The 72,089-nt window shown below is 37.7% G+C and overlaps 2 protein-coding genes and 1 pseudogene across 2 annotated transcripts in view; 1 reads left to right on the plus strand and 2 right to left on the minus strand.

The window, feature by feature from the left end:
• Nucleotides 1–19,111: 19,111 nt before the first annotated feature.
• On the minus strand, nt 19,112–23,022 carry LOC132614839 (geraniol 8-hydroxylase-like; annotated as a pseudogene).
• Nucleotides 23,023–48,754: 25,732 nt separating this feature from the next.
• On the plus strand, nt 48,755–49,378 carry LOC132613038 (uncharacterized). The gene has a single exon (XM_060327099.1). The coding sequence runs from the start codon at nt 48,755–48,757 to the stop codon at nt 49,376–49,378; it is 624 nt and encodes a 207-aa protein (XP_060183082.1).
• Nucleotides 49,379–71,727: 22,349 nt separating this feature from the next.
• Nucleotides 71,728–72,089, minus strand: part of LOC132613039 (uncharacterized) — a 1,896-nt gene continuing 1,534 nt past the window's right edge. Inside the window, exon 1 of the mRNA XM_060327101.1 lies at nt 71,728–72,089. This exon is cut by the window's right edge and continues 1,534 nt beyond it. Coding sequence (XP_060183084.1) covers nt 71,728–72,089 — 362 coding nt within the window.

Here is a 72,089-nt window from a genome sequence, read left to right on the forward strand (position 1 = left end):
ACTCCGATAAGCTTATCACAGTATGATCTTAAGTGAGCCCGAGGATTCCCCTTCCCATCAAACATGTCAAACTTTGGTACTTTATATCCAGCAGGTAACTCGATGTCAGGATGAATGCACAGATCTTCATACTCAAGTCCTTCACATCCTTTGTTGGTTTGGATGTTTCTAACTGCTTCTCTCAGACTGCGAAGCTCTTTTGCTACATTCTCGTCCGCTCTTGCCCTGGCTTCCCTTTCTATCTCCTCATAAGGGTCAACCTCTGGATGTTGCACAGCCTGTAACTGGGTAGTGAAAGGTGGAGCTTCTGCTACATATATTGGTGGCACATACTTCGTATTATGGTTAGCGGTGTGCACCAATGGTATATGTTGATTCGCTTGGTAGTTTTGTGTAAGTGGGTTAGTTTGGGTGACTACAGGTTGAGGAATGTAGGGAGTGGTGAAGGGTGGCGGATTGGTTTGTTGGAAGTTAATTTGCTGGGGGTTGGCTTGTTGCGGGTCATTTGGATGTGAGATAGTTTGTTGTATGTTGGTTTGTTGCGGGGCGGTTTGCGGCGGGATGGTTTGTTGTGGGTGGATTGGTGGTGGAATGGCTTGTTGTGGATTTGATTGTTGTGAGATGGTTTGTTGCTGGCTATTTTGTTGTGAATTGGTAGTGTTTGGATTGACTGTGTAAAGCGGTGGGTTTGGGGGAGAGGACTGAGGAGCGGGCGAGTCAACAGGTGAAAAGGATGGTGGAATTGTTGTGTTTGCTCTTTGTTCGTGGTGAGGAGTATTGAGGGTGATGGATAGATTGGTAAGATTTCGCAGTCGCTCGATTTCAGTTTACATATTGGCTATTTGCTGCATCAGTTGGGCGATGAGTTCGTCGTTCCCTCCTCTCAAAGCTTCGGGTTCCTCTCTTGGAATGGTGACAAGTCCCAAGCCAGTCTGTTCGGATGCCCCTGAATCATCCATATCGCTGGATGCTCGTGTTTTTGACCTTGTGAAATACGGATGGTCTGCCAGTTCGCAGACAACGCGAATCAACCTTTGGGGGGATAATCAAAATAAAATAAAACCTTCAAAAAATGAAGAAAACTGCGTTAGTGCAGTGTGAATGCTTGCTGCTTAAAGTAAAATAATGCGAACATTGGCCGAATAACGTTGAAAGAAAATGCATATTGCATAGCAAACAAATCACATAGTAAAAGAGAAACATAGCGCGACCTATTATGCACGGGACCTCTCTTGTGCCGGAGGTAAGCCTAACGTCAAATATTCGGGATTATGATAGAGTGATCCAAGCCATTTAATTGTAACATTTGAGTTTGGGAATAAAGAGGCCAAATTCTATTGAATAAAATAAAAGTGAGTACATCAAATAAACCAGAATACATCAAAGATAGCATAATACAGAGGCAATCCTAAACTTGGCCTAAATTTGATCATGCTGGCGGCTGAGATGAAGATGATGCTCCATCATTGCTAGGCCGTGCTCCCGTACTTCCGAAATATTGCAACATGTTCGTCATTTGATCCCACATCTCGGGAGTGACAACCATGGCCCCCAAGCGAGCATGTCTTATCCGAATTGTCTTCAGTTTGTCTTCGAAACCTGATTCGCCTGCTGGGCTAAATTCTATGTTACCATAATCTTCTTGCAGCCATGCGTGATATTCTGGAATACCTCTCGCCGGTCCAACCCCAATGCTTATTGGGTCAATGTTAACCCATTCATCGAGAATTAGGCCAGCTCTAGGAACTCTGAAGTCCGGCCCAAAAAGTATATCAGAACCGCTCATGTCAGCTTGGAGAGGGATTACTTGATCTATACCAAACTGCCGAAGCACGCGTACCGGGGCGTATGGCTGGAGGCCTTTCAGCCCAATAAACTCAATGTAATAAAGTTTCCTTCCTCTAATGTAAGCCGTGGTGCGGGGTAACAAAGGATACTTCCATTGGATTTGATCGCCAATCTAGAAGCCAAGAACTCATACCAATCGTGAGTGCCAACCGGAGATATGAACGGTTTCGTCCTCTTATAAAAACTACCAATTTTGTTTGACTCACTAAAGCATATATCTGTCATATTCGGGCGTTGATAGAAATGCTCCATCGCCCACATCTGGAGGAGAAGATTGCAACCCTCAAAGAAACTTGTTTTTCCCCGTTTACACTTTCCTAGAGCTCGGAATATTTCCGCCAAAATAATTGGAACTAAAGTGAGTTGTGCACCATCAACCCCTTCAAAGAGCGCTCGAGTTACAGAACAAATGCAGGTGCTGATCTGGCCGTATTCACATGGGAATACCAAAATCCCGAGTAAGGCTACAGCGAATACGATGGGTCGTCTAACTTGCCAATATGCTGGAGTGCACGAAAATTCTTTTTTGAACAATTTATACCCGTCTTGACGCCCATACCTCTCGTATAAATAGTACAAAGATACCCAATTATTTTCGAAGCATCGAAGTTCCTTTGTGTTTTTCAAACCCAAATAGCGGAGAAATTTCTTTCCCGATTGACTGTGCGGGATAATCTCACCCTTCCCTTGGTATTTTAAATTCGTGAAGTAGCTTATCTCTTCCAATGTGGGTGTGAGCTCGAAATCTTTAAATTTGAAAACCACTCGGTCGGGGGCCCAAAATTGGAGTAAAGTTCTAACTATATGCTTGTCCGGGGTGATTTGCAACATCGAAGGGAGGAACTTCAACATCCTTGTGACCGCCAATCTACTACCCAAGTCTAAATCTTCCCACTATACCCTCAACTTGCTCGGGACGCCGCTGACCATCTTAATTTTAGGAATCTGCGGGATGAAATCCATCCTACAAAAAAGAAGAAAAATAAAGATTTTCCCCAAACTCGAAGTGTCATGATTAGGCTTGGATCCTTCTATCATTATCACGTTACACATAATATGCTTACGGTCTTTGGGTTATGAAACCCGTCAACAATTTGGTAGGTTTCCTAATTGTGGAGTCGATACCAAGGACCGACCCACCTAAGGCTTATGCATGCATGACTTAATAAAATTGGTGGCAAAGCTCTATCTTAAGGTTTTCTAAGATTTGGCTTACTAGACGCAAGGTTCCCGAGCGGACTACTCGAGTGAGAAGGCTACGCGGTCACCGTTATTCGGACACCCCGCGCATACGCCAACTCTCCTAAAATTTGGATTCTACGAAGAAATTTGTGGGTGTGCAAAACACACCTCGCGTGTACGTGTGATAGTGTGAGTTTTTCAAAAATGGAGGAAATATGAACGGAATGCCAGTTTAAGGAAAGCAGTAACATAGAAAACTTTTCATAATAAAGCAGCCATTTAAAAGCACATAAGAAAACAACCAAGCAAAAATAAAGGCAGAATACCCAAACATCTGATTAATTAATTATTAACCTAAGTTGTTATGGTTAAGAACCCAAGTCCCCAGCGGAGTCGCCAAGCTGTTACACCCCATTTTAAACGGGTTAAAATTAGAGTACAACATATTGGAGATTCCTATTTTGCTTATTTTAAGGAGTCGCCACCTAATTGATTTTACGGTGAATTAGGGCACCTAATTATTAACTAAGGTAAAGCTGGCTAAACCTCCGTTAATAGTCTGCTTAATTAGTATGATTCTAGGTAAGGGTTCTATATTATCCTAAGGGGAAGGGGTTAGGCATCCTTTAGAATCCGCTAACTACGGTTATCCGGCCAAACTTAGGTTAATTAATTAATGCTAAATAAGGTGCTTTAAATTTTAAGAAAAGGGTTAGGAAACGTTGCTAAGGTTTTTAAGGAAAATATAAGAATGTTGCTTAAAATAAAACTTAAGAAATATGATAAGGCTTTAAATAAAAATTCTATTTAAGACAAGACTTAAAAATGTTGCTAAGGTTAAAAATAAAAAATGCTATTTTTAAAATGAAGATCGCAGGAAATACGATATTTAGCATATAAGTGATAACTCTTAAGAAAGGACTTAGCACATTTAACTTTGAATAAAATCATATGATATGAATATAGCAATGTAAAGATCTAGACTTATTTTTTATAACTAGGACGCAAAGGGAGTGAATTTTCTTTCTCTTTTTATTGACTCTTATTAACTTAGCAAAGATATGTGTGATCGATTCAAAGCTTGGAGAGTGATTTATAAAATATACTGGAATTTATATTATTTGCATATTAGTGGTGTTTCGAAATTAAGATAATAAGAATGAAATATGATTCCTTTAACTCAAAAATATGAATTTATGCTATCAATTATTCTAGAAGTAAATATTATAGATACTATAAATACCTTTAATATATATATAAAAAAATGAAACTTATGGGCTTAATTGTTAGTCTTCCTTAAACTAGTTACCCATTACTAAAACTAAACCTACTAATCTTGCTAAGGTTCATTTTATCTAAGGAAATAAATAAACAAAGTAAAGTATTAATTGTGCAATACAAAATTTAAGGCATAAAAAATAAAATAGAGGGGGGGGGGGGGGGGGGGCAAATGCTGTTAAATGGGCTCAGCCCATTTTCAGGCTGTTAATCATGCTGCTCTTGGAATGGGCTCAGCCCATTTTTTAAAATGCTGTTGCGGATCTGTTTTGTTGCTGTTGGGCCTTATTGGGCTTCAGCCCAGAATTAGTTTCTATTTGAATAGGGGTTGCGGACAGAACTGAACCGTGAGGGGAAGATGCTATTTCGTTGGGCCTTGGCCCAACATCGAATGCGGAAGACGAGTCCCTCGGACTCATGTGCTAAGGTCATGCATAATGTAAAAAAAGAAAAGAATTAGTCTGCGACCAATGAATAATGTCAAACGAGCAAGCATATACTCAAACAAATCAACAGATTAAGTATATTCTGCGCATACCTCATGTCTTGCGGTATTAGTACATTAGAACATACCCAAATATATATATATATATATATATATAAGAGACGAGCATATATACAAACATGGTTTAAGTCATTGGGCTTGGGAAATTCAATTAGTCATATTGACTGCTTCGTAACAAGATAGAGATATCATAATTCATACAGAGAACCAACACAGAGAACAAGAAGAAAAGGCTATGTATAGGAATTTGACATGTTAATAATATCAGGATGCAAAAGCGCAAGGCCTATAGCTCAAGCAGACAAGTACATCACAAGCAGAAACAAAATGTAGACGAACTTCAGTGTTCAGAGATGGCATAGGAGTGATCGTTAAGACACAGTCAAGTTCACAGAAATGAGAAAAACAATGCGACAGACAGATATACAACTCTCATGCATACTATAACTCAGGGGAAATGAATGAAAGACAGAAGCAACTATGCCTTTTAACTTCAGCAGGATCTTGGGAAAATGAATGACATAATGAATCCAAATGGTTCTGTTGATCACAGTGATTCAACCTCCTTTCACAAATGAACCCAACACTCAGATTTTAACCTAATCAATCACTTTCCTCTTATATAAAATCAATCAAACTATTTATGAGTAAGTTCATCATTTAGTTTTAATTAAAGAAACCAATTGAACAAGCTAGACTTGATCTCCACTTTCACCCTTTGATATAATGACAGGATTAATAAGGTCGCAATACATTTACATAGCAAACACATATCCCCATAGGCTTATAGAAGTGCCATGGTGAAATCCTGTTGACACTTAGTGTGCTAGCATACTTTAAAACCTGCCAGGACTCTTCCTTTCATTTTAAACATGATCCATGCGCAACAGGACATGACAAAGCCAAAATGTACATCCTGCAACCCTAAGAACTAGACAATACTCCTTTAAGGTTCACTCATTTTTTAATAATAGCTTCATATTTGCCCCTTTAAACATGGACACTCAGCAAATCAAGATGTCCTTTTTAGATTAGCCTTAGCCAGTTAAGATAAGGATTACTCTATCTTTCTATTTTAGACTCACATAGTTTCAATTGGAACCTTTTACTTGTTTCATCCTTAGTGCACGCTACTTAAAGCATACCAAGGCCACACTTAGGCTATTTCAAGAGAAACTAAGCAGACTTAGGTGAATCCCAAACCATTTTAGACAGATCTAAACACACTCAGATACCATTAAACCTATTCAACTGTTTGGATCCCATTTTTGACTAATTTAAGAATGTCCCGTCTCATGAAGACCTGTTTTAGACTAACTGTAGCACCTTGCTTATTCTGGTCAAGGTCTATACAATAATATGAACAAACAGGCTGCCTCAGAAAAACAAGTTCCAAGATTTTTAGGATAACATGCTTCAATTAACACACTATCAAATGTTTTAGGCCATCTAATGGATCACTACAGTTTAATAACAACCTCAACATTCAAACAGGATTAAGCATCGTCATTATAGGATCATTCAAGTCATTTATGTCAAACTGCACAATCTTATGTCATTATACTAAAGGGCAAACAGTCAAGTAAAAGTCTAAGCATCTCTTAGAGGGACCCATGTTCCTAATACCCTTTCCAACAAAGTACTATCAGGAAATTTGTTCAAAACAAATGCATACTTAGTCTATTAGTTGGTCTGAACCCATAAAACAGTTATAACGAGACTAGGCATATGATCAACACAAGTATAATGTTCAGGAGGAACCCTTTCAAACCCATAACAAATTAAACCATATGCTAGAACAGTACACTAAGTCACACAATTACTAACTAAGCTAAAAAAAACACTTAATAGCAAGGGAAAGGCACTATCATATAAACATATTTGATTAGATTAATAGCTCCCTCATTACACCAATCGATTATCGGGCTGAGATCTAAGGAGACAACTAATCTGCAGGACTACAAGTCATACACTCAAAGAAGGAATACAAACTAATTGCATGCTAATCATACAAAGATCAACAACAGAGCTCTAAAGACTAGCGGTATTAGCCAAAACACATGAGGCCAAACTAGCATACCACTAGACCACATTTTAACTAAAATCTAAAACATGCTAAATACTCGAACTAAGCATATAATTAACACTTATATAACGCAAAAGCTGCCGAAATAAAACAAAGGGTGAAATTACCTTCTTCGGGTGCAGGGAAGTGGGTGTGGGTCTTCGATTCACATTCGAACACTACCAAATTCGAGCTTGCGAGGCTCGGATTCACAGCAACACCAAGGTAAACGAAAACAAATTAATTTAGTATTTTTGACTCGATAATAAAAAACAAGATTACAGCGGCTAACAGATCTAGTATTTCAGGGGATTTTATGGCGGACCACTTTTGTAAGGGAATTCTTCCAATTTCCGAACCTCCTTTAACTGATTCAAGATCAGATTATTTATATGGTGGATTGGGGTTTTCGTTTGAGAGGAAGAGATAGAGGAGCGGGGGACATGAGGGAATGGGGGTGTGCGGTGACAACGTAGGGAACAGGGAGGAGTGGATGTGGCAGAGGCGTGGGGAACAGGAAGGATGGGGCGAGTGAGGGAGAGACGAGAGAGAGAAGGAGAGGAAGGGAAAGAGAGAGAACAGGGGAGATGGGGATGGGGGTGTGCTGCGGAGAAGGAAAATATGAAACCCTATGGTTTCATATTTTGTTAAAGGGGTAGTTGGGCCGGGTCGGGTACACATTAAACGGGTTTGGGCTGATTTGGGCTGGTAAATTAAAATATGGACTGGTCTAAAAAATTGGATTTGATAAATTGAAATATGGGCTGGTCCAAAAAATGTTTATGAGTTGATTGGGCTTTGATTTGGGTCAGATAAATCAAAAATACGGACTGAGTGCAAGAAATAGTTTGGCTTCTAAATTTAAATAAAAGACCTATTTTAATTGACCATATACTGAGTGTGACAAAATATTACCTAATACAAAATATGTAATCATTAGGGCTCAGGTAATAAAATTATATGATGTTGTAATAGCCGTGCAATAATATTTTAACCATAAATAAACGCTATCATTTAATTGTGCGAAATGAATGCGATGCGTAAGCAGTAGGTGGTAAAAATGCTGAAACACAAATTATAATAATACTAGTAATAAATAATAGTAACGAATAGTGGTAATAATAATGATAATAATAATAATAATAATAATGATAATAATAATAATAATAATAATAATAATAATAATAATAATAATAATAATAATAATAATAATAATGGTAGTAGTAATGGTAGTAAAAGATAATGACAGGATAATGAAATGACGGTATTAATAAAAGCTAATAATTATAGTAAAAAATGCGAATAATTATTTTTTAGAGTTACCAAAATATTGGAAGCGAAAATAGATAATTCGGAGGAAAGGCGGGACAAAATTAGGTGTCAACATAAGCTGAACCAGTTTCTAGAATCCTTTGGCTTGATGTTCCTGGCTGTATTTTACCAAAAAAATGAAGCATAGTCAGTTTTGTTATATGTAGTTGTGTTTTAGAGACCAAAGTTAGAATTGACTTACATTTAGTATTTGAGTTCCACTTGTACTTGTGTATATGCCAAATCCAACATCAGCTGCCCTCTTGTGTCCCCTACTTGCAGGTTCCTCTCCAGTTGCAACCTTATCTCTCTTCTGTCCAGCAACTTGTCTTCTTCTAGGAGGTAGTTGACTTGTTATTCCTCTTGTAATAGGAATACTTGTATCTATAGGTGGGGCTGGCTAGCTTGAGCTTCTAACTCTTTTTGATTGATTCACCCTCCTAACTCTAGTTGTATCATCACAAACTGCTGCTGAAGGTGTAGGCTGGCTTAAGCTTGTACGTGCAGTTTGGCTAGGTGCTTCTGCAGGGTCTTGTAAACTTTGGCTAGGTGCTTCTGCACCTGGCACAACCTGCATATTTAAAGGCAGTAACCAACTTAAAAACCCAAAATACATGATAAATAAGTTAACCAACTCAAAGAAAACTATTTTACCTTGCAATATTTCTTGTTATGTCCTTGTTGATGACACTTTGAACAAGTTATTTTCCCCCCTTTTCTGGACACCTTTCCATACCTCATCTTTTTTGGTTCATCTTTGCCTTTTGTTCTTTTCTTCTTCGTCCTGCCAAGCATTGGTTTAGGTGCAGGAGGCTCAATCTTTGGATTGTTTGTTTCAGGCCACATCTTCACATTTGGAATTGGTTGGATGAAATGACTATATGCCTTTAAGAATGTATCCTTCCTATATCAATGCTCCACAAAGTGTTTAGGCTCTAGTTCTATGTTGCGGTATGCACAAAAAGCATGCTGGCATGGAATTCCTCTCAGTTGCCAAGTTCTACAACTACAACTCTTAGTACTAATGTTAACTGTATGCCTATACTCACCCTCTCAAATCTCAAATCCAACATCAACATTCCAAAGAACCTTGCAGCCCCTAGCCATTTCCTTATTATCCTCTTAGGTAAGTCTAGCTATAGGTGAAATCTCAGATATCCAAGTGTTGGCAAACTTAATCATATCACATTGTCTAGTCATTATCTTTCTCCTAATTTCCTCCAACATGGTTATAATTGATTTGTGTCTACAAGACAAGATCCATGAATTGAAGGTCTCACACATGTTATTCTCAACAACATCACACTTAGAATGCTCGTTAAAGTATGCCCTCACCCATGATTTTTCTGGATAATGCAATAAATCAGCACAAATATCATTACCAAGTTTGCTCATTTTATCAAGCTCTAACCTGAATTTCACTTCAAAACTGGCCTTAGAACATCTCTAAAATTGTTTTCTTCTCTCTTCACCCTTCCATCCTTGATGCCAATTGGACCAAATGTGTCTTGCACATCTCCTATGCTCAGCATCGGGTAACAATTCTTCTACAACAGCATGAAAACCCTTCAAAGAAAAGAAATTATTAAATAAACACTGAACAGTAAGAAATTAAACAAGTTACAATGTAAATTACCTTTTGCATGTCTGCCATCACAGTAAGACCATCTCCAGTACCCAACTGCAGATCCTCTTTCAAGTAATTAACGAAAAAACTCCAACTATGCTAACTGCCCAGGCTATAGGAAACATCTGATTGTTTCCATTCTTGCCAATTGCTACTAGCAGTTCACCTTTACAAGCACCTTTTAGAAAACACCCATCAAAACCTATTATTCTCCTACAACCTTCCATCCACCCCTTCTTCAATGCATCCAAGCAGACATAGAAGTACACAAACAAATTCTTCCCTGGACAACTTTCTCTGTCCATCCTCACCCAAACAGAACTATCAGGATTTGTCTGTTTTATCATATCAGCATAGTCACACAATCTTGCAAGCTATAAATTCCAATCACCCATAGACTCTCTTAGTATCTGCATTTTAGCTCTGTAGCAAATTGTCCTACCAACATAAAGTCCTAACTTATCCCTGCATATGTCTTGTATTTCCCATATTCTCAAAGATGGTTGCTTAATTATTTCATCCTTAAATCTAGCAGCAAGCCATTTAGTGTTGCACATTTTGTTTTTGTTAGAAGTTGTATACTTGTGTACAGGATGGTAGCTCTTAATCATACAGTCACCAGAATCTCTATCTGTTGCAGCATAACACAACCACTTGCACTGTTTGTTACCCTTACATTGAGCCCTTACTTTACCAGGTTGATTAGGCCTTAACTTAAGACTAACTTTGTATTCTATTGCATAATCAGCCAATGCTATCCTAAATACTTTTTCATTTTCCAAAACCATACCAAGTTCAAAAATAGCAACTACACAAGCTGGATCATACCTGACCTTTGTGCTCTTCCTTCTTGTTGGTAGATCAACATCCCTTACAGCATCAGCATCTAACTCATCATCACTATCATCACTACCACAATCTGAACTGTCAATATAAGCCTCATCTCCACCTAATCTTCCCACATACCTAGCAGACTTATTTCTACTAATATCTTTAAAGCCTCTATCAACACCAGCTTCACCTAATGGTATTTCCTCTGTGTTAGTTTTTCTCTTCTAGGATTGGGGTTCCTTTTACTCCTCTTTTCAGCTCTAATATTTCTCAATTCTTCATCAACATCTAAATCAGCAAGATCTAGAAAATCTGATTCAGAACTACTAGTAACATCTGATTGGTCCCCATTTGTTGCAGCCCTATTCAGAATTTGTTTCACCACCATTTGGATCTGTTTCACCCCTATTTGGATCTGTTTCACCCACATTTGGAATTGGAAATGTTTCAGCCTCCTTTGGAAGTGTTTCAGCCTCCTTTGGAAATGTTTCAGCCCCATATGGAACATTTACATCAGTATTTATACCCCTCCCACCCACATGTGTTGCCTTAGCTTCATCACTGCCACATGGGTCATTAATACAGTTATCACCCTCTGGCCCTACCAACAATCCAATTGGTTGTGGAAACTTCTCCACCCCATCAATGCCATGGACCACAAACACATCAAACTCATCACCATGTTTTAATTCGTTCACAAGCCCTAGTAATTGTCTATCAGAAGTAAGCTGAACAAAGGCACTATCATCAACCTTTTTGCAGTAGAATCCAAGGACATTTGTGTACCCAAGATCTTTAGTGTATTCTTCCAAGTCAACAAGACTAAAATGGTCTTTATCGATAGCAGCACCAAAGACCTCTAATTCCCCTTTGTACGTGGGACCCACTACAGGGTCTTCCACAACTGTACCCCCATGGTGAAAATAAGTAAGAATATAGTCGTCCATTATATTCCCCAACACCCTACAACACACAAGCAACAAGGAAATACCCAAAAAAAAAAAAACTTTAACACTGAAATTCCCAAATAAACCCTAGTAAACAAATAAAGTGATAACAACCAGTTTCGTACCAAAACACCCTAATTTAAACACAATATAGCATACAAACACGAGAAAAGTTCAGTAGAACCTTAAATTTCTCCAATGTCGCAAATGAAGTTGAAACGAACAAAGTCCAAAGGGTCGATTTCCAGACTAAACTCTGCAAATAAATGAAGATAATACCTTATGACTGATTATTAACTAAGAATTAAGTGAAAATGGAGAAGATATTGAACGAAATCGACAAAAATTTTACCTCGATTTTCGTGGCAAATCGCATGATCGTTTGCACCTGAAGTGTGTATATGGAAATGAGTAATTTTGAGCCCTAATTTGGTCTTTAGTTGATTTGCCCACGTGTGCAATCATGTGGCCAATTAAAATGAGTTGGCAAATGAGTTGGCACATCATTAATTGAGTTGGCAAAATTTAAATGAGTTGGTACAATGTAATGGTCACTTAATCCACGTAGGAGACAACTGATATACACGCGCTTAGGATTTAAAAAATCTAGTGCAAAAATTGTCTATCTGGAACAGGTATTGCCCACCTGAGGTGTCTAAATGAAACAAGGTCCACTTTAGGTGCTCAAGTGAAAGAAGTGGACGACCACAGATGTCTACCGACGGGTTTGGCCTTGTAAATATTAACACAATCTAAAGTAAGAAATTTTTACATATCGTCAAATTCACGTAGGGAGTGCGAAGTAAATATATCCTTACTATAAAGATATGATCAATCGAAAATTCAAGTATTAGTTTAAAAAAAAAACTTTTGGGGTGTTACATTCTCCCAATGAGTTTTGTACTCTTGATTGACAGGGGAGAACCAGAAAGTTTTGATGAGGCCATTAATAGTGAAGAAAAAGAAAGATGGATTGATGCTATGTCAGATGAGATTAAATCTTTTCATGATAACCATACATTTGATCTGGTTAAGCTTCCTAGAGACAGAAAACTTTGAAAAATAGGTGGGTTTTCAGGGTGAAACATGAAGATGGTTACTCAGTCCCATGATACAAGGCTGGATTAGTTGTCAAGGGATTTAATCAGAAGAAGGGAGTTGATTTTGATGAAATCTTTTGTCCAGTTGTGAAGATGTCATCCATTCGGGTTGTTCTGGGCTTGGCTGGAAGTCTAGATTTAGAGGTTGAGCAAATGGATGTTAAAACTGCATTTCTCCATGGTGACTTAGATGAAGAAAGTTATATTGAGCAGCCAGAAGGTTTTGAAGTCAAGGGTAAACAGAATTATGTTTTCAAATTGAAGAAGAGCTTGTATGGTTTGAAACTATCACGCCCCGAACCATGGCCTGGGCGAAACACGGCACTCGGTGCCTTACTGCATGTGACCGAGCGAACCACATGGCTTGCTGAATCATCATGAGGCATAACATGAGCGGAATATAATGTGAATGCATGATGAGCCTTTATAAAACATAGTAAGTCATAATACTTAACAAAAATACTTGTTTAAACATGAGTGCGGAAATAACATGAATGAGCCAAAATGGCTATACGACTCCGAATGTCTGACATAACATAACTGACTTGTCTAGTCTATGAAACCTCTATCATGAGTCTGACTAGAAAACATACTTACTGGGACAAGCCCCCCAGCATACCTTAGATGCATAACTAATCATAAAACAAAAGTTTACTAAACCTCGAATGAGATGGGGCTCACCAATAAGCTGATACGAATGTTGTCCTATTGAGCAGATGTGTCGTCCTATATATCGTTACTTGCATCGTGAAATGCAGGCCCCCGGGCAATAAAAGGGGACGTCAGCACATTGAATGTACTGGTATGTAAAGCAACTGAAAGAAATAACATGGGACATGGAATAACATGATAAGAACTGAAACTGAAAATCTGGACATGAACATGAGCATGAGCATGGGTTCATATATATATATAACATAAGTAAAAAAACATGATAAGTAGGGAGAGCATTTCATAAACCAGCATGTGATATCACCGCGTGGGTACGTGGAGTCTGGTACCTCGCCGGACCAGTAGAGCCCTCATACCTTGCCAGGGTATAAGGTATCGTCCTATCTGGGCGGAGCGATCCTTGTCCTACGGTGGCTACGTAGTTTCAGGCTATCTGAGCCTTCTCGGTAATTCGTGCAGCTCCCAAAAACATGAACATAATATAGTTGGCTAAGAAGCCCATGGTTTTCGTGAATTAACTTGTACTTGTCGTGTAATCATGATTTCACGAAATAACTTGTAAACATGGTTTCATGAAATAACTTGTAACTATAGTTTCATGAAATAACTCGTAAATATGGTTTCATGAAATAACTTGTATTTAGTATGTATGTATCTTGTATCATAGCATGAAAGTAATTATATAATATAGTTGCATGAGAACTTGTAGACATGTAGGATATTCATGAAATAATCATTTTATTTAAAAACATGCATGCAAGAACCCATGGAATATAAGATATGGGTTTTCATGGATTACGGATGGATTCTCAATAATCATAAAGAAATATTAAGAACTCAGTGATGGAATTATAACAATTCATACATAATATAATCATGGACATGGACCCAGGGTTATCATGAGCATGGTATAGAAACCCTAGTTTTAGTAGAGAATTATAATTTATCGATTATGAGGCGTGGGGAAGAACAATGATGTTCCCACACATAGATAGTAACTCTACATACCGTAGTCGCACCAAAACTTGAATTAAAGACTTGAGCTTTGAAGAAGATTTCCAAAATCTTGAACTCTTGAACCTTGAGATGGGTTTTCTTGAAAACCCTAGTTTTGGAATGATGATTTCTTGTTTAGATTACAAGGATATGTATTAGAATTGACTTGGAATAATTAGAGTAGGCTTACCTTGGTGTTCTTGATGATGGAAGAGGGTAGGAGGTCGTTCTAGGGCTTGAAGGAATGAAAAATAATGATTTAAACTGATATGGACGAATATATACTGTTCTGGAAAATTAAATTTTCGGCCCAGTTAAATACTGGCCGTATTTTGAAATATGGACTGCACTGCGTCTCTTTAGTAAAATGGCCATAACTCTTTGTACAGATGTCCGTTTGACCCTCATAATATACCGTTGGAAAGGTATTTCAGAGCTCTACAACTTTTATCAAGGAAGCGTTCCTAAATGCCAAATAAGATTTGAAATACGGGCCATATTTTGAAATACGGTCCGTATTTAACCATTTGACATCCAAATATCAAATTCCAGAATGCTCAGAAATCCTTGGTACCAGTTTACGACTTGAATTACGGCCCGTATACTGAAATACGGTCACTGTTCATGGGCGTAAACCCCCATCTTACAACTGAACAGGGAAATTCAAATTCCCACATTCTTTATCTGATTTTCTAAGTCTAGGATCATGGTCAAAGCTTAGGTTAAAGGTACGGGGTGTTACAGAAACAAGCTCCCAGACAATGGTACAGGAAGTTTGGTTCTTTTATGAGTCAACGGGGCTTCAAGAAGACTTCTTCAGATCATTGTGTTTTTGTGCAAAAACTCTCTGATGGTGACTTTATCATTCTATCGCTTTATGTTGATGACATGCTTGTTATTGGTCAGAATACTTGCAGAATTCAAAAGTTGAAGCAAGAGTTGAACAAATCTTTTGCTATGAAAGACTTGGTACCAGCAAGGCAGATTCTTGGCATTCAGATTGTTCATGACAGAAAGGCCAAGAAGTTGTGGTTATCACAAGAGAAGCACATTCAGAAAGTACTTCGCAGGTTTAACATGGATAAAGCTAAGGTTGTCCGTACACCTTTAGCTATGCAATTCAAATTGAGCACGAAGCAGTGTCCTTCTAGTGATGATGAGAAGAAAGGTATGAAGAAAGTGCCTTTTACTTCAGCCATTAGCAATTTGATGTATGTGATGATTAGTATAAGATTAGATATTGTTCATGTTGTTGGTATTGTTAGCCATTTTCTTTCTAATCTAGGAAAAGAACATTGGAATGCTGTGAAGTGGATTATGAGATATCTTTGTGGCACTTCTAGTCTGAGTTTGTGTTTTGGGACAGGAAAGGCTATTCTTTGTGGTTACACCGATTCAGATATGGCTGGTGATGTTGATACTCACAAGTCTACTTCAGGCTACTTAGTTACCTTTGCAGAGGGAGTTGTGTCTTGGCAATCTAGGTTGCAAAAATGTATTGCTCTATGTACTACAGAAGCTGAGCTTATTGCTGCCGTTGAAGCTTGTAAAGAGTTGCTCTGGTTATAGGGGAACTTGGCTTTGCTCAAGAGAGGTATGTACTTCATTGTGACAATCAAAGTGCTATTCATCTTGGCAAGAACTCTACATTTCATGGTAAGTCAAAACATATTGATGTGAGATACCATTGGATTAGAGATGGGTTGGATTCTAAGTTGCTTGAACTTGAGAAGATTCACGCTGATGATAATGGTTCAGACATGATGACTAAAGCTTTGCCAAAAGGGAAGTTTGAAGGTGTTGCTTGATCGTCGGGATGGCGGTTTCCTCCACATAGTCGGGAGGGGGGAGAATTGTTGGGTTTTTGGATTTTCCCTTCCTATGTGGATTTGGATTAATAAAACGTAATCTAATTTGGACCAACCCACTTTTGTCCTAAAATCCACTATATATAAGATCAACTTATGCCTTATTTCAAAAACACAAGAGTGAATTCATAGCAGCCATATAGAGAGAAAAGGTGAGAGAGAAGAGCAGATTTTTATCCAGAAATTTTCTGCTACAGCAGTCTGCTTCAAACAACGTTTTCCGATTCGTTAACCATTGGATCATTCTCAAATTTGAACTGGGGGTTCTCAACATCCAGTTCTTCGATTTCAACGATGGAGATCAGATTTTGTGGTATGTAGCTCCAGTTTTCGAGTACGAACAATAGCTTGTTTTTAGGGGTGATTTCTCGCCTTTCTTCAATAGTTTTGGTAATATCTTTTATGTGTTGTTGCTCCTTATTTGGCGTTTATGTTGTAGCCATTTGGAGAACATTGTTGTAACTCTTGTTGATTATAGAGGAGCTTTAGTGGGCCAGAGGTCCCGTGGATGTTTCCTCTTCACCTTGAAAGGGTTTTACCACGTAAATTTGGTGACTCTTGCATTCGATTTATTTTTGCTTGCTTTGTTATTTAATTATTGGTATAGTTACTGTCCGGATTTCCATTTGTGCTTGTGTTTATTGTCTTCTCTTGATTCAAATAGTGTGGGAAGTTTTTACTTGAGTATTTCTTCCGCTGTTACCTTGTCATCCAATTTGATTATTGCTTGTTTCTTCTGAACAATTGGTAATTTGGCCCAACTTCACATGCATATTTGGCCCATGAAAATCAGTGAGCATGGCAAGTGATTTGTGAGGTTGATTGCCAAGCAAGTGAAGGTCTCCGATTATGCGTAATGGGAAGAGTCCTGAAGGAATCTTTCCTACTAATAAAGTGAAGCCTTGGACCAAACTCCAGCCAAATAAGAGGGCTAACATTGTTATCAGATAATCCATGTCAAAGTTAATTATGATGTTTTTGGTTCTGGCTGGCTTTAGGATCATGAACAATATTTCAGATTTTATGATAGTGATAATAGGATGTCCATGTGGAGAAATGTCATATCATGTCCAGTACGTAACAAACAAACATTACATGTAAACTAAAGCTACTTAACAATGTGAATTGCGAGGTTCATACCATAGAGTGGATCCTCAGCTGACTCATTGGAAACAAATGTAATATAGAATCTAGCTAGTAATTCTGTATTCCCGGATTTCTTCACATTCAATAGCACTCTAGTATCAACAGCTAGTTGATTAATCAATCCCCTGAATCCGCATTGGTTGGGTATGCAAAATGAATATGATTTTACTAATGACTAAATGACTTTCTTGACTTCAAAGGAATCAGCAAATACAGAGACTTAATTAGTTAGTAATTGGTATACTCGGTCTCTCTAGCTACAGAGACGTAGTCGAAATTCCTGACTTCGTCACTATTGGTAGTCCAAAGGATCTATCATCAACGTCATAGAGGAACATACATTTAGTGGGGCAAACACGGAGGCTGTTCACATATTGTGAAGGCAAATCAGATTAGGGGACAATCCACTGAACTAAGTAGATAAGCAGATATGACTGGAATTTACCTTGCAAGTGTGAGGAGCATGATGTATAATGTAGGATGATAATATGAATGACTGAGATTGAACATCAGAAGTACTACTCACATTCTTTAGTTACGATGAGTGTTTAGTTTCGCGCCAACTTAAACAGAGATTCAATTTATGTAATGATGAGGAACTTACCAAGTCTCCATCCGGTGAATGGCTACTCTTCCCATTGACACCTATCTAAGATAGGCTATCTTCCATATTATCACCTCCAAGACATTGATGATCAGTTATTTTAAAGTCTTGCTTTCTACCTGTGTGTGATGACTGATGCGGGAAATTGGCAGAGAACTTTCTTGTGATTTTAGAACTAGTAATCATTTACGCGATTAATTTGTCTTGGCTCGTGTTCTTCCAAAGAATCAATTCATATGACCTGTGCATTCTCTTAGTACACTACAACAGACATTTGACAACAAAAATTTTTTGTTGCCATATATAGGGTATTGTTACAAAAAGTACTTTTGGCAACAACATTTTTTTTGTTGTTGCATAAACTTTTCCCAACAGCTGTTATTGCAGCAACGTGCAACAACTTTTTTTTTTTAGTTGCCAAAAGTACTTTTTGCAACAATAGTCAATACTATATGGCAAAAACAATTGAATTTTTGGCAACAAAAAAAAAATCATTTTTAAAAGATTCATCATATATGCCAACAATAAAACTAAGTTGTCAAATATTAACTAGTCAACTATATTATTTTTATTGCCAAAACCGCTGTTGTAATTTTTATACTTTTTTGTAGTGGTATTATTTTGCAAAGGTTTAATCCAGTTGAGTCCAGAGGATTTCCTTAAATAACAGCTATAAACAAAGGTTTATTATAGTTGAGTCTTGGCTGCCTATAGATAGATAATGGTTACACCTCAATTTCAAACCAGTCTAGATCAACTCTATGTAGAAGAGTTTTAACTAGATTTCATTTTCAATTATTTTGCAAGAAAACTTTTTGATTCACTTTATTTCATCTTCTCCGTTCTTGTTAGCAATTGTGACTTTTAGCACCCAAAATCAAGCAATCTGCTAAACAAAACCTTTTTTTTTTTTTTTTAAGGTTACATTTTCTTTGCACATTCAAAATTTAATGGTCCGGGCCTATTATGGACCAAACGCCGCCTAGAGAAAAGTGGTGGAATGAAAGAATACATTATAAATCAGGCTTATCGCTCAGTTTTGTTTTCAAAAATTTCTCTAACATCTTTTCTTCTTTATGTGAAATCATCAGACCAGCAATCTTTGAAGGGGTTTGAGTAGAATAAGTAGAATTGAAGTAAGTGTTTCATACAAGCGTAATTGGATATTTAGGACCTTATGCAAGAGAGAAGAAAAAAGAGGAAGAGAATTACATAGTTGAGACCCGAAATGACGGGTAAGCTCGAGAAGTAATTACACTGGTAATTTGGAGCCGACATTTATAGTGGAATAGGGACAGCTCGTAATGGACGCGATCTTGCAAGTGTAATGCCAAACTTTTCTTCCACATCCAAATTTTCTGGTGCAATATCTCCTTTAGGTTTTCAATCAAATGAATTCAACAATGAACCCACATTACACAAAGTGTCCTGGTTGCCAGAGGTAACCCCGGGCAAATTCTTCTACCAACACCAAATGAAATGAGTTCAAAATCGTGGCCACGAACATCCATTTTCGAACCCCAAAATCTCTCTGGCTTAAATGCAAGAGGATCCTCCCATATAGTTGGATCACGGCCTATTAACCATACATTCACTGACACTTGAGTCTTTTGGAACAAAATAGCCGCATGCCCCGACATCTTGATTTACCTTTCGAATCAAAAAGGAACTGCTGGGTGCATCCGCAAAGTTTCTTTCGGTATGCACTGCAAATAAGGGAGACTAGCGACATTGGCTGCTTCTATTGCCCTGCCTTTGCCAATAATTTCTGCAAGCTCAACTTTAGCTTTTCTCATTATGTATGGTTTTCTCATGACCGCTACCATTACCCATTTTAATAAGTTGTATCGGTTCCCGTTTGGTCATGCAATATAACTAAATCTATGGGATACCAAGATTGATAAATTGGAAATTAGTACTTACAATGTGATAAATCAGGGTCACATTCTGTCTAAATTGATGGCTATTTATAACATATTTATAAATTAGATAGGAGTAAATTTTTATGGTAGCAAGTATATAGTGGATCCTTTTATAATTCTAAGGCAGTCAATACTGTATATTATTTTCAACATAAACAAAACAATATGCAGGACATATGACTATAGTTTTATTAATTCTTCTTCCCTGAAATCCAGTAACATGCACTAATAAAGAAAAGAAGTCGAAAGTACCATGCATAACCGTTCTATGTGATTTCTGTCGGTTGCCTGAGGATCTTCTTGGCTAATAATTAACATAACATCGAGAACGTCGACATCAGTGCTACTGCTATTTGGTTATTTCTTCCTTTGCTTCAATTGTTCATCAATCAATCCCTCAATCTGCTGAAGCAACTTACCAAAATACTTGCATGTGCGTCGCCTTATTCCCTGAGGATCAATCGTTTTCAAGACGGGGAAATAATCAGCCAAATTGGGCTTACCGGCTTCTTCCGTGATATTCGACACCACATTCTTGAATTCTTTACCTGAATTTGCATAAGGGTCCACTACATCTTTTGAAAAAATCGTATTGGAAAGTAAATTCATAGAGGTCTCAAAAGCAGCTTGCCCTATATTCACTGCCTCACCATTCTGGCTACACCCACGGCAATATGCAGTTAAAATCTTGGATCTTTCGGGACCTCCGGACAAAATCACCTTTTTAATAACTCCTCCAATCTATCAAATCTAAATGGGTTGAGTTATACTCAATCTGTCCCAATTTATGTGATACAATTCGAATTTCTAGAGTCAAAACTTCTTTATTTTGATGTGAATTCGGACATAAAATAATTTACATATTTAGAAATTACATAAAAAGTGTTATAAGTCACAATAATAAATAATTTAAAATACTTCAAGGGCATACAAATAAATCTCAATCAATTTTTTTTTTATTTGACTCTCAAAAAATGAAAGTTATCACATAAATTGTGACAGAGAGAGTAATATGTTTGTTGACAGAATCTAAGGAGTTGAACTTGAAATGATCCATCATATTATGGGATCAAAATAGAGTAACAGGAAGGATCAAAACGCAACCTAAACTCAGCCATACAAAACAAATTTGGAAATTGATGCTAATACTTATATAAATTTGGAAAAACCTCCTATGTTTTTTTTTTTTTTTTTTAAGGCTGAAGTAACTAAAACACCCCTAAATTTGGCACGAATTGCAACTTCAGTCCCCAAACTATTGCTGCACTTCAAGATACCCCTAAGCTTGGCTAACTGGGTTTTAATACACCCCCGCGTAGACATGCCACAGCAAGTGGAATGCACTCACCGTCCACTTGGCATTTTCGTCCTATGTGTCCTCCACATAGATAAATTATTATTATTTTTAAATGTAAAACTGATTTTTTTAAAATTTTTATAAATAAACTGGACCAATGGAATATTTATTTAATCTGGAAAATTTGATTTTAAAAAATCAAAAAATCTAGAGTTTTAATTAAAATATTTGTAAAAAATGGAATTTATTTTTAAAAAAAAATGAAAACTTGATATATTTTTTTTAAAAGTGTCCTAAAAAATCTAGATTTTCATGATTCTTTTAAGACGCTTCTTTAAAAAAGAATTGGAAAATAGTGGATTAAAATTGGAGTTTTACACAAATATGGAAAAACTGTTTTTTTTTTTAAAATGTGGGAAACCCTTTTAAAAAAAAAAATCCCAGAAAATTAGATTATTTTTTAAATCTAGAAAAACATTATCGGTTTTCCACTTTATTCTTAAGAAAATCAGTATCCCAGATTTTAAAAAAATCCAGGTTTTTAATCAAAAATTCAATTTTGCAGATTCTTTTATAGAAAAATGGGTTTATTTAGTTTTTCAGATTTTAAAAAAGTCCGAGTTTTTTAATTAAAAAAATCAATTTTCTAGATTTTGTTTAAACTAACGGGTTTTGCACATTTAAAAAAAAATCAGTTTTCAAGATTTAAAAAGTTCCAGATTTAAAAAAAAAAAAAAAAAATCCAGTCCAGATTTATCTTTTAAAAATAGTTTTTCACATTTTAAAAAAAAAATAGTTTTTTCTGATTTTAAAAAAATATACTTTTTAAGTTTTCTTTGATGTGGCACCTCTCACGCGCCTGTTGGTTTGTGACTACACTTGTTGTGCCATGTGGCAACTTAGGGGTGTATTAAAACGCAGTTAGTCAAGCTTAGGGGTGTCTTGAAGTGTAACAACAGTTTGGGGATTGAAGTTGCAATTCGTGTCAAGTCTAGGGGTACTGTTTTAGTAGTAAAATGTGGTGAATTAGTTTTCACATTTTTTAAAAAAGGCAATATATAAAGGATGGGAGATTGGTAGAGTTATGATAGCTTATTTGACTCATTTTGATCCGAGCTAACTTCAAGCAGATTAGATCATTACATGTTACTCCCTCCGTCTCAATGTGATGCCATTTGATTAGGCACCGAATTTAAGAAATAAAGGAAAACTTTTAAAATTTGTAGTCCAAAACAAATTTTAGATAGTTGTGTGGCTGTAAATCACATCATAAACTTAAATTGTTTCTAAACAAACTAAAAAGAAAAGTGTACCACATAAATCGGAACACAGAGAGTAATTGATTTTACCCATAAAATTTGCTTCACTCTACCTGAGATGTTGATTTGCATCAAGCCTGTTGCCAGACAAGATACAAGAACTCAAGATTTTTCCTTAGGCTTCTCCATCGATTATCGACTGTTAGCCATATCACACAGAATTTGTAGTGATTTAGTGCATACATTGCATCTGGAATTGTTCTACTAGAAAATGCCAAATCTTGCTTTTGTAACACTTCTTTAGCAACAACTGATTGAGATATAACCACTGTCGTTATTTGGCCTAACCTGAGGCTGATTATTGGTCCATACTTTGGAAAGTTTCCCAAGGGACTGATGAGGTTGACCACCAAGAAGATTATTGTGAAGATTTCCAATAAAGGGTAGAGGAATTGGTCCTGGTGGCAGTTTTTTGTTACATTTGTTGGTTATTGTTAGCCAACGAATGCATTGAAACAAAGTCCAGGCAAGTAGTAATCCATCTACTATGGCTACATCATCCATTCTTTACTTCTCTTCGCTGAACAAGCTATTATAGCCTTATAGGGTGCCTTACTTTATCTAGTGCTCACTTATGCGTTAGACGGTCTTTTTCTTAGCTTTATGCATTCAACATTCGAAACTCGTGGCTCGACTAATTTCCCTATAAAGAGTTCTCTTATTTTCAAGACTTGAACTCAAATATTTCCTCCATTTTAAAACTAGTGATGTTTTTACCTTTTTATTTTGTTTCAAAATGAGTAGCGTTTCACAAAATTAAGAAGCTAGTACGTTTTTTTTCTTCCAATTTTATTCTTATTTAAATAAGTGGACTTTTATATAACCGAAGAATCATTAAAGAGCTACTTCTTTTTCAAGGCATTTGATTAAGGGTAAGTTAGTAAAAAATACTTCTTATTTTCTAGAAGTAAGTAGTTTTCTTAAAGGGTGTGTCCAGGCAAAAAATTACACCACTTATTTTGAAAGGGAAGAAGTATTTTATTAAGGATGAAAGAATCTCATTAATTACATAAACTCCTTAATGGTAAATACAGGAGGTAATAATGCAACCTCCGTGGGTTTGTTTGGTGTTACTCCCTCCATCTCAAATTATCCGTCGTGGCTATTAAAAATAGTTGTCTCAAATTATTTGTCGATTTGAAAGTTCAAGGCAGAATTAATCATGTTTTCCTCATTTTACCCTTAGTAGAATTTTTTTCATTAATGAAAATGACGCATAAATGGAGTAAACATTTAATGGAAAGAGATTATAACATAGACATAATTAAGGATAAAATAGAAACCATTTTTTTTCCACATTATTTGGAATTTTTAAAGTTGGAGTTGAAGATGCACTTGTATTTGGTTATAGCTTTTGCAAATAATATTTGATTGTTTGAATGTACTTTTTCTAAAACATGAAACATGATTTATATCCTCCAATTTCTAAAATCTAGCAAAACCGCCCAACTTGACTATTTCACCCAAATTTGTCATCGTTATTATTTTCTTCCTCTATACAAACCACTTTCACTAACTCTAATCCTTTTTTTTCCCTGTAAATAAACAAGTTTATTACTAAAGTGAACGTTGAAGTACAGAGATCTTAAAAAAAACTGATAGCTGGACAGTTGCCCCCGCACATCAGTATACTAATGCAACTACCTAACCAAACATTACAAATCACGAAGCAAACCATAGCACCATCTTCATCCAGCCATAAGCTCAAAGGTTGTTGTCTACGTGGGATAGAAGTTGTAATTTTCGAACCGCCTAGCCACCTGCATGAGCATTTCCCCTCATATGTACCTCTTGTATGATCGAGTTAATAATGCTCCCAACAGGTTGTTGCTTTAGTTGAAACACCTTCATATTTCTACCCTCCATACAAGATAAATTGTTGCAGCTAGGGAAACTCTGTATACTTCATCTCGACCACTCCTCCCCTTCGCATGTGTACATGACCATGCACAACTCTAATCCTTATTTTTTTTATTCAATATATAAAAATCACATTCATTAACTATAATGCTTATTATTTTTTTCAAACCGATCAACTCCACAAGAGTGTCAAGTTTTTTGTTATGAAGTTTAGAATATTGAGTAATGGATAATAGAGCATGCAACACTTTGGTGGCTGATATAAATGGGGTCATTGTTATTACGGAAAAATTTAGGGTAAAACTTGAAAACAAAAAATAGATGCAATGGTCCAAAACTAAAGGTTAAAAAAAAAAAAAAGTGAAAACAGAGCTTTAGATGTTTTTCTTGTATTTGAAATTTTCATGGCCAAACGTTGATTTACAGATAAGTAAAAAAAAATATATATGAAAAAGTGAATAATTCTCATGGCCAAATGGGTCCTTAGAAACAACATAACTTTAAAATTTTTCTTTTACCGTTAATGAAATGATCTGTAGCCACACAAACCTCTAAGGTTTGTTTTGGACCATAATTTTTAAATGTTGTCCTTTTTTTCTTAAACTTTGTAACAAATCAAATGGTGCCACATAAATTGGGGCGGAGAGAGTAATATGCAACAAATAACAAAATTCACTTCAAATAAGTGTACTTAGTACACTTCCAATACAATTTTGAGCAATTGTATAAATGTCCCTTACTTTTCTTTTGGTTGGGCAACGGCGTTGATATCCGTTTTGAGCCTGGTTAATTCTGATTCGCACTGAAATTTTTTACTTTAGTGTTGTCCATGCTGTGCACGGACCCAACGTCTAAATTCTCATATTGTTTCTATTGTGTCTTATCAAGCATCTACATGCGATCGAGATTCCATATTACTATATAGAAGAGCTAAGAAGCATACCATACATTTAGTATACCCATTATTTCACAAATACAAATACAAAAGGACAGTTTGTTTTGATTAGTGGGTATGTTATGGTTTTCGTTCATTAAGATGGATGATGTTGAGATGCTTATCTGCATTGCCATTGAGGGAAGAGAGTAACTCAACTTGAAATGAAACTCTGAAAGTGGCTCCAACGGCTAGGAATGTAGTGCGGGTAGAATACATGTACGGTTAGAGAGAATGACAAAGTCGTTCAAAGCAGAATTGGTTAAGGCCAATATATTTCAGAGCCGTTGGGGGGTAGGAGTGGGGTTGAGTTGTTGGGCTCTTTTAATTAATGTTTGATTTTTGACTTTTTTATTTGAGAAAGATTAATACCTTAAAATCCCCTAAATTAGTCACGTTTTGTTAGTTTAATACTTAACTTATAAGGTATTATTGTTACTTTTTTTGAATTATAACATTCCTATCTAAACCCCCCCTACAATTTCATGCGGCTTGTAATGACCAGGAGCTAAAAATTTAAAAACATCCACGTGACATTTTACATTTTTATAACTTATTTGTTATTTTTTCTTTCTTATTTCTAATTCATTTTTTATTCTTCATATCTTTACATCCATTGCTAATAACAGTAAACTAATTGAAATTCATATTATTAAAATAATAGTAATATAAAAATAAAATATTAAATTTGTTAAAAATCATGACTGAATTTATCGGCAAACTCAATTTAAGAAGATAATTCTAAAAATAACAGTAATACTAAGGAAATAACCAAAAAAAAAAAAAAACTAAAAATTGTACATTAAAGCGTAAAACAATTATTTTCTTATTTGTTCTTTCTTCTTGGCTTATCTAAATTTATTAATCTTTTTTATTTTTCTTCAAAATCCAATATTTTATATAGCGGTAAATTCAATTGAAAAATCATATAATAATAATAATCAAACAATAACGGAATAGATAATTGCGAAATAGAACAAAATTTACTCAATATAATAAACTCAATTGAAAAGTTTGAATATCAAAACATAGTTAAATAAATGTTGTGCGTGTTCCGAGTTATGTCTTTCTAATCGAGTTTACCAGAAGAAAGATGTCACGACCCAAATTACGGGTTGTGCGGGCACCTACCATATTACTAACTAGTAGGTGAACCCGTACTAATCAACCCAATATTCAAACAGTTTTATTAATAACAAATACTTAATGATCACAATTTAAAAGTAAATCCTCATACTGACTCTGTTATTGATACAAGAAAACTGAACAATTCTCGGAATCTAGTCTAGACAGGCACAAGAGCTCCTATTACACAATTATAGGCGATGCACAATGCAATATAATACACTGATAGCACAAAATCATAAGGACATAGAAGTATGAAATGCAATGCAATGCAAAGGCCAAATCATGTTGTACATACATGCTAATTGATGTCATTGCTCAGTAGTCATGACCTTCAGGGGACCCATGGTGTCAATGTACCACTCGTTCCAGATTCACTCCTCGGACCCGAGTCACAATCAAGGCCACATCCAGACCCCCGGTCAAATATGCCTTTTATATATGTAAATATATTTAATCTTACATCACCTCCAATGCTCGATTATCACGTGGTACCACATATTTGTTCCAACTCGGCCATAGGCTGGAAAGCGCAACTAATGCTTACTCAGACTTCATGCTCCATGCATTACCTCGCAACCATATGCAATATATGCAATGATGCCAATGAATGAAAACAATGTCATGAATGATGCCCTTAATGACATACGCTATTATGCCATCTTTTCAACTCAACCAATGCAACCATTTTATATTAACAATAATGAACAACCTTATGGATATTGCAGTTTACTCAACAATCAATACGGAGACTAGATATAGTTGGGAATATATTCTAGCTTCAGAATTGCCCTTCCTAACCAAGACAAATAATCTCTTCCTATTCCGTAATGCATAAACATCAACAACAGTAGCACTCAATAATCAATTATATACTCGTTGTTACCCAGTTACTATTTGCACATAACTTTCGTTAAATTGTGAATATATCCATCCAAACTCCGTGTTCGAAGACCTAATCATGCAATCTCCCATCAACTCTATACATGTATACGATTCACTAATCAAAGTCTAACCCAAGTAAACCGTAATATACCTCGATGATGAACAACTATTTGAATTTATGTGAAATACTCGCCCTCCTAGCCGTTATCCGAATCCATGAGAGATAGTAGTTGTAGGGAAGGATGTGGAGAATGTTGGAGAAGCCACTTTTTCTGGGTGTTAAGGGTTTTTCTTCTTGTGAAACCTAATAGCAGCCTTGGAGGGTCTTTTATTAAAAGGGAGGGTGAAATATAAAACTGAGTATAGAAAACGCGTCCACTGGTCCAGCAAACGTCGGGTTCTCTATAGCGAGACCACTATGGCGGTACTCTGGTCACTATAGCGGATCATCTTCTGCCTGGGCTCACGATTTTCAACTCTTTCCGAAACTGATTTTCCCATTATTAATCATTTAAACACTCCATGAGGCTTACTATTTAAGATCGTAGACCTAGATTGGGCATGGGTTAGCGAAGTATTAAATAACGACCGAGCGGGTTGTTACAAAAGAAAAATAAATATTTTAACAAAATACATATAAAATGCCACGTAGTTGCTCCTTTTGATATTTTTTTCTATCTCTCACATATTACAAAGAGAGTGGTGCCACTCTCCATGCCACTAGACACGACAAGTTTTTTTTGTATAGATAGAAATGTTATAGTTTAGCAGCTTGAGGCGAGGGGTGGGGGGTGGGGGGGGGGGGGGGGTTGTAACAAAACTCTATAGTTTAATTATTAAATTGATAAAATGTGCATAGTTTAGGGGGTTTTGAGGTATTAACTCTATGAGAAAAAGTGACTCAAGGATTTTTTTTTATTGGGTAAGGGTGACTCTTTTGAGATTAAAGACCCTACCATCCCCTCACCGCCTTCCCCATCACCCCTTCCTTCTCCTCCTCATTCTCTGCCATCACCTCCTAGCCTTTGCCTACTCCCTCGCCACCTTCACGTCTTCTGTTACCTCTGCCTCTTTACCTCTTTCTCCCTCGTCCTCCGCTTCCTTCTTCACCTCCCTCGCCTCATTTTTCGCCCTCTGCTATCTACAGTAGAATCCAATAATTTGGATAAACTGTTGTAACAACTTTGATAGTGGTTATAACAATTATCAAATTTGTTGCAATAACCATCACAGTTGTGATAATTTTTGCAATAACTCAATAAATACTGAGTTTTTACAATAAATTTTATAGTTGTTGCAATAATATTCGGTAATTTTTGCAATAATAATCGATGTTGTATTTTTTGAATTTTATGTAGAAACTTGTTCAAGGCTTGAAAACAATTCTTAGTTTTTCTCCCCAAATCTTCACAACCAAAGCAAAAATAGTCTGTAGAATAAGAAAAAAATAAAAAAAGAAGTAGTCAATGACGATGAAGAAGATGATCAAGAAAATGATAAAGAAGAAGAAGGTAGTTAAAAAGAAGGAAGAAGAAGAAGAAAATAAGTTCCAGATAGAAAAAAGAGGAGAAGGAGGAAGAGAGAAGAGAGAAAATTCAAATTGAAATTTAAAAGAGGCAATGGGTTCTTTCTAAAAAAATCAAAATTTTAAGCTTTACCATCAAGTGTTTTTGGGACCATCTAAGGATAGCTAAAATTGCTAATTTTTCGAATGTTAATTTCCTTCTTCGTAATCGCGAGGAAGGGATTTGTGACCGTGAAGGTCTGATCTTTCAATCATTGGAATTACAGGAGAGGGACACTACCGCAAAGAGTAATCTCCTGGTCTACATCTGGTCAATCCTCGTGCACGACCGCGAAGTAAGGGCCACGATATACAGGTTTGATCTTCAACTGCATTGCAACCACGTGGGTGGTGACTACAATCACATAAGAGGGACTGTAGCATATAAATAGTTGAGTTCTAATTCCAGCTACGAATTTCAATGAAACACTTGGGATTTTGAGCAAGATGCTCTCAATTTTCGATCACAAAAAGTGAAGTTTCAACCTCATATATGAGACATTTATTACTTACATTGAACTTATCATATATGTAATTTTCACAAAATTTGAACCGTGAACTCATTTGATTTAAGAGGCTAAAATTGGGGATTTTAAACCTAAACCTAGAATTGGTAAATCAATAATTTTACTTAGCAAACGATATCAAAAGTGAAATGTATCATTTAATTGGAATAAATTATGGTTAATGCGTTCATGTAATAAATTTTGAATTTCCAATCATTGACCCAAGGGAAAAGTTTGAGTTGATTAAGTGTTGACTTTGACCTTAAATTGTCAAAATTTTGTGAACACTAGTCTAATTTGGACATGTTATTTATGATTTTTAACAGATTGAGGTCATTGGAGATTGTTTGGTTGGAGATTGACGTTTTAACGATATAAGGCAAGTGAGACTTTAACTCTTAGTTTCCTTGCTTTTCCCTAAAATCATGTTATATGTGTTGCTTATATGCTTTTAAACAATCCAATTAATTTGTGTGGGAATGGATGAGCTAGGTTGGCTAGTTCTAAAGTATCTAGAGTTAACTGTGAGGATCCTAATATGTATTTTCACATAGGTTGATACTTCTAGAAGATTTCTTAATATCATTTGTTTAGTTGTTTAACATGCTTTGCCGTTTAGTTAGCTTTCAAAAGTTATTTATCCCTTAATGTTAAGTTGTTTAGCACACTTTCTCACTATATTAGTACAACAGACACAGACTGGGCTCGATGCATATCCATTTGTGTAGTCAATTGAGTTGAGCTTGAGTGAGTATACTCATGACACCATAGTCAGGTTGAATTACAGTCAGCTGAAACTTGGCCTTACAGATGAGTTTGAGCTTACCATTGGCTACACAGATGTACCATTATAGCTTAGCAGTTTGTACATCATGTCTACTTTCACTAGCCATATTCATAATTTCAGTATTATTTTTTTACTTGTATTTTATATCTATACTTGTATTGCTATGGTGAGGTGTTTATATACACTACTCGCATTTCCTAAAGATTTACCTAGAGGTAGACTGAGAGAGAGAATCTATAACACTTCGTAAATTCGGGTTAGAATTGAATTAGTTAAGAGGGTGATGAGTTCTGTCTAAGCTATATAATTTTTTATCGAAGTAAGTTTGGGTATGAATGTTGACTTAACATCAAAACGAATGGTGGAGTGCATAGGAAACGAAAGTATTAATTAAATTTACGTTAGACCTGACTTCAAGAGAGTATAACTCATAGATCCATCGAGAATTTGGGAAAACGCAAAACATGAAAGTTGTAGTCCATTGTTATACCTTTCCACCCATATAGAAATCAGATCAATCGAAGGTTTGTACAAAAAGGTATGCACATTTTACTAAAGGCAGATAGCAGGAGAATCAGTAGTGTTCTGAAAAAGCATTTGCATGTCGCGCCACCTTTGCAACACTAGGGGGGCACAAGGGAGCAGGATTCCGAAGTGTTTTGGGCCTGTTGTGGCACCCTTGCGATGCAAGGGTGGCGCAACGGTACAATTCACAAATTTTGAGTTTTTAAAGCTCCCAAGTTCAAAAATTCTTTCCCACTTTGTTCTAAGCCGACTTTTTTTTGGAGAGAAAACACCCTAGGACTTTACCAAAATATCTAAGGTGAGTTACCATTCAAACCCCATGATTATTACTGTTATGGTTCATTTTTACGCGAGGCATAAAAGCTACTTTGAGGTTGTGGACTCTTTTGGATTTTGTATTTTTTAGAGTCGCCACCTAATTTATAAGGGAAATTAGGAAAACCAAATTTAAAGGATTTATTCAAATAAGACAAAAAAAAATCCTTTAAACCCAGAGTTCGAGGTAAGGGTTTTGGTAATTCCTGGGGGAAGGTGTTAAGACACCCTAATATTAAGAATTTGTAGAATACGGTTGACCTTCGAGCTTCAATGTATGATTATTCTAATTATTTGCATATATTAGTTTAAATTCTTGTATGACTTGTCATGGCATATCATAAAATATTTTGGGAAAAGTTCTTTTATTAGAAGATAAAAAAAAAGTTGAATCTCCTTTGAAAAAATGTATATAAGGTGTAAGTCATTTCATTTCCGAACCAAAATACACTTAAGATTTCTCTTAAGTAGAGTTTAACTTAAACTTGGTCCAATGTCATTTCCTTATAAATTTTATTGAAAACTTTGAGTTCCTTTATAAAAATGCCATGGAGGTATACAAGTATAGAAACATTTCTCTTCAAACTACAAGTTATGGATCCATTTTAACCATTTTGAAGGTGTTGCATACCCTATTTTAAACCCTCCCTTAAACTAAAGTCCAAGTGATTTCCTTTTTGTTTGTTTAACTTAAGGTTGAGCTTGGCCCAAAAGGTTTGAAAATCCTTAAGCTATTTTTGAGCAGTTTTCACAACACTTGTTATCTTTTGAAATCAGTTTCTCGGTTTTTTTGTAGCCTTTAAGTCGAAATAAATCAAGTTACGAATTTATGTCAAAAACTGTTCCAATTTTGCAATTTTAAAATGTCAACTTGTTTCCCAAGAATGGTACATATACTCTAACTGTCTCCATTTTCAATTTTTGTAAAATGAAAGAAAAAGTTGTAAAGCCATCTTCCTTTGTTCCCATTCTTGAAGATGTTATTCTTTATCTTTTGTGGGGTCTTGGTTTTGAAATAGTGACGGGTTTCTATCCATTCTAAACAACATATGTATCATTTTTCCTAAACGTCTAAGTTCATAACCATTCAGGTTTCTATATCACAAGCATTCATTACACACTCAAACCTATACATACACATATAAAATGAAAGAGGAGAGTAAGGCTGGTGGGCCTACTGAGCCCACCAATTAACTATTTTCACTCATGGTTGGGCCTTCAGATATTCAGACTCGATCAAAAGGAGTTGTTGTCCTTGAAGCCCAATAGTGGCTTGTACGAAATTACTTGGCCCAACGAGGAGGGTTCCATGCAAAAGAGGAGAGGGAAGAGAGAAGATGGAGGTTAGAAGGCATCTATGCTATGAAAATTATACAAGAAGGAAATTAATCATTCACCCATTATCACATACAAAAACTCATGTTTTAGTTGCTCTACAAACAGACATCTAATTCCATTTACACATCAATCTCTTTGTAATTCTCCTCTTTTACACCTTCAGAGACCAAAAGGGTCCCATGATATTGTAACTACATAAGAAGGAATCCCACTGGCCTAGGATAGGTAGTACTAGACTTTGTGGGAACTCAAAGTCTTTTCTAAACCCTTCTTAGCCCTAGGTAAGTGTTGACGCCTAAAGTTTTACCTCCCGTAATTTATTTTAATTACTCAGAGTCCTTGGATGACAAATAAAATAAGTTGTGCATCTTAGAGGGTCTACATAATTCTTATAAAAATTATTTGGGATACAATTTTACCCCTTTAAATTGATGAAGAGATTTTCAGGATATTATGTATTGTGTGAAAATTAATTGATATTTTATGACATTTATGGAATATTTTATAGGAATTAATCAAAATCAAAACAATTTTGAATAATTATTTACTTAATTGATTAAATCAATAAAAATTAGATTAATGAACAATTTATTTTATTTTATTGCCCAAGGTAATTTGAGTAATTAAAAGGAATTGACCATTTTACCCCTCTAACTTTAATTCTGTGTGTTTTCATAGTTGTTTAATTAATAGATTGTCTGGGTAATTAATTTGATTAATTATTGGGGCCATAGCTGCAAAATGGTTTTAACAAGTTTTATTTTAAATTAATTGCGTCCTAATTGTTTAATGCTTTGCATTTTTTAGTTTAGGACATTTATCCTCGACCCTCTATACATATATATATATATATATATATATATGTATATACACACACACACACTATGTATAATATATATACACACCATGTGTTATATATATATGTGTGTGTGTGTGTGTGTGTCAAAAGGCCCATGCATTTTTTTTTATAAAAAGGACCACGCCTAGTCCATAATGGACCAGACCCCGTCCATCAAGCATTTTAAGGGGGGGGGGGGGGTACATATAACCCCTCCCTCATTTATTTTTCAGACCCTAGGGGTCTTATATGCAAAATAGGGAAAGGGAAGGCGGCTAGGGCAAAACTCTAGTGCCGCCTCCACCACTACATCCCACCCCTGCCTGTCTTCGTCGTGTCTCATCATATGTGGCATGTATAATCAGAGGAAAGGATGAAGCATTTTCTCCATGAAATCCGGCCAAACGACCCCTTAAGGTACAAACTTGTCATTTCTTTATATTTTCCATCGATTACAATGGTATAAAGTGAAAGGAACCATTGATTTTGTTTTTTTTTCTTTAAATCTGGACCGTGTATTTCGGTTTCAAGTGAAGACTTGTGGAAAATCAAAAAGTCTCACACCGTTGTTGTTAGATTTGAGATAAGTTCTGGGGCTCTATAAATAGAACCCCATCCTTCACTGAAAAAACAAGTAACACCTTAAAGCTTGAATGTTGGGTCTTTTGCTCAAGATTTAAGTTTCATCAGTGTATTAAGCTTTAACTGAAAGGTTTGAGCCTCTCCTAGTTCTAATTTTTTTTTTCTTCTATTGTTTGGTATTTGGTGGTTGAGTTTGATTTTTGAAGCACAAGAAGGCATCCAAGTCCATTCTTGTCCCAGTTGCACTTAAAAAAGGTAACCATTTATTAGTTTATTGCTTTCATTTAAGTCTCTGTCTAATTAGTGATAGTTTGATTAAGTGTTTTAAGTGTAGTTGAAATGTAGTTCAGTACTGGGGATATGTCTATTTTATGTATGAACAATAATTTATGTGTTTGAATTAGGATTAAAAGTTTATTAGATAATGTGCTTGGTCTGATTCTGTTCACTGCTTGTCCAAAGTCCTTTGGGTTAACAGGTTGTTTGTAATCAAATCTACCGAGGTTGTCCCTTCATGATTCAAAATCTAGTCTTCCCTACTGATTTGATTGAAATGCCTTTCCAAGACTATGACGTTATCATCTGTATGGATTGGGTTCATATATACCATGCAGTAGTGGATTGTAGGTCAAAGCGTGTGACCTTTAGAGGTCCTTCTATTGCACCCCTCGTTTTCGTAGTGGTAGAAACTATGATTTCCTAGTCTGGTATGCCCTTGGAATAGAGACCCGAGCCCGAGTTTGGAGGTAGAAAGTGTCTTTCCCCATGTACAAGGGTACCAACAGGTATTCCTGGCAATTTGCAAGATTAGAAGTCAAGCGAATTGAATCGACGCGATCTGAACTGAATCTGAGAAAATCTGCACACACCAGTCATCGTCGACGGGTCATCGACATAGTTGACAGACTATCGATGTGCAGTGTCGACAGGGTACCGCAGCTGGTAATCTGCAGGCGTAGGTCGACGGAGCAAGTCAACGAACTATCGACACGTCGACGAGTCGTAGACCCGCTCGTCGAACCGGACCGCTGTAGCCTTTCTAATTCCGAGTATAAATATGTGGTTCATGAACCTATTTCATATTTTCCTTCTTCCAAATCAGAGAAAAACCCTAATATTTCTCTCCCAACATTTTCTATCATATTAGTGAAAATTTGGTAAGATCCGAACCCCAAAAACCCGTGCTCTTGAAGGAGAAGGTTGTTTCTAGGGTTTCATCAAGGTTGTGAAGCTTAAAAAGTTGGAGTTGAAGTGATTCTTGGGATCTTAGACCCCCTCAAGGTATGTAAATGATTTCTACCCTTGTATTTGAGTTTATTACCAAGAGTTTTAGTGCTTTTAAGTAAAGAGAAGGCATTTGTGGAAGTGGTAAGTTGATCAAGGGCAAGGTAGTGACTTGAGGCTATTTTAAGAGATGATTGGGGATAAATTTGAATATATATTTATATATAAGTGTTGTTATTGTTGTTGTGGTTAATGTTGGATTGAATGGGAAGTTGAAGAGTTGTAAGCTTACAAGGGAAATTATTGTCTATAATTCGTTAAGCTCTATATGCGTTTAAAGATGGTTAGTAAGTGAGGCAAATAGCCTAATTAAGGCCTATGCTATCTTAATTGTATACTTGCAAGTTCGAGAGGTAGAAGTTGGACGATTGGATATACTTCAAGGTATGTTAAGGCTATCATTTCTTTCCTTTGGCATGATCCTACGATATGAGTGAACAAGCGAGTAAGCGAACTTCGATATTACTCTACTCTTAAAGCATTAGAAGTCCTTCAGTCTTTGATGTTCATGTACCTAGTTTATGAGTTTTCCTTCTGTTCATGGTCCAGTCTTATGTAGCCAGTTACATGTATACAGTTTACCCATGCATAACATTCACTATACATTTATGTACATTGACCTGTGACCAGAAGGCGTTATATACATGAATATTAGATATATGTGAAGTATGAGAAGAGATATAGGCGTTACATACGCATTACCACTATGATGATGATATGAGAATCAAGCTGCAAGTACTGCAGCAAGGTATATAATGATGGCCGCAGAGAGGCCAATATGATATGCGAAAAGAGACATGCATTATATACGCACATATATCAGGTGTTATACACGCACACATATATAGATGTATGACCATCATTGATAGGCATGAGCATGCATATTATGCGCCCACAGAGGCATTGTCAGTTATACAGTTTTATGCATATACAGACAGATACTAGTCCATACAAGTACATGCAGTTAGTCATTTCAGCTTATGAGTTCAAATCTTATTCATGAATCTTGTATATATATGTTGTTCTTATGCCTTACATACTCAGTACATTATCCATACTGACTCCCCGTTGCTCGGGAGGCTGTGTTCATGCCCGCAGGTTCAGGTAGACCGACAGGTGGTCCAGCTTAGTAGGACTCTATCCAGCAGTGGTCAGTGCGTTCCATTGATCCGGAGTAGTAGTTTATTTTAGTATGCTAGCCTTTTTGGATGTACATGCATATGGGTATGACGGGGCCCTGTCCCGTCCTTTCTATAGCTTTTATTCTGGTAGAGGTTTGTAGACAAGTTGTATGTGTTAGTCAGATGATGTAACCTTGTCGGCTCCCATTATTTTGTGTATAGTATATGTAGCAGCCTAGCTGGCTTGCACTGTTCTTTTAACATGTTTATGTATGTACAGATTGTTCAGTGTTCATGATGTCGCCTATTTATGAGAGCAATTTCAGTCATGTATGGGCCCTAGATGTCCAGTAAGATTTAGATATGAGTATGGGGGTGTTTGGTCGCTAGAGGTCAGACACTCATCACGACTCATCAGTTTAGGTTGTGACAGAAGTGGTATCAGAGCAGTTCCATCCTCGGGTTGTCTACAGCGGTGTCTAGTAGAGTCTTGTTTATGGGCGTGTTGTGCACCACACTTATAAACAGGAGGCAACAGGACATTTAGAATGATGTCATTCTTTCTCTCTTAGGTTGTGTGATAGTGCCATATGTTAAGCGTTCGCTTCTGATGAATTGTTATGATTTCAGCGATGCCCCGCAAGAAAGCTACAGCTGCCCAGAAGGGCAAGAGAGCGACAGGTGAGGCCACTAGCTGCACTCGGCAGGCTACGAGGGCCCAGGATGATATTCAGAGTGAGGGGCCGTCTGAGACATCGAGTACCCCGCCCCCAGCACCTGCCCCAATTCCTCAGCCGGAGGCACTGGCTAGGATGTGCTGGATGTTGTACGGTTGTTGACCAGATTAGTAGCCGCCCAGGCTCAGCGGCAAGGAGTTGGTATTGACCAGGCAGATAGGACTAGTAGTTCGAGGGTTAAGACCTTCCTTGGGTTAGGTACTCTAGAGTTTTCCGTGATAATGCAAAATATGGATCCCCAAGATTTTATTGATGGTATGCAGAGGACCTTGAGGTTTATGCATACGGATGAGGTCGAGTCTGTGGAGTTGGCTTCGTATAGGCTCCGTGATATTGCAGTACAATGGTATCAGACTTGGGAGTTATCTAGGGGAGAGAATGCCCCTCCAACTGTTTGATGAGAGTTTTCAGATGCTTTTACTCGCCATTATCTACCTCCTAAGGTCAGGCAAGCATGAGCAGATAGATTTCTACGTATTGAGCAGGACAGTATGAGCGTCCAGGAGTACTATGTATATTTCGATTCTATGGCTAGATATGCTCCAGCCATGGTGGCTGAGCTGGAGGACAGAGTTCACCGTTTTGTGGCTTGTCTAGGGCCACATTTGATAGATGCTTGTACGACTACTGCGTTGTAGCCAGGCATGGATATCTCCCGTATATAGGCATATGCAAAGAATTTGGAAGATCACAAGCATCAGAGGAGGACAGATCGTGACTGTGACCGGGGCCATGGCAAGAGGGCCAGGACTTTAGAGATCGGGGTGAGTCCAAGGGAGGACAGAGACAGAAGTATCCCCGGCATCCATTCCATTTAGTAGGGAGTGCACCTCCGCGGTTTTCAGGTCCGAGGTTTGATCGGTCTTCTTATTTCGGAGCGGGCAAAAGTTCTAAAGTATCAAGCTCTCAGTACAGATAGGAATCAGGCCAGATGAGGCCCCCTTTGTTGCGGTGTGCCTAGTGTGGTAAGTTACATGCCGGTCAGTTTTGGCTGTGCTCAGATGTTTGCTATGCTTGTGGTCAGTCAGGCCACAGGATGAGGGAGTGCCCGATGGGGGTTGGTACAGGTATGGTTCAGCCTACAGGGTATGTGGTTGGTTCTTCTTCTGCAGTGCGCCCTTCAGGGCAAGTTTTTAACATGCCAGCAGGGCGAGGTAGAGGGAAGAGTGGAGCATCCAGCTCGAGCGGTCCTCAGCATCGCGTGTATGCATTTGTTGATAGACAGGACCGCGAGACATCTCCTAATGTTGTTACAGGTATATTATCAGTTTCCTCCCATGATGTTTATGCACTGATTGATCTAGGTTCCACTTTATCATAAGTTACGCCTTTTGTTGCTAGTAAGTTTGGGATAGAGCCTGAGTTGATTGAACCTTTTGAGGTGTCTAAGCCAGTTGGTGATCCGGGCAGGCGAGTATACCGGAGCTGTGTCATTATAGTTTGTAATCGTCATACCCTAGCGGACCTAATTGAGTTAGGTATGGTTGATTTTGATGTTATTATGGGCATGGACTGATTGGCTTCCTGTTATGCTAATGTTAATTGCAAAACAAAGATAGTTCGATTTCAGTTTCCCGATGAGCCAGTTCTATAATGGAAGGGCAATGCTGCTTCGCCTAGGGGTAGGTTTATTTCCTACCTTAAGGCAGAGAAGATGATCAGAAAAGGGTACATTTTTCACCTAGTTTGCGTTCAAGATGTGCAAGCAGAGTTGCCGACTCTTCAGTCTGTTCCTGTGGTTAATTAGTTTCCAAAAGTGTTTCCAGATGAGCTTCCAGTCCTTTCCCCAGAGAGAGAGATTGATTTCATTATTGACCTATTGCCAGACACTCAGCCAATATCTATCCCTCCTTATAGGATGGCACCTGTGGAGTTAAAAGAATTGAAGGAATAGTTGGAAGATTTGCTCGAGAAGGGCTTTATTAGGCCTAGTACATCGTCGTGGGGAGCGCCAGTATTGTTTGTAAGAAAGAAGGATGGCTCTTTGCGAATGTGTATTGATTATAGGCAATTGAATAAAGTGAATATAAAGAATAAGTATCCGTTCCCGAGGATCGACGATTTATTTGATCAGTTGCAAGGTGCCAAATATTTCTCGAAAATAGACTTGAGGTCGGGGTACCACCAGGTTAGGGTGAAGGAGGAAGACATTCCAAAGATGGCATTCTGGACTAGATATGGCCACTATGAGTTTCGTGTTATGTCGTTCGGGCTAACTAATGACCCAGCCGTATTCATGGACTTGATGAATCATGTATTCAGACCCTTCCTAGATTCGTTCATGATTGTGTTTATAGATGACATTCTGGTTTATTCGCCGTCAGGGGCTGATCATGCAGAACATCTACGAACAGTACTTGGAATTATTCGAGGTAGAGAGTGGTATGCCAAGTTTTTCAAGTGTGAGTTTTGGTTGAACTCTGTGGCTTTTCTGGGTCACATTATGTCCAAAAGATTGAGGCCGTGAAGAATTTGCCAAGGCCCACGACACCACCAGAGATACGTAGCTTCTTAGGCCTGGCAGGGTATTATAGAAGGTTCGTAGAAGGATTTTCCTCCTTTTCATCCCCATTGACTAAGTTGACTCAGAAATCAGCTAAGTTCCAATGGACAGGTGCTTGTGAGCAGAGTTTTCAGACGTTGAAGGATAAGTTGACTTCAGCACCAATTTGACTCTTCCAGAAGGAGCAGATGGCTATGTGGTAAATTGTGATGCTTCAGGTGTTAGATTGGGCCGTGTGTTGATGCAGCACGGTAAGGTTGTCGCTTATGCTTCTAGGCAGTTGAGGAAGAACAAGAAGAATTATCTAACCCATGATATTGAGTTAGCAGCAGTGACTCATGCCTCGAAGATATGGAGGCACTACTAATACGATGTCCATATTGATATCTATACTGATCATAAGAGTCTCCAGTACATCTTTAAGCAGAAGGACTTGAACTCACGTCAAAGGTGATGGCTAGAGTTGCTAAAGGATTATGACATGGATATTTTATACCATCCTGGGAAAGCTAATGTAGTAGCCGATGCCCTTAGTCCTAAATCCATGGGTAGCTTGTCATATGTGCCGCCAGAGAAAAGAGAAATGGTCCGTGAAGTTCATAAATTAGCTAGCCTCGGAGTTCGATTGATAGATTCAGGTGATGTATGAGTTACTGTTCAAGACACAGCGGTGTCATTGTTGGTAGTAGAGATAAAGAAGTGTCAGTATGAGGATCCTGTTTTAGTCCATTACCGAGATACAATACCTCAGAAAGAAAAGACACCCTTTATGATTACAGCTGATAGAGTACTCAGGTATCGAGGTAGGTTATGCATTCCTACTATTGTAGGAATCCGTCAGCAGGTTATGGGGGAGGCACATTATCCCACTATTATATTCATCCAGGCTCAACAAAGATGTACCGTGATCTCAGGGAAGTTTACTGGTGGGATGGTATGAAAAGAGATATAGTTGAATTTGTTGCCCAGTGTCCAAATTGTCAACAGGTCAAGATAGAGCACCAGAAGCCCGGAGGTCTATTGCAAGCTATGAAGATTCCGTCATGGAAGTGGGAGGTAGTTAATATGAATTTCATTACTAGATTGCCCCGTACTCCACAGAAGTATGATTCCATATGGGTTGTAGTTAATAGGCTCACAAAGTCATCCCACTTTCTGCCTGTCAGAACTACTTATGCAGCCAAGGATTATGCAAAGCTTTATATCAAGGAAATTGTACAACTTCATGGTATTCCTATAGCCATTATTTCAGATAGGGGAGCACAGTTCACAGCTAAATTCTGGAAGTCTTTTCAATAGGGATTGGGGACTCAGGTGAGTCTTAGTACTGCATTTTCACCCGCAGATAGATGGGCAGGCGGAGCGTACCATACAAACCCTTGAGGATATGCCTAGAGCTTGTGTACTTGACTTTCAAGGCAATTGGGATGATCATTTGCCTCTTATCAAGTTTGTACACAACAACAATTACCATTCCAGTATTCAGATGGCTCCTTATGAGGCCTTATATGGGCGGAGATGCAGATCGCCCATAGGATGGTTCGATGTCAGGGAGAATCAGTTAGTAGGCCCAGACTTAATTCAACAAGCAGTTGATAAGGTGAAAGTGGTTAGAGAGAGGTTGCTAACAGCTCAGAGTCGACAGAAATCCTATATGGATAAATGGCGACGTAAGTTAGAGTTCGAGGTAGGCGATTGGGTGTTCCTGAAAGTTTCGCCCATGAAAGGAGTGATGAGGTTTGGCAAGAAGGGTAAGTTAAGCTCTCGATATATTAGGCCATATAAGATCATTCGTACTGTGGGCACGGTGGCATATGAGCTATAATTGCCTTTTGAATTGGAGTTTGTACATCCAGTATTTCATGTATCTTTGCTTCATAAATGTATCGGAGATCCTTCAAGAGTTGTACCAGAGGATGATATCCAGGTGACCGAGCAGTTATCCTACGAAGAAGTTCCACTGGCTATATTGGACAGACAGGTCCGTCGGTTGCGGACCAAGGATGTAGCCTCCATTAAAGTCTTGTGGAGGAATAAGAATGTTGAGGAGGTGACTTGGGAAGCGGAAGAGGCAATGAATATTAAGTCCCTGCATTTTTTCCCAGCAGTACAGGAGATGCAATCTGAGGCACCATCTCCCCCAGGTATTATTTCATTCCCGTTATCGTGATTGGTCGTGTGAGGCCCTAGTATTGTATGTTATAGTATGTGGCCCTACGTGGCATTATTTTGGGTTGCTATGTGCAGGACGGATTGATATAAGTACAGGGAAAACTCTATCAAAATTTTTATGACCCAGGATTGTTTGAAAATTCGAGGACGAATGTTCCTAAGGGGGAAAGAATGTTACACCCCTCGTTTTCGTAGCGGTAGAACCTATGGTTTCCTAGTTGGGTATGCCCTTGGAATAAAGACCCGAGCCCGAGTTTGGAGGTATAAAGTGTCTTGCCCCATGTACAAGGGTACCAGTAAGTATTCCTGGCAATTTGAAGGATTAGAAGTTGAGCGAATCAAATCGACGCGATCTAAATTGAACCTGAGAAAATCTGCAGACACCAGTTATCGTCGACGGGTCATTAACATGGTCGACAGACTGCGATATGCGGCGTTGACAGGGTTCTGCAGCTGGTAATCTGCAAGCATTGGTCGACGAAGCAAGTCGACAGACCGTTGGCGAGCCGTCGAGTCGTCGACCCACTCGCCGAACTAAACCGTTGTAGCCTTTGTTATTCCGAGTATAAATATATGGTTCATGACCCTATTTCATATTTTCCTTCTTCCAAATCAGAGAAAACCCCTAATATTTCTCTACCAACGTTTCCTATCATATTAGGGAAGATTTGGTAAGATCCGAACCCCGTAAACCCGTGCTTGTGAAGGAGAAGGTTGTTTCTAGGGTTTCTTCAAGGTTGTGAAGCATAGGAAGTTAGAGTTGAAGTGATTCTTGGGATCTTAGACCCCCTCAAGGTATGTAAATGATTGCTACCCATGTATTTGAGTTTATTACCAAGAGTTTTAGTGATTTTAAGTAAAGACAAGGCATTTATGGAAGTGGTAAGTTGATGAAGGGCAAGGTAGTGACTTGAGGCTATTTTAAGAGATGATTGGGGATAAATTTGAATATATATATTTATATATAAGTGTTGTTATTTTTGTTGTGGTTAATGATAGATTGAATGGGAAGTTGAAGAGTTGTAAGCTTACAAGGGAAATTATTGTCTATAATTCGTTAAGCTCTATATGCGCTTAAAGTTGGTTAGTAAGCAAGGAAAATAGCCTAATTAAGGCCTATGTTATCTTAATGTAGACTTGCACGTTCGAGAGGTAGAAGTTGGACGATTGGATATACTTCAAGGTATGTCAAGGCTATCCTTTCTTTCCTTTGGCATGATCCTATGATATGAGTGAACAAGCGAGTAAACGAGCTTCAATATTACTCTACTCTTAGAAGCATTAGAAGTCCTTCAGTCTTTGATGTTCATGTACCTAGTTTATGAGTGTTCCTTCTGTTCATGGGTCCAGTCTTATGTAGCCAGTTATATGTATACAGTTTACCCATGCATTACATTCATTATACATTTATGTACATTGACCCGTGATCAGAAGGCATTATATACGCGAATATTAGATATATGTGAAGTATGAGAAGAGATATAGGCGTTATATACGCATTACCACTATGATGATGATATGAGAATCAGGCTGCAAGTACCACGACAAGGTATATTATGATGGCCGCAGAGAGGCCGATATGATATGCGAAAAGATACAGACATTATATACGCACATATATCAGGCGTTATACACGCACACATATATAGATGTATGACCTTCATTGATAGGCATGAGCATGCATATTATGCGCCCACAGAGGCATTGTCAGTTATACAGTTTTATGCATATACAGACAAATACTAGTCCATACAAATACATGTAGATAGTCATTTCAGCTTATGAGTTCAAATCTTATTCATGAATCTTGTATATATATGTTGTTCTTATGCCTTACATACTTAGTACATTATCCATACTGACTCCCCGTTGATCGGGGGGCTGCGTTCGTGCCCACAGGTTCAAGTAGACCGACAGGTGGTCCAACTTAGTAGGACTCTATCCAGCAATGGTCAGTGCACTCCATTGATCTGGAGTAGCAATTTATTTTGGTATGCTAGCCTTTTTGGATGTATATGCATATGGGTATGACGGGGCCCTATCCCGTCCTTTCTACAGCTTTCATTCTGGTAGAGGTCTATTGACAGTTGTATGTGTTAGTCAGATGATTTAGCCTTGTCGGCTCCCATTCTCTTGTGTACAGTATATGTAGCAGCCTAGCTGGCTTGCACTGTTCTTTCAACATGTTTATGTATATACAGACTGTTAAGTGTTCATGATGTTTCCTATTTATGAGAGCAGTTTCAGTCATGTATGGGCCCTGTCCTGTAAGATTCAGATATGAGTATAGGGGAGTTTGGTCGCTAGAGGTCAGACACTCGTCACGACTCATCGGTTTGGGTAGTGACACTTTCATTTTCACACATCATTGTTCAAGGTGAAAGATCATTGACACCTAATATTATCTCCACAGTTGTGGCAAGAAATATAGTTAGTCAGGGTTGTGAAGCTTATCTTGCTCATATATTTGATACACACCTGGAAAGTCCAAGCCTTATAGATATACCAGTTGTATGTGAATTTCCTGATGTTTTCCCTGAAAATCTTCCCGGATTACCCCCGGAAAGGGAAGTTGAATTTCCTATAGAGGTTATTCCTAGAACTACTCCTATTTCTGTAACTCCTTATCGAATGGCTCCAACAGAATTGAAGGAGTTGAAAATTCAATTACAAGAACTTCTTGAGAAAGGTTTTATTCGCCCAAGTGTTTCTCCCTGGGGAGCTCCTGTTTTATTTGTGAAAAATAAAGATGGAACTCTTAGGCTTTGTATTGATTACCTGCAATTGAACAAGGTACCAATTAAGAATAGATATCCACTGCCTAGGATTGATGATTTATTTGACCAGCTAAAGAGTGCTAGGTTGTTCTCAAAAATTTACTTGAGGTCTGGGTATTACCAACTGCGGGTAAGTGAACAAGATGTCCCTAAAACTGCCTCGATATGGTCATTATGAATTTTTGTTGATGCCATTCGGTTTGACGAATGATCCTGTGGCATTCATGGATCTGATGAATCGCGTGTTCAAGCCTTATCTTGACCAGTTTGTGGTGGTCTTTATAGATGATATTTTAATATATTCCAAGAATAGTGAAGATCATGAAAAGCATCTCCGGATTGTTTTACAAATTTTGGAAGAGAAAAAGCTTTATGCTAAGCTTTCCAAATGTGAATTTTTGCTTGGTGAAGTGGCTTTTCTAGGACATGTTGTGTCAGCTGAAGGTGTGAAGGTGGATCCTAGTAAGATGCAAGCTATTGTTGAATGGAAACCACCTAAAAGTCCAACTGAAGTAAGAAGTTTCTGGGGCTTAGCGGGATACTATAGAAGGTTTGTCAAAGGCTTATCCATTATAGCCTCTCCTTTAACTAAACTCTTGACGAAGGATGTCAAGTTCGTATGGGATGAGAAATGCCAAGAGAGCTTCGAAAAGCTCAAATCCTTATTGACACAAGCTCCTATGCTTACTTTACCAACTGAAGGGAAAGAGTATGTGATATATAGTGATGCTTCTCATCATGGTTTGGGTTGTGTCCTGATGCAAGAAGGGAAAGTGGTTGCGTATGCCTCTCGAAAATTGAAACCACATGAATTGAACTATCCTACTCATGACCTTGAGCTTGCTGCCATAGTGTTTTCTTTGAAAATTTGGAAGCATTACTTATATGGAGACAAGTGTCACATATTTACTGATCATAAGAGTTTGAAGTACTTGGGTACACAGAAAGAGTTGAATTTGAGACAGCGTAGATGGCTTGAACTCATTAATGATTATGACTACACGATTGATTATCATCTGGGTAAAGCCAATGTGGTGGTAGATGCTCTAAGTCGCAAAGCCTTTGCTAGTTTATCTCCAAGTCCTTTGCCTTTGTTTCTTAAATTAAGAGCCATGAATACTTGTCTTGCATTTAATTTTGATGGCTCTATTGTTGCTAGTTTGCAAGTGTCACGACCTGACTAGGGGCGATGACGGGTACCCGGGGCTAACCACCGAGCACCCCTCATTCTACTACTCATCATACTTATTAAGCGTACATTCATCTACATTACCCTCATTTCACAATTCCATTTCAATTCATCCATAATCACGGCCATAGTATACTAGTACGTTTTCTCACATATAATGCTTACCCCATGTCCTTAATATCATTTGTAACATAACCATATCACAACACATCAAGAATTATGACTCAATTCAAGCTATCACTCAAAATGACACTATTCCCACATTTATGACCCATTTCTATATTATTCTACAATCCAAGTGTTTGAACTTTCAAATACCTTAAAAAAACATGGAAATACCATAAATCTTACCTTAGATAGTGTAGGAATGAACCTTGGGTGGAAACTCCTCACTTGAGCAAAACCCTAGTTTCAGCTTCACTTGGATTCCTTGCCTTGGATAAACTTTAATGGGTTTCTTACACTTGATTTCCTTGGTTTGATGTAGTTGATCAGAAATATCCCTTGAATTCTTGTGGGAGAAGTGTAGAGAGATGTTTTAGAGAGAAGGGGAGTGAAGGGGAAATGAAATGAAATAAGACTTAGATCCCTTATTAATTCACAAATTCTGACCCGACATAGACATACGGACCAACATACGGTCCGTATCTTTTGTACGGGCCGTATGTTTGGTCCAGTGAAGGTTGCCCATCTAGGCTAAATATACGGCCTAACATACGGCCAGTATAATTTATACAGCCAGTATGTTGGGCCGTATAATGCCCAGCTATTCCGATTTCGTTCTCGTCGACTCATTTGATCTCCAATCCTTATGGAACCTTCTTAACACTTGTTTATCACTTCATTAACAATCTAAGGGATTTTATAACTCTTCTCCAAAGCATCATTAAATCATTAACTCGTTACTCGTAAATCCTTTCAGATACATCTCGTATGCCTTGCCTCATCTTGGCAACTTTCTTCTCTTACTTCGAATGTCTTTGAAATCTCAATTAGAATCATCAAATGTTATTTCTTACTTGTCAAAACGCCGTATACGTCGCACCCTTCGTCAGTGTATTCACTGTGCATGAATGATTTTTTTTTTTGAGGTGTAACATTCTGCCCCCCTTGGGAACATTCGTCCTCGAATGTTGAATCGGCCCTGTACAAGTATACTGGTTATGATGATCTTATAATGAATCAATTCTAACTAGGACTCGTCTATCAAGTTGTGCCCCTCATCATTCAATGATCTTATTGCATTCGTAAGTTATCGCAGCCCCAGGGCTACCGTAGGAAGCATATAGCAAGTACTTTTATCATAGCCCAAGTAATTATCCTATTTATCCTTAACGATAATCCCAACTCAACATTTCAACTCAATTCACCATATATTTTCCTTTAACTAACCCGAAGTATCATGACCAAACTATTCTTGCATACCTCTTACTCCTCTTTTTGAGTACCCCTTGGTTTCATTTGCGACGCATAAATACTTGCAAGTTACATAATCATTCTTGCGTGATTCGTGTACATACACATCTATACCTATACATGTATCCATATCCGTATTCGTATTCATAATCGTACTCATTTACATATCGTATCCATAGTCATATTCATATACATATCATTTACATAGCATATCTGACCATGAAGGTTCGGTGTTTCGCGTACCCGACCATGGCTAGGCTCGGTGATTATATATACCTAAACTCTTTTGTCTATCTGTAGTAACTTATCTCGTCATGCTCTCTTCCTTCCTTTATTTTTCCCTTGATTGTCATATCTTATGTCCTTTCATTTCCCTTTCACTGCACTTCTATCTAAACATCTCTCTACACTTCTCCCATAAGAATTCAAGGGATATTTGTGATCAACTACATCAAACCAAGGATATCAAGTGTAAGAAACCCATTAAAGTTCATCTAAGGCAAGGAATCCAAGTGAAGGTGAAACTAGGGTTTTGCTCAAGTGAGGAGTTTCCACCCAAGGTTCATTCCTACACCATCTAAGGTAAGATTTATGGTATTTCCATGTTGTTTAAGGTATTTGAAAGTTCAAACACTTGGATTGTAGAATAATATAGAAATGGGTCATAAATGTGGGAATAATGTCATTTTGAGTGATAGCTTGAATTGAGTCATGATTCTTGATGTGTTGTGATATGGTTATGTTACAAATGATATTAAGGACATGGGGTAAGCATTATATGTGAGAAAACGTACTAGTATACTATGACCATGATTATGGATGAATTGAAATGGAATTGTGAAATGAGGGTAATGTAGATGAATGTACGCTTAATAAGTATGATGAGTAGTAGAATGAGGGGTGCTCGGTGGTTAGCCCCGGGTACCCGTCATGGCCCCTAGTCAGGTTGTGACAGCAAGTCAAGCCAGTTCTACTTAAACAAGTGAAAGAAGCACAAAAGTTAGATGAGAAGCTTGTGAAATTGATCAAAGAAGTTCAAACTGGAGGAAAGCTTGATTTTAAATTAAGGGAGAATGGTGTTCTATTTTATCGAAATAGGTTATGTGTTCCTAAAGATGACAACTCGAGGAAAGACATTTTGGAATGAAGCACATACTTCACCATATGCAATGCATCCTAGAGGTACTAAAATGTACCAAACCATCAAAGAACACTACTGGTGGTATGGTATGAAGAAGGACATTGCAGAATTTATTTCTAAATGCTTAGTTTGTCAACAAATAAAGGCCGAGCATTATGTCCCAACTGGTTTGTTACAACCCTTATCGATACCGGAGTGGAAATGGGAAAGAATAACTATGGACTTTGTTTCTGGACTTCGACGCACTCAAAGAAATCATGATGCAACTTGGCTTATAGTTGATAGGTTAACCAAGAATGCTCATTTCTTGGCCATCAGAATAGACTACCCAATTGAACATTTAGCAGAATTGTACGTTAATGAGATTGTGAGGATGCATGGAGTTCCTGTTTCTATTGTATCTGACCGAGACCTAAGGTTTACATCCAGATTTTGGACTAGCTTGCGAGAAGCTTTGGGCACTAGGTTAAACTTTAGTACTTCTTTCCATCCTCAAATAGACGGCCAGTCCGAGAGGGTAATTCAAATCTTGAAAGATATACTTTGAGCTTGCATTATGGAATTTGAGGGTAGTTAGGACAGACACCTAGCCTTGATATAATTTGCTTACAATAATAGCTACCAATCAAGTATTGGCATGCCTCCTCATAAATCATTATATGGGAGAAAACGTAGAACTCCTCTTTGTTGGAGCGAAGTTGGTGAAAGGAAATTGGTTGGTACGGAGATTGTGCAACAAACTGAAGATAAAGTAAAAATCATCAAGGATTGTCTAAAAATTGCTTCGGATAGACAAAAGTCTTATGTTGATCTTAAGAGTCGTGAAATTGAGCATCAAGTGGGAGATAAGGTGTTTTTAAAGGTTTCTCCATTGAAGAAGATTATGAGATTTGGCCAAAAAGGAAAACTTAGTCCTCGATTTATTAGACCATACGAAGTACTTGAGAGAGTTGGCCTAGTTGCATATAAACTAGCTCTTCCACCGAAATTAGATAAGATACACAATGTCTTCCATGTTTCTATACTTAGAAGATATCGCTCAGATCCATCTAATATTCTTTATGTTGAATCCATTGAGGTCAGTCCTGACTTGACATACAAAGAGGAACCTATCCAAATCTTGGCGCATGAGACAAAAGATCTTAGAAACAATAAAATCCCATTAGTAAGATTCCTTTGGAGAAATCATTCTGGCAAAGAGGCTACCTGGGAGCGAGAAGAGGATATGCGAATTCAATATCCCCATTTGTTTCAAGACTAGCATAAGGTAAATTTCGAGACGAAGTTTCGTAAGGGGGAGAGAGTTGTAACACCCCAATTTTTTTTTAAAACTAATACTTGAATTTTCGATTAATCATATCTTTATAATAAAGATAATTTTGCTTCGCACTCCCTACGTGAATTTGACGATATATGAAAATTGCTTACTTTAGATTGTGTTAATATTTACATGGAAGTTTTGTAACGTTGTTATGTTTACCACTTATCATACTCTTGATAAATTTATTATGAAATACAATAGATATATATAAAAGTGGGCAACCCCTTTTTTAGTTTTTATTTTCTTTCATCCTTATCCTAGGGAGTATATAACATCTTTTTGGGTTCTTATCCTCTCTACCACCCCCAATTTCGTTTTCTCCAAGCAAATAAAACCCCAAAACCCCTCTCCACTCATAAAATTCTCCCACTAAATCAATCATGAAGACTTGTTTTGGTTGATCCACAAACTACTCCACACGATTGAGGTAAGTTCAGAACCCGCTTTTGAACTGGATAGTTGTTAGTGTTTTCAGCATATCTCCTTGTATAAAATTTAGTTTTAAGTGATCCAAGATGTTCTAGAAATCTATTTCATAGCCCTACAAATTTTGTTCAGGCTCCAAAACCCAGTTTTGATTGTATTTGCTCGAAAAGGGATGATGAAGTACAGGGCAAGTGCTGCCCAGATATCTGTTTTTGCAACCATACATGTACTGCTGTTAGTATTTTGAGCATATCTTGTAGTACAAAAATTCTACAGGAGTGATTTAACTTTTTATGAAACCCAAAGACATATATCTACAACTTTAATTAAGGCCACAAAGTCTATTTTTTCCATTTACCCCTTTGAAACTGAGTGACAATAAAAGAAAGTAGTATTGTCCAGAATTCCTGTTTTGATGGTTTAGGGTGATTTTCACTGATTTCATGTTTAGTTTCAACGTGCTGAAACCATTGAGCTTAATTAGATGTTTGATTGTGTATTTAAGGTATATATGCTCTTGTACAAGCTAAGAGGAATTATTTGATGAAGTGGACTTTGGTTGGTCTATGGCGTAGACGATTTGAACTCCTCGAGTTGTGGTAGAACTTGTTGTGTGGTAAACACCAAGGTTTGTGTATAAACTTGAACTTGGAATATCTTTATTTTCTGGAATTTTTGAAGCATCTTGATGTTGTTTCCTTTCTCTTCATCTTATAACATTGTATGGTTATTCTCTCAAGTATTGCAAAATATTCGCTAAATCGCCCACTTGTACGAATTGCTTGATCATTTTGCATTCTTGTTAGGGAATGTTTCCTTCTTGTTGCGGTGAATTTGTCACCGATATCGGCATGCCTCTTGATTCGGATCTTGCCCATCTTGACTTTGGATTTACATTTCGTCTTGATGATGGACTTTTGTCCATTTTCGAGTATGAGTGGAAAGTCACTTTCAACATGGATCTTGATTCTCTTGATTGTTGGGTGACGGCCCTTCTTGATTTAGGGCTTCGGTCCATCTTGATATTGATTGTTCTTGGTGTGATGGCATGACGTACATATTGGGTGAAATTTGTTATTTGACAAACTCTCTTGAATTGAATTATAAGTTTTCTTGACACTTGAGCGTTCGAATATTGATTTCGACATTTGGAAACTCTTCAAGGTTTTGATATTTGATACTTTCATATACTTGTTTACTTGATTTATTATTATCTTGTTGAGCTACCTACGACGGATAAGGGAATTGGAGAATCTAATGGCTCCAAGCCCAAAGTATATACGCCACTAAGCTTTATGCTTAGCGATAGTTGTTTTCTATCGTAGGTAATGTTCAGGAGGAGATTTGAAGATGGCCATTTGGAGTAGACTTTTTCGGAGCCTTAGTGAAGATCGCATTTGCATATGCATCTAGGTTTTGTAAAATTTTGGGGACATATACATGATCCATATGTCACACTTATGTATGAAATTTCGGAGGCTTGTTGGACACGAGACCATATGCTTGTAACTCGAACTTGGTGACTTGTTTTGCTATTTTTAGGTGTGATTTTAACCCAAGTCATGCCATGTACTAGGTTTACATTTTGCCTTGTAATTATGTACAAAGGAAGATACTAGTTTTCTATGATAATTGCAAGTTTGAGTTTTGTGTATGTTATGGACCTGCAGTGGTGTTGATTTGAAAATATAATTTCAAAATGAAGTTTCTTAAATGTGTTGACCATTTGAGGAGGGCGTTACCATTTTAAATTAATACTCTGATATTGTATTCATCTAAGAAATTTTTCAGAGGGTATAATGGAAAAAAAATGTCACACTTTCAACCTTTTTTCGCATGGGCCTATTTCCGCTATTAAATATTTTTGTGAATACCTTTTGGCATAAATTTCTTCTAAACGTTGTAAGTGTGAAATTAGCTTTTGTTTCGTAAGTGGTATCCTCCCAAAGCGGATGCTACAGATAATAACGAGATGAAGATATTTTCTCTCTAGTAGATCTTCTGAGAGAACTTTCTGGAGCATCAATAACAGCTGATTGCTGGCCAGCCACATCATCTTCAACTGGAGCATCAATGACATCATGCTGATCATTTTGAACAGGATCATTATCTTCATTATCAACTTGATCTTTATTATTTGAAGATTCTCTTCAGGTGCTATAGTCACAGGAATTGGATCAACAGCAACTGAGCTCACTGCTATGAGAATCAACCTTGTCAGCTTTGTCAAAATCTTCAATTGTCTGGTCTTCAAAGAACACAACATCACAGCTTCTAACAAGTTTCTTCTCAACTGGATCATAGAAACGACAGCCAAATTCGTCATGACCATAACCAATGAAGATACATTGCCTAGTTTTAACTTCCAGCTTTGACCTCTCATCCTTGGAACATGCACTTTTCCTTACACCCGAAGACACTCAGATGAGCATAGGAGACATCCTTACCAAACCAAACTCTGTCAAGGACATCACCATTCAAAGCAACAATAGGAGATAAATTGATAACATAAGCAGTAGTATTGAGTCCTTCTGGCCAAAATTAATCTGGCAACTTAGCATCTGAAAGCAAACATCTAACCTTTTCAACTAGAGTTCTGTTCATCCTATCTGCTAAAACCATTTAACTGAAGAGTCTTTGGAGGATTTTTCTGATGCCGAATACCTTACTGTCTGCAATAATTATCAAAAGGACCAATGTATTTACCACCATTGCCTGAGCGGGTGCATTTTAGTTTCTTCCCTGTCTATCTCTTAATCAAGGCCTGAAAAGTCTTGAACGCATCAAGTACTTGATCCTTGGACTTCAAAGGAAATACCCAAAGTTTACGAGAATAATCATCAATAAAAGTCACAAAGTAAAGTGCACCATCACGAGAGCTTACTTTAAAAGGACCACATAAATCAGAATGTACCAACTTCAGAAAATCAAGCTTTCTTGAAGGCGAATGACTCTGAAAAGAAACTCTTTTCTGTTTCTCGGCTAAGCAATGAACACATCTCTTTAACTTTTCTTGTTTCACTCCAGAAAGCAAATTATTCTTAGCCAAACTATCAATCCCATTCTTTCTCATATGACTAAGCCTTCTATGCCATAACTCTGATGAAGTATCATTCTCCGCCAAAGACTCAGGTTTCTTAGAAGCAAACACAGGTAAATGCAATTTTTTGACAAATAGAAGATCTTTCATCTTGCTTTTCTAAATATGATAATTACTGTCATTTAAACAAACCATCTTGCTTATATTTGCCTCCATCATTCAAATAGACAATAAACACAACCAAATATAACCACAAACTCTGATACCACTTTGTTCGGAAGAAACAAGCAATAACTAAATTGCACGACTAGGTAATAGTGGAAGAAATACCCAAGTCAAAACTTCTCACACTATTTGAATCAAGAGAAGACAATAAACACTAGCACAATTGGAAATCCATACAGAAACTATACCAACAATAAAATAGCAAAGCAAGCAAAAATAAATTGAATACAAGAGACACCAAATTTACGTGGTAAAACCCCTTCAAGGTGAAGAGGAAACATCCATGGGACCTCCGACCCAGAAAAGCTCCTCTATAATCAACAAAGTTACAACAATGTTCTCCAAATGGCTACAACATCAATGCCAAATACGGAGCAACAATACATAAAATATAGTACCAAAACTAGTGAAGAAAGGAGAGAAATCACCCCTAAAATCGAGCTCGTACTCGAAAACTGGAGTCACAGACCACAAAATCTTATCTCCATTGTTGAAATCGAAAAACCAGATGTTGAGAACCCCAGTTCAAATTTGAGAATGATCCAACGGTTAACGAATCAAAAAACGTTGTTTGAAGCGGACTGCTGTAGCAAAAAAATTCTGAACAAAAATCTGCACTTCTCTCTCACTTTTTCACTCTCTATATGACTGCTATGAATTCACTCTTGTGTTTTTGAAATAAGACATAAGTTGAACATATATATAGTGGATTTTAGGACAAAAGTGGGTTGGTTCAAATTGGATTGGTTTTTTATCAATCCAAATCAACATAAAAAGGAAAAACCCAAAAACTCAACACCAATGTGGTCATTTCTTCTTCAAGCATGGCCAAACAGTCTTATCACATGTTCTCCGTTGCTTGGTTTCCCGTTTCCCCTCAATGGAGAAGTCTCCGAAAAATCTTGAATTCTCACATCTTCTCCATTAACAAGCTTGATGCAAGTCAGCACCTAAGCATGTAAAATTGTGTGATCATCTTATCTAAAAGGGTTAAGTTATTTGAAAAAATATACTATAACAATAATAACAATAGCTATCCCTTGGTCCCTCCCAAGATTGGTTATATAAATCTTTGTAGACCATGTTAATTCAAACTCATCTCGGGCCAATATTATATAATGTAATGAGAAAGCACACTTTTAATTAGTAATTTCTCCAACACCCCTTCTCATGCACAGGCTTGAGTCTTTTTAACCAAACACACACACAAAAAAAAAAATTATTCTTGCTAATGGGTGGTCGTAAGACTTGTCTCACACCTTTGCTTGTACCACGTTTACTGTGTAATCGCCTCATCTAAAGTTTAAATTGTTAGAGAAATCACACTTCTGTTTATTAACTCATGTTTTCAATAAGGTACAAGAATATTAATCCAAGCTTTTAAAACTTTAACTGTACACGTGGCATTAATTTAGATATGCATTGATAAATACCGGAGGATCCCTTTATGGCTGTTAACTCATGTTTTCAATAAGGTACAAGAATATTAATCCAAGCTTTTAAAACTTTAACTGTACACGTGGCATTAATTTAGATATGCATTGACAAATACCGGAGGATCCCTTTATGGCTGTTTGGTAGGTTGAAAGACACGTAGCTCAGGAAAGATTGGGAAAAGTCCAATATGCCCTCAGCTAGAAATTTATTGACAAGAAACAGGCATGTTGAAACAAGCCTTTCCTAATATATATAGAAAAGAAATAGTAATTTGCTTGTGCCTGAAGCAATGTAGTCATTCGACTAGAGAGAAACTGTAAGATGCTACATATTTCTATTACTTGAATTCTATGCACTTTTTGAAAAAATTGTTTTTGAAGAATATGAATCTGTAAAATAGTATATAATAAATAACATTTTCCTAGGTTGATTCTTTAAATTGAAGGAAAAATTAAAAATTAAAAAAATAAAAGTTCATCAATCATTTTGATTGGGCCTTATCTGGGATTCTAGTCGGGTCGTTCGCACGAATGCCCTATCTTGGGATGGTTTTTTTGCTCCTCAAATTGCCTGTATTTAATTTTTGTCCTTCAACACTTTAAGTAACAAAAAAGTGGTAGAAAAAATTCCTGATATCGAAAAAACAAAAACAAAAAATCGGCCTACCGGCCTAACTTCGCAAGGCATAAGTTTATAGAAATTTTGCTTTGTCCGGCATAAGTTGTGTAGTAACTAATCCGCAGTCTTTAATTTTTTACCCTTCGACACTTTAAGTAACAAAAAAGTGGCTGAAAATATCTCTGATATCAACAGAACAAAAAAAAAATAAAAAATCAGCCTACCTGCCTAATTTCGCAAAGCATAACTTTATAGAAACTTAGCCTTGTCCGACTTAATTCCTGTAGGAATTAAATTTTCTGGCATAAATTGTGGAGATTTACTTCGGGTTAAACGAAGGTAAAATATTCTCGCTCCAGCTGCTAATGATATGAGTTCTCCAAATTGATTTTGGTCAATTTCGTTGAACAATTTTGGCTGCGCTTATACCTGTCAATCAATAGAAAATGGTCAACAATGCTTATACTTCACACATTTCACATTAGTATTTCTTTCATACCAATTTATGTGACACTTTTCATTTTCAGAGATGAGAGTTACGTTGACTTAACTTTAAAGCTATAGCAGACATCACCAACTTAATATTTTAAAATCAAAATCTAATATTCACAAACTATATATTGAAAAATTGCTATAAGTTCATTACTCCTTTGATCTTCTGCGCTTGAGCTTAGAGTTTTTGGAAACAACCTCTATACCTCCACGAGATAGGGGTAACATTTGCATACACTCTACCCTCCTCGAGACCTTTGTTGTTATATAAAACATATTATAAGTTGCAAGTCTTCTCATGTTAATATGGTAAAAAAGATATTTTTAAATATTCATGATCAAAGTTAATTTACATAGTTTGAAAAACGAAAAGTGTAACATAAATTAAAACTGAGTACTACATTACTAGTCAATATTTACACATGAGCATATGCTTGCTCTAGAAATTAGAAGACAAAGGGATCAAGGTTCAAGCCCGAAAAGCGCTTTACACCAAACATAAGGCAAATCATTGGACTTTTCTCCCGTTCATAGGGTGGAATGCAAAAGTATCACATTCTCTCTAGTTGTAGTTGTACAAGAAAACAAAACTATAAATAGTACATAACAAGAAATGACACATATAACTCAGGTATCCAGTAGTTGTTAACAAATATAAAGGAAGCACACAGAACTGTTAGGATTTAAATCCCAAATCCGACCTTTGTAAGCAGGTTCCCAGGAAAGATTGGAGGGTCACAGCTGGACCACTTAAATACCAACCTCCTTAGACAGAACCTACTTACGCCGTGATGTAAGCGAAGAATAAATAACACACACAGATTTATAGTGGTTCACCCTCAATGTGAGAGCTACATCCACGTTGCTGCTGCAGATCTTATTAAAGAAGAAATATTACAAGTGTTTACAACACTCAACCTCACAACCCCAATCCCAATTACACTCAAGAATTTTACCACAGAAAATTCTCTCAAAGACCTTCTCTTACTTAGGCCTTTCACTAAGAGTATTTCTCTTAGATTTTTTTTTCTCTCTTTGGGATGTGTTGTCTTCTTCAATTTGGTGTGTTTACAAATGAACCATAAGCTACCTATTTATAGGAATGAATTTCCTATGATGAGGTAAGCGCTTACATCACGACTATCATGAGGTAAACGCTTACATCACGACTATGTGAACAAAAGAATTGACTTGTTTGGCCAATTCCACACCTAACAAATCTCCCACTTGAAGACTAATTTTAATTTGTCTTCACACTTTGATCGATGCAGCAGCTCTTTCCTACTTTCATACTTCGTGCAGGCCAACTGAAGTTGAGCATAGCTTCAGTTTGTCTATCGTCACTGCCTTTGTCAGCATGTCTGCTGGATTCTGACTCCCTGCGATCTTCTCAAGCACCAGTGCTCCATCTTCCAAAGCTGATCTAATGAAATGGTACCGGAGTTGTATGTGCTTCGTTCGAGCATGGTAAACCGGGTTCTTTGCCAAATGAATGGCACTTTGGCTATCACAATATAGCACACTTCCCTCGTGGTCCTGATCCAATTCCCGCAGAGAAGATTGTAGCCACATCATTTCCTTTGTGGCCTCCGTCACAGCAACGTACTCAGCCTCACAACTAGAGAGAGCTACTATCTTTTGCAACTTGGAAACCCAAGAGATTGCAGTACCTCCGAATGTGTAAACATACCCGGATGTGCTCTTTCTGCTATCAATATCACCACCGTTGTCAGCATCAACATACCCTTGCAATCCTGTTTTTGATTTTCGGAAATACAGAGCTGAACTCGAGCTGCCTTTCAGATATCTGAATATCCATTTCACAGCCTCCCAGTGTTGCTTTCCCGGATTGCTCATAAATCGGCTGACAACTCCCACTGCATGTGCAATGTCTGGCCTTGTACATATCATTGCATACATAAGACTACCGATTGCAGATGCATAAGGTATCTTGTCCATCTGCTTCTTCTCATCCTCGGTTGTCGGCGACTGATCCTTTGACAACCGAAAGTGTCCAGCCAAGGGAGTGCTGACTGGCTTGGCATCATGCATGTTAAACCTTTTGATAACTTTCCTCACATATTCTTCTTGTGAGAGTTTGATGCCCTCCTTGCTTCGGTCGATTCTCATCCCAAGGATTTGCTTTGCAGCTCCCAAATCCTTCATTGCAAACTCTTCCGATAACCCCTTTTTCAACCGATCAATCTCTTGTAGGTTTGCTCCTACGATTAGCATGTCGTCGACATAGAGTAGCAATATCATGTACGAGTCTTCAAATTTTTTGAAGTAACAGCAGTGATCTGCCTCGCACCTTGAAAAATCAGTTTTCTTCATAAAGCTGTCAAACTTTAAATACCACTGTCTTGGAGCCTGTTTTAGTCCGTACAGACTCTTTTGAAGTTTGCACACCAGATTCTCCTTTCCTTTGATTTTGAATCCCTCCGGCTGTCGCATGTAGATTTCCTCGTCTAGATCACCGTGAAGAAATGCAGTTTTCACGTCCATCTGTTGCAGATGTAGATTTTCCTTTGCTACCAGCCCAAGAACAGTTCTGATAGTCACCATCTTGACTACGGGAGAGAAGATCTCCGTATAGTCAATGCCTTCTTTCTGTTGAAATCCTTTTGCAACCAGCCTTGCTTTATAACGCTTGCTTCCATTGGGTTCTTCCTTTATCCGATAAACCCACTTGTTTTGCAATGCCTTTTTATCCTTTGGCAACTCGGATAATTCCCATGTATGATTTGCCGATAGTGAATCCATTTCATCCTTCATTGCCAGCTCCCACTTAGTCGATTCATCGACTTGCATTGCTTCTTCATAACATTCCGGCTCCCCTCTATCAGTGAGTAGAATGTAGTTGAGGGATGGAGAGTACCTGTGAAGCGGCTTCCTGATCCTGGATGATCTACGCAGCTCTGTGATTGGCGTCTGTTCATTTGTTTCAGAATCAACACTTTCATCAGCACCTTCTCGGATTGTTTGTTCCTCTGCCTCGGTTGTACCTGGCTGCGGCTCAGATGCCGGAAAGTCCCTCAAATCGACTATTTCCGATTCCTTGTCCTGACATTCTGAATTCTTTTGCAGCTTGTCTTTGTACAGTACCTCTTCGTTAAAGACAACATTCCTGCTTCGGATGATCTTCCGATTTTGTTCATCCCAAAATCGGTACCCAAGCTCGGTGTCACCATAGCCAATAAAGTAACACTTTTTTGATTTTGGATCAAGCTTGCTTCTAGCCGTATCATCATTATGAACATATGATAAGCAACCGAACACTTTCAGAAATGAAAGATTTACCTTCTTGCCACTCCAGACTTCTTCTGGAATTCTGAAATCCAAGGGAACTGACGGTCCTCGGTTAATTAAAAAGGCCGCGGTATTGACTGCATCTGCCCAGAATGTCTTGGGCAGTCCAGAGTGTATTCTCATACTCCGAGCACGCTCGTTCAACGTTCGGTTCATTCTTTCGGCTATTCCATTTTGTTGCGGCGTTCCAGGAATAGTCTTCATCATCTTGATCCCATTATCGGCACAGTACCGTTTGAAATCATCATCAGTGTATTCTCCGCCGTTGTCGGACCTCAAACACTTCAACTTGAGGTTTGTTTCATTCTCAACCATGGCTTTCCATCTTTTGAATACACTAAACACATCGGATTTATTTTTCATAAAATAAACCCATACCTTCCTGGTTGAATCATCAATGAAGGTCACGTAGTAGTGTGATCCTCCAAGAGAGGGGACAGTGGTAGGTCCCCACACGTCTGTGTGCACCAATTCCAGCTTCTCGACCTTCAACTCCCTGCCTGCATTTGAGAAGCTTACTCGCTTTTGTTTTCCGAGAATGCAGCTCTCACACGTATGAAGGTCCACCGTCTTCAGCTCCGGAATTAAGCCATTTGTCACCAACAGCTTCATCCCCTTCTGGCTGATATGCCCCAGCTGACAATGCCACAAATCTGTCTTCTTTGTGTTGTCAACCACAGCAACAGTATCACGACAGCTAGTCGTCATGTAGAGAGTGCCAATCTTCTTTCCTCGGCCAACTACCATAGCACCTTTCGCCACCTTCCAAGACCCATTACCAAAATTGAGATCATATCCCTCATCATCAAGCTGACCTACTGAGATCAGGTTTCGCATCAGCTTTGGAACATGTCTAACTTTTGTAATCTTCCACGAGGATCCATTTGACATCTTCAAATTAATGTCTCCCGTGCCAACAACATCTAGCGGCTCTCCATCGGCTAAATAAACTTTGCCGAGATTCCCAGCCACATAGTTTGTCATTATATCATGATGTGGGGTGGTATGAAAGGACGCTCCTGAGTCAAGCACCCAAGAGTCTATCGGGCTGTCAACCGATAGCAACAACGCATCGCCAATGTCTTCCGTAGCAGCGTTGATTCCAGCCCCCTTGTTGTCCTCCTTGTTTGGCGCCCTGCAGTTCTTCTTGAAGTGACCTGGTTTTCCACAGTTCCAACACTCAAATGTTCGTCCTGGTCTGGATTGACCCCTGCCATTCCTTGACTTCGATCTGCCCCTATTTCGGTTGTAGTTTTTGTCATAATTTCTGTTTCTGTTTTCAACATTAAAAGCAGAACTCGTCGATGCCTCTCCCGAATCTGTCCTGCGCACCTCCTCAGCAAGGATACGATCCCTAACATCGTTGAACTTTAGTTTGTCACTGCCGACAGAATTACTAACCGCTGCTCTCATTGGCTCCCAACTATTTGGTAGGGATGCCAACAAAATTAGAGCTTGTACTTCATCATCGAAATCAATTTTTACCGATGACAATTGATTTACAATGGTATTGAATTCATTTATGTGTGCAGCAACATGAGCATTTTCCATCATCTTTAGATGAAATAGTTTCTTCATGAGAAATACCTTATTATTTGCCGAAGGTTTCTCATACATGTCAGACAATACCTTCATCATATCAGCGGTGGTCTTCTCCTTTGCCACGTTGTGAGCAACGTTCTTCGACAGCGTCAGCCGAATGACTCCCAGAACTTGTCTGTCGAGGAGATTCCAATCTGCTTGCTTCATCTCCTCTGGTTTCGGACTCAGAGGTTCATGAAGCTTTCTGCCATATAAATAATCTTCAATTTGCATTCTCCAGAACGCAAAATCTGTACCATCGAATTTACCGATGCCGTGCGTCGTACCATCTTCGCCTCCCATCGTTTCTAAATCACAACACAACCTGTTGCTCTGATACCAGTTGTTAGGATTTAAATCCCAAATCCGACATTTGTAAGCAGGTTCCCAGGAAAGATTGGAGGGTCACAGCTGGACCACGTAAATACCAACCTCCTTAGACAGAACCTACTTACGCCGTGATGTAAGCGAAGAATAAATAGCACACACAGATTTATAGTGGTTCACCCTCAATGTGAGAGCTACGTCCACGTTGCTGCTGCAGATCTTATTAAAGAAGAAATATTACAAGTGTTTACAACACTCAACCTCACAACCCCAATCCCAATTACACTCAAGAATTTTACCACAGAAAATTCTCTCAAAGACCTTCTCTTACTTAGGCCTTTCACTAAGAGTATTTCTCTTAGATTTTTTTTTTCTCTCTTTGGGATGTGTTGTCTTCTTCAATTTGGTGTGTTTACAAATGAACCATAAGCTACCTATTTATAGGAATGAATTTCCTATGATGAGGTAAGCGCTTACATCACGACTATCATGAGGTAAGCGCTTACATCACGACTATGTGAACAAAAGAATTGACTTGTTTGGCCAATTCCACACCTAACAAGAACCTCGGGGTGTCATCGTTATCAAACTGCCATGAATCGACAAGCAAAAGAGTTGAACTACGACGCATTTTCAAAGACAACTGAGGATCCGAAAGTACATAGGCTGATAGATCATGTTCTTCCATATTCCTGTATCCGTTATACGTCCCATGGATTCGCTGCTTATAGATTGCCTGAAGAAGAGAATGTGAAGAAGAACGTGAACAAAGACGAAGTGGAAGACATAAATGCTGAAGCGGAGGCTTTCATTAAGTGGAAGCACCATAAATTTGAACTTGCTAAGTTGAAGTCCAGCAAGACTTTTTACTGAATGGATGTGCTCTATACATGCCGTGCAAGAGCTTTCTCTAACTGGAAATTGTAGCTAATTAATGAGTGCACATATACTTATCCTTAGTGAAATAATTTTGGTGTTATTGAGTTGGTTTTATGTTATGATAATACCTTATATCCGAATTATACTTTATTATGCACGTACATGGCAGTTTCATGGCGTCATCATCCCATTCTGCTAGTAATATTTTCCTAGACATACTACAAGTGGTGCACAGAGTTGCACCTCATGTATCTAACCATCGTTTTGTTTATGTTTCTTTTTCCTTTTTTTTAATCTTTCCTCCTATTATAGAAACCTCCTCCTCTCAAATGCTCTCTCCCTCCTATTCCCCTTTCGATTTGTGACACGTAGTGCTTCAAGGATGATCAGTCAAACACCTTGCACCAAAAAATTATACCATGTATGTAAGTTTAAGTATATGCATTATACCTATATTAGGGATCTTGAACCCTTGTAACAATAGGCTGCATTCTCGGGCGAAGGTGATTCAAAATGTTGCCAGTTCGATTCCAACCTACAGTATTGGTCCTCTTTTTCTCTTTAGAAGAAACTGAAAATCAAACTCTTTCCTTTGGCACCGTTCTTTGACAATTGACCGAATATTCACCACACATTCCCCTTATAATAATAGCCTTTGTTTACCCAAAAAAGGTACTGTTGATTTTGTTTGTGGTTTAAAGCATACGTGAATTGATTTGTTATAGATAAAAATAAGTAAATAACAATTGATAGTGAAATCAAGTAAATATAAGGCAAGAAGATAGTAAAATATGCCTAGGCCATATGAGCTCGGACGGAATCCTTTGATGAAGATAACTCCGGATGAACACTTAGCCTTGAAGAACACTATGAATTCGAAATAAAAGAATATAGAGAACAAAGTAAATATCTTGTATTGCTATATGATTTCAGATCCCTTACAATAGAATGAGAGCCTTTATACTAGAGCTTTGGGGTGCATAATCCACAAATCATGCCCTCTTCATTACTAATATTAATGCAAAAGGTAATAATGGATAATAAAGCCTAAGAAAGGTTGGAGGAAACTTGGTCTTCTGTAACGGTGACATCTTGAATGACGTTTGACAGGTGAGTTTGCATGCTTCTCTGGGCCTTTTGTAGTTTCTGCCTCTGGGAAGCAGTCCAATGAATTACTCCTCTGAAACTTCGTATGATTTCCCGAAGCCTCTTTCTTGTTGACTCCAATCTAACCTGTCACCATCACCACGTGTCGTATTTTGATACGCTCACTTGGTGTCTACGAATTTTGTTGTAGACAGATAGTCCCCCCACTTTCTGGTTACTCACCGAGATGTGACCGGGAAGTGGAAGATTTTTCCCTTTTTGCCAAAAAGTCATGTAATATCCTTAATGCTGCCTCATCAAAAACCTTTGCCAGACAAAACCTTTTTCTGGGGCAAAAACTGGTCGATGGGAAAAAGAGTGCAAAATGTAGGGATTCAAAATGACAACTCCGCTGGTATTTTTCCACCGTTGACAACTAGTTGGCCGAAAAACATTATTACCACCGCAAGTTTGCCCTTGGGTTTTTGATGTTCATCTGAAGCTCTTAACCTTCTAATTTTAACTCTTAGGTTTTTAGTTTTCCCCATAACTTTTAATCTTTGAACCTTGATTCTTGGGTTCTTAGTTTTCCCCAAAACTGTTAATCTTTAAATCTTGACTCTTGGGTTTTTAAGTGTACCAAAAACTTTCAATTTTAGAGTTTTGACTCTAGGGTTTTTAGTTGTACCCTAAATTTTCTTTGAGTTTTGACTCTTGGGTTTTTAATTGTACCATATTTTTAGAGTTTTGACTCTTTTTAATTTTAATCAAGAATAATCCGACTTTAGTTTTGAAGAATTCAGGGCCTGAATTTTATGCTTATGAAGAGGATGTCTCCTATTCATTTCAGGCATATATTTTGTAGGAATAATATTCTCAACTTTTAAGCTTTGGTATGATTTACCCGACCAAGCATATTTTCACTGTTTAAAGACTTATTCATCATGAGACACACATGTGAAGAAAAGAGTATGACGTATTTGCCTTTTCATTCCTTGTAGTTTTCCATAGAAAATGAATGTGATAGGCATGAATCAATAAACTGTGTTGCCGATCATGTGGCTAACTAGTGATTTTGTACATAATTTTGGATATCATATGTTCGGTGTCTTTCTTCTTCTTCTCTGACCTTCTTCGCCTGACAAACCCCAGTCGTTCAAGTTTTTAACTTTTACTTTTCTGACGGCAGTCCCCAGTATCTGGATTCTTATGGCAATTCCCAGCATTTGGAGTAGTGATTATATTTCTTCCTTCTCTTAATAGTTATAACGCTTCAAATAGTTGATATTTCAATTATTGGGCAATGTATTTCTGTCATTGTCTTCCAGCTTGTACGAACCTTTACCTGTTATGCCTATAACTCTGTAAGGGCCTTCCCGGTTTGGACATAGTTTTGCTGCTTTCAGGTCTTTTGTGTTATTAATTACCTTCTGGAGAACTAAATCCCCCATTTGAAAACGTCTAAGGTTCGTTCTCCGGCTTTAATATTTTTCTATCCTTTGTTTTTGAGCCATCATTTTGATCAGTGCCATCTCCCGATGATCCTCTACCAAGTCTAACTTAATTGCCATAGCCTCGAAATTATCTTCTTCGTCGGTCCTGCTAACTTGTAGCCTAGGTTCACCTATTTCCATAGGGATTAAGGCTTCTTCTTCGTACACTAATGAGAACGCAGTTTCACCGGTGCTAGATTTCACAATTATTCAATATGCCCATAGGCCTTCGGGCAATACTTCTCAACACTTTCCCTTAACTGCATCTAGTCTTTTCTTTAAATTTTGTACTATCATTTTATTTGTCGACTCAGCTTGCCCATTGGCTTTGACGTGATTCTCTTGATCGTCATTCCTTAAACGTACACAAGTGTTTATAACTTTTCATAGATGACGGTTTATAGGAAATGAACAAAAATACATTGCAATATAATTGCGGCCGTCCTGGGTCTACCTGGGTCTTGACTCTAGTTCCCTATGTGTGTGTGTGTGTGTGTGTGTGTGCGTGTGTGTGTCTGTGTGTCTCTGTGTGTGTATTAGGGACTGATTTGGCAGTCCCCAGTCTTCTTTTTTATTTCGGAGCCAATTTGGGATATCTCCAGTATCTTTCTTGAGGACGAAGTATGAGGATTCGGGCATGGTGCCTTCAGACATAGTGCCTTCATTTAACTCCATTCTGGAGCCATGTTCATATTCTTCTGGTACTTATTGTTGTGGTTCCCTCTATTTTGGCACAACTAGTCCCCAGTGTTCATACATATTATTGTTCTTCATCTAAGTTATTTTCTAGCGACTTGCTCCAAAGACGGTCCTACCTCCTGCCAGTCGGTGGTCCTGACGGTATGGTTCAAATCGATGTCTGGAATGCCTCTGACCAAAGCTTAGTTGACCTTAATTCCCAGTCGTAGAAGATGCCGATATATCTACCTGATCATCTTCTACGCGAATCTTTGACTAAAACCTATTATGAACATCTGACCAAGTTGTTATGGGAAATTCCAGCAAGATTTCCATCAACTTCAATGAAACACTCGAGCCTTTTGGGTTTAAACCCTTAGAAAAAGCTTATATTGCCCATTCATCTGGTATTGAAGGCACCTGCATGCGTTCCTTCTGGAATCTTATTACGAATTCCCCCAACAGTTCTTTGTCCTCCTGGGATACTTTGAATATATTTGCATTTCTTGCTGACACCTTATGTGTCATTTCATTGTCCTTTGGATAATGTTTCCCCAAACATTTTTAACAAAACTGTTTCAATTTCGTCCGGTTGCATATCATTGCTCTTCACGATGCTAGTATACGACGTCACGCGCTCTTGAGGATCTGTGGTTAAGTCATATTTGGGCAGATCTGGCATTTTGAACCTCTTAGTTATCAACTTCGGTGCAGCACTTGGTGCGAATGGCAACTTGACATATCTTTTGTAACTTGGTGCTTCATTGTTATCAGAACCAATTCTGCTACTTTCTTCATGATCCTAAAACCTAAATGTTGCGTTACTATGAGCCAAGCCTACACTGATTCACCTTTCTTTTGTAGATACGTAATTGCTTTCTGTTGTGTTGCAATAAGTCCAAGATTTTCGTCAAATTTGATTGGTGGCCCTTATTTCACCTTCAGTGTCACCTTTTCTTCACAAGAAGAATACTGCTGCCACATGATTGTGCCTCGATCATTTTCAAAATACTTACCAATTGAGATTTATTCTCTATGAGGAAGAACTTTTGCCATCCTTTAAAACCTCGTCACCAATATCTATGTCGAAGCATCAACCTTTTTCACTAAGCACGAGTCATTCCTTATCAATTTTTAGCAAAAGGTACCTCATAATTTAGAGCAAGAATAAATCTCGAAATATAATAATTCACAAGTGCAAATAATTTACTCTAATAATTTGCCACAATTCATTAGTTCATAAATTGAACATGAATATTCTATAGATATATATACACCATTCTCTAAATACCCGTCAAGCAATTTTCCTTTATTATGAAAGTGTACCGACTAGATCTTCTAAGCAACTTTTAGAGTTGACTTTACCACATTTTCCAATCTCTTTGGAGGAGAAAGAAATACTTCATGGTACCGCTAGATCGCAATAACATAGGAGACAAATGTATTGTAGCATCCCCTTTGAAAGGATACCACTTACAAAACAAAAGCTAATTTCACACTTACAACGTTTAGAAGAAATTCATGCCAAAGGATATTCACACAAAAATGTTTAATAGCGGAAATAGGCCCACGCGAAAAAGGGTTGAAAGTGCGTCATCTTTTTTTTTTTCATTGTACCCTCCAAAAATTTCTTAGATGAAATACAATATCAAAGTATCAATTTAAAATCGTGATTCTCTACTCAAATAGTCAACATATTTAAGAAACTTCATTTTGAAATTATATTTTCAAATCAACACCATTGCGGGTCCATAAGATACACAAAACTCAAACTTGCGATTATCATAGAACTAGTATCTTTCTTTGTACATAATTACGAGGAAAAATGTAAACCCAGTACATGGCATGACTTGTGTTGGTAGCACACCCTAAAATAGCAAAACAAGTCACCAAGTTCAAGTTACAAGCATATGGTCTTGTGTCCAACAAGCCTTCAAATTTTCATACATAAGTGCCACACATGGATCATGTACAAGTCCCCAAAATTTTACAAGACCTAGATGCATATGCAAATGTGATCTTCACTAAGGCTCCCAAAAAATCTACTCCAAATGGCCATCTTCAAATCTCTTCCCGCACATTACCTACGATAGAAAACAACTATCGCTAAGCATAAAGCTTAGTGGTGTATAAACTTTGGGCTTGGAGCCATTAGATTCTCCAATTCCCTTGTCCGTCATAGGTAGCTCAATAAGATAACAATAAACCAAGTAAACAAGTATATAAAAATATCAAATACCAACCTTGAAGAGTTTCAAAATATCGATACTAATATTCGAAGGCTCAAGTATCAAGAAAGCTTATAATTCAATTCAAGAGAGTTTGTCAAAAAACCAATTTCGCCCAATATGTACGTCATGCCATCACACCAAGCACAATCAATATCAAGATGGACCGAAGCCCCAAATCAAGAAGGACCTAAGCCCATATCAAAAAGGGTCGTCACCCAATATCAAGAGAATCAAGAACCATGTTGAAAGTGGCTTTCCACTCGTACTCGAAAATGGACGAAAATCCATCGTCAAGACGAAATGTAAATCCAAAGTCAAGATGGGCAAGATCCGAATCGAGGGGCATGGAAATATCGATGACAAGTCACCGTAACAAGAAGGACAAAGTCCCAACAAGAATGCAAAATGATTATGCAATTCGTACAAGTGGGCGATTTAGCGAAAGTTTTGCAATACTAGAGATAATAATCATACCATAATATGAGACGAAGAGTAAGGAAACAACCCATCAAGATACTTCAAAATTTCATAAAATAAAATATTTCAAGTTCAAGTTTATACACGAACCTTGGCGTTTTAGCACACAACAGGTTCTACCACAACTCGAGGAGTTCAATTCATCTACGCCATAGACCAACCAAAGTCCACTTCGTCAAACAATTCCTCTTAGCTTGTATAAGAGCATATACACCTTAAATACACAATAAAATATCTACTTAAGTTTAAAAGTCTCAGCACATCGAAACTAAACATGAAATCAATGAAAATCATCCCAAACTATCAAAACAGGAATTCTGGACAGCACTACTGTCTTGTATTGTTGCTCAGTTTCGAAGGGGTAAATGGGACAAATAGACTTTATGCCCTCAATGAAAGTTGTATATATATGTCTTAGGGTCTTATAGAAATTCGAATCACTCCTATAGCAATTTTATACAAAGAGATATGCTCAGAATACTAACAGCAGTACATGTAGGGTTTGCAAAACGAAAATCTGGGCAGCACCTGTCCTGTACTTCTTCGCCCCTTTTCGAGTGAATACAAGCAAAACTGGGTTTTAGGGCCTGAATGAAAGTTTTAGGTCTATGACATAGATTTCTAGAACATCTTGAAGCACTTAAAACTAAGCTTTATACAAGGAGGTATGGCAAAAACACTAACAACAGTCCAATCCAAAAACGGGTTTGTAACTTACCTCAATCGTGTGGAGTTGTTTGGGGCTCAACCAAGGAAAATCTTGATGATTGATTTGGTGGATGAATGTTATGAGAGGAGAGGAGTTTTTGGTCTTCTTTTTCTAGAGAGGAAACGAAAATTATAGAGGTGGGGGGAATAAGAGACAAAGGGATATATATCTTACTTGATAAGAATGAAAAATAATAAAATAACTTGTATCTTCCTTGATAAGAATGGAAGAAAATAATAAAATAGAATAAAAAGGTTTCCCACTTTTATAAATATCTAATCCATTTAATAAATTTAATAAGATAATCATAGTAGGAGTAGTTCATATAACTACACCATAACACTTCAAACAAGTTTCAAATGTCGTCAAGTTCACATCCAGGGAGTGCGAAGTAAAATATACCCTTACTATCAAGGTATGGTCAATCAAACATTCAAGAGCGAGTTTTTTTTTTTTTTAAACATTCGGAGCGTTACAACTCTCCCCCCCCCCCCCTTAAGAAATTTCGTCCCGAAATTTACCTTACACTAGCCTCAAAACAACTATGGATATTGAATTCGCATATCCTCTTCTCGCTCCCAGGTAGCTTCTTTGCCAGAATGATTTCTCCAAAGGACTTTTACAAATGGGATTTTCTTGTTTCTAAGCTCTTTTGTCTCATGCGCCAAGATTTGGATAGGTTCCTCTTCATATGTCAAGTCAGGGCTGACCTCAATGGATTCAACAGGAAGGACATGAGATGGATCTGAGCGATATCTTCTAAGCATAGAAACATGGAAGACATTGTGGATTCTATATAACTCCGGTGGAAGAGCTAATTTATACGCAACTGGACCAACCCTCTCAAGTACTTCATATGGTCCAATAAATCGAGGACTAAGTTTTCCTTTTTGGCCAAATCTCATAATCTTCTTCTATGGAGAAACCTTTAAAAATACTTTATCTCCCACTTGATGCTCAACTTCATGCCTTTTAAGATTAGCATAAGACTTTTGGCTATCCGAAGCAATTTTTAGACGGTCCTTGATGACCTTTACTTTATCCTCAGTTTGTTGCACAATCTCAGGACCAACCAATTCTCTTTCACCAACTTCACTCCAACAAAGGGGAGTTCTACACTTTCTCCCATATAAGGCTTCGTAGGGAGGCATGCCAATACTTGATTGGTAGCTATTATTGTAAGCGAACTATATCAAGGCTAGGTGTTTGTCCCAACTACCCTCAAATTCCATAATGCAAGCTCGAAGCATATCTTCCAAGATTTGAATCACCCTCTCCGACTGGCCGTCTGTCTGAGGATGGAAACAAGTACTAAAGTTCAACCTAGTGCCCAAAGCTTCTTGCAAGCTAGTCCAGAATATGGATGTAAACCTTGGGTCTCGGTCAGATACAATAGAGACAGGGACACCATGTAGCCTCACAATCTCATTAACGTACAATTCTGCTAAACGTTCAAGTGGGTAGTCCATTCTGATGGCCAAGAAATGGGCACTTTTGGTTAGCCTATCAACTATAACCCAAATTGCATCATGATTTCTTTGAGTGCGTGAAAGCCCAGAAACAAAGTCCATAGTTATTATTTCCCATTTCCATTCAGGTATCGACAAGGGTTGTAACAAACCAGTTGGGACTTGATGCTCGGCCTTTATCTGTTGACAAACTAAGCATCTAGAAATAAATTCCGCAATGTCCTTCTTCATACCATTCCACCAGTAGTATTCTTTGATGGTTTGGTACATTTTAGTACCTCCAGGATGCATTGCATATGGTGAAGTATGTGCTTCATTCAAAATTTCTTTTCTCAAGTTGTCATCTTTAGGGACACATAACCTATTTTGATAAAGTAGAACACCATCCTCCCTCAATTTAAAATCAAGCTTTTCTCCAGTTTGAACTTCTTTGATCAATTTCACAAGTTTCTCATCTAACTTCTGTGCTTCTTTCACCTGCTCAAGTAGAACTGGCTTGACTTGCAAACTAGCAGCAGTAGAGCCATCAGAATTAAATGCAAGACAGGCATTCATGGCTCTTAATTTAAGCAAATGACTTAGAGATAAACTAGCAAAGGCTTTGCGACTTAGAGCATCTGCCACTACATTGGCTTTACCCGGATGATAATCAATCGTGCAGTCATAATTTTTAATGAGTTCAAGCCATCTACGTTGTCTCAAATTCAACTCTTTTTGTGTACCCAAGTACTTCAAACTCTTGTGATCAGTAAATATGTGACACTTTTCGCCATATAAGTAATGCCTCCAAATTTTCAAAGCAAACACTATGGCAGCGAGCTCAAGGTCATAAGTAGGATAGTTCAATTCATGTGGTTTCAATTTTCGAGAGGCATATGCAACCACTTTCCCCTCCTACATCAGGACACAACCCAAACCATGATGAGAAGCATCACTATATATCACATACTCTTTCCCTTCAGTTGGTAGAGTAAGTATAGGAGCTTGTGTCAATAAAGATTTGAGATTTTCAAAGCTCTCTTGGCATTTGTCATCCCATACGAACTTGGCATCCTTCCTCAAGAGTTTAGTCAAAGGAGAGGCTATAATGGAGAAGCCTTTGACAAACCTTCTATAGTATCCTGCTAAACCCAAGAAACTCCTTACTTCAGTTGGACTTTTAGGTGGTTTCCATTCAACAATAGCTTGAATCTTACTAGGCTCCACCTTCACACCTTCAGCCGACACAATATGTCCCAGAAAAGCCACTTCACCAAGCCAAAATTCACATTTGGAAAGCTTAGCATAAAGCTTTTTCTCTTGCAACATTTGCAAAACAATTCGAAGATGCTTTCCATGATCTTCACTATTCTTGGAATATATTAAGATATCATCTATAAAGACCACCACAAATTGATCAAGATAAGGCTTAAACACGCGATTCATCAGATCCATGAATGCGGCAGGAGCATTCGTCAGCCCGAATGGCATCACCAAAAATTCATAATGGCCATATCGAGTCCTAAAGGCAGTTTTAGGGACATCTTGTTCCCTTACCTGCAGTTGGTAATACCCAGACCTCAAGTCAATTTTTGAGAACAAACTAGCACCCTTTAACTGGTCAAATAAATCATCAATCCTAGGCAGTGGATATCTATTCTTAATTGTTACCTTGTTCAGTTGCCGGTAATCAATACAAAGCCTAAGAGTTCCATCTTTCTTTTTCACAAATAGAACAGGAGCTCCCCAGGGAGAAACACTCGGGCGAATAAAACCTTTCTCAAGAAGTTCTTGCAATTGATTTTTCAACTCCTTCAATTCTGCTGGGGCCATTCAATAAGGTGTTATAGAAATAGGAGTAGTTCCAGGAATAACCTCTATAGGAAATTCAACCTCCCTTTCCGGGGGCAGTCCAGGAAGATTTTTAGGGAAAACATCAGGAAATTCACAAACCACTGGTATATCTTTAAGGCTTGGACTTTCCGGGTGTGTATCAAATATATGAGCAAGATAAGCTTCACAACCCTGACTAATCATCTTTCTTGCCACAACCGCGGAGATAATATTAGATGTCAATGATCTTTCACCTTGAACAACGATGTGTGAAAGTGAAGGAGCTCTAGAGGTCACATGCTTCGACCTACAATCAACTACTGCATGGTACCTATAAAGCCAATCCATACCGATAATGACAT

This window comes from Lycium barbarum, chromosome 10 (assembly GCF_019175385.1).
Source record: "Lycium barbarum isolate Lr01 chromosome 10, ASM1917538v2, whole genome shotgun sequence".
Classification (NCBI taxonomy): domain Eukaryota; kingdom Viridiplantae; phylum Streptophyta; class Magnoliopsida; order Solanales; family Solanaceae; genus Lycium; species Lycium barbarum.

Bases quoted from the DNA above. Each gene is read 5' to 3' on its own strand.
- LOC132613038 (XM_060327099.1), top strand. From the start codon at position 48,755: ATGCCTCCTCATAAATCATTATATGGGAGAAAACGTAGAACTCCTCTT.